The 72,089-nt window shown below is 46.0% G+C and overlaps 1 protein-coding gene across 1 annotated transcript; it reads right to left on the reverse strand.

The window, feature by feature from the left end:
- Positions 1 to 27,090: 27,090 nt before the first annotated feature.
- On the reverse strand, positions 27,091 to 57,891 carry LOC147108300 (perilipin-3-like). The gene is made up of 8 exons (XM_086006003.1): positions 57,861 to 57,891; positions 38,409 to 38,449; positions 37,076 to 37,271; positions 34,991 to 35,073; positions 31,983 to 32,220; positions 30,147 to 30,331; positions 29,559 to 29,699; positions 27,091 to 28,412 (listed from the first exon to the last, which is right to left on the reverse strand). Exons 1-8 carry the CDS (start codon positions 57,889 to 57,891, stop codon positions 28,041 to 28,043), a joined length of 1,287 nt encoding a protein of 428 aa, XP_085862129.1. The 3' UTR covers positions 27,091 to 28,040.
- Between the last annotated feature and the right edge of the window lie 14,198 nt (positions 57,892 to 72,089).

A 72,089-nucleotide genomic window follows, 5' to 3' on the forward strand; every position in this document is an offset into this window, starting at 1 on the left:
TCGGAGAGAATCTGCCAGTCCTGCCCCGAATTGGCAGTGCTTTGACAGCTTTCATAATTCGGTGAGGTAATCAGCGTTACTTTCATTCTTGTGCTGATTCCTCCTGAAGAATTTGAATCATTCCGCTATCAGCAGCGGTGTGGGGTTTAAGTGCTCCTGTAAGGTATCAACAATCTCCTTAAAATTCTTGTCCATCGGTTTGGCTGGAGTGATCAAGTTTCATAACAGCCCGTATGTCCTTGCGCCCATCAGATTTAGAAGTACCGATGCCTTTTTATCATCCACTACTTCATTCGCCTTGCAATATACCTCCACTCTTTCCACATATGTGGTCCAATCTTCTATATCACTATCGAAAGCAGTAATATTGCCAATCTTCGGCATCTTGAAAATCTAAAATGGCGCTTCCCGCACTTTTCTTTCTTCCCCGCTGAGTTAAGATGGTGCCTCCCGCGCTTTCCTGCCGCTGCCGCTGCTGCCAACGTTGTTGCTGGCGATTAATTTTTTTTTTTTATAAAGATCGCTTTGATAGTTTCTCCGTTACTTGGAGAACCGTTCCCGTCGTGGAGCGGACCCTCTGGGACTTTCCCCTCCCTCTGCTCGGTCCGAACGCCGACCTGCTTTGCAGCACCGGCCGCGCCCTGAGTGCTCCACCCTCTCTCTCTCTTTGCTTCTGCTTCCCAACTCGCTGCCCGGCCCCGTTACAGAGCCACCCGATCGAGCTCTAGCCCGCCGCAGCCCAGGAAGGATCAGTGCACTACCTGCCACCAGCCCGTTTAGCTGGGGAAACCACAGACTGGAGACCAAGCCTGGCCCTCGTTTTCGAGTTTCTTCGAGTTATTTATTTTTTTTCCTTGCTTCTGGCTTCGACCTTCGTCTGAGGAATCGATCCCCTTGAGGTGCTGCCGAATTGCAGGTAAGTTCGTTTCTAACTCGTCGCCACTGTTAGATCCGTGTGTTAATGGAGACACGGAATGCAGGAGTTGATTTAACAAGTGTTTACTGAACAAAGTCTGGAGGTGAACTAACAACACAAGCTACATGTGGCTTATATACCCGAGTGGTCACTACTGGTACTACAGTATACAGGGGCTTCAAAAACATAGTTCCTCTTAAAGGTACATACACTACATATTACAGACACTTTATTTCATTTTAGTTAGTTCTTTTTACTTAGCTGTATTCTTGCTTTTGTTACAGTACTGCCGCATGGTGCGGAGTGATACAAGATGACCGACGCTGCACTGTGCATTGCCCGTGCACAGTGTGCCACATAGCAATATAACTACACCATACCAAAGTAGTTCCATACCAAAGTAGTTCCATTTAACGATGTGATACTATAACAATGTAACACCCATTAATAAAGGAATCATGAATTAACTCCTCCTGGTACTGCTCAGCTGTTACAGCTTTAAGATTACAATCCTTGCTGAGCCTGCGAAGTTTCTGAAGGAATTCGTCAAGTGATTCCCCGGGTTATTGTCGAGATGTGGCCAGTAGATGCTGAGCAAAAATTTCATTTGGAGATTGACATATAGCTGCTGTAGTATTTGGATAGCGGCATCATAGTCTACACAGTCTTCGATATAATCAAACACATGAGGGGATACATAATTAGCAAGCATTCGTAACTTGTTAGGAACATTCTCACCACACACCTCAAGGAAGGTGCTAAAGGTACGATATCAGTGTTTCCATACCTTAGCAGCTGTAAGTGAATTCGGGTCCAGGTCGAGACGGGCGGGTCTGAGTAGTTTCTCCATGATGGATCGATTACTTGTCTGAGTTCCCTTCTACGGTTCGAGTCATAGCTGGCTGTTCCCAAATCACCCAAAGCGTGGAGTCGATATCAAGTTGATTAAATTGACGTAATAAAACTCACTACACACTTGGTTTGAGCATAAAGCAAGGCTTTAATCAACTTGCTTCAGAACATGGAGGTCTAGTTGCACTTCACTAGTTCCTTGTCTTACAAAATGTCCCTGGCAAGCTGGGGCTGACGCCCGAGTATTTAGACTCCTTGGCCGGCGCCACCAGCTGGCCGTCCAACATTATTTCACAAGTAGTTTCTTGATGAATGATGAGATTTATAACAATGTATTTGGTAGAATACAGTACTTAGTAGAATACAAGACCTGTACATACCCGTAAAGGCCAAGAGCTCTACGTGTGTAATTAAATAAACTTGGTCAACAAGGGAAGTGAGAGAGAGTATAAAACTAAAAGAAAGGGCTTCGAAGGCAAAGAACAACAGAGATCACCCAGACTGAGAGATATAAAAAAAAGCAGCACAGGGATACAAAGAAAGTGGTAAGAGCTGCAAAAAGGGAATACAATAAAAACCTTGCGAGTGATGGAGAGACTAATGAGATTAATAACTGACAAATCTCCAGGACCTCATGGTTTCCATCCCAGTGCAATAAAAGGTGAGGAAATTGTTGATGCGTTAGTCATGATCATCCAAAACACTCTCGTTCAGGAATTGTCCCCTTGGATTGGAAAATTGCCAATGACACTCCATTACTTAAGAAGGGTAGGAGAGATAAACTAAGAAATTATAGGCATATTAGTCTAACATTAGTTGTGGGGAAATTACTAGAATCTGTTATTGGGGTAGAGTGACTGAGCATTTGGACAAATATGAGCTGATCAGAGAGAGCCAGCATGGATGTCGAATGAAACTTGTTGAATTTTTTGAGTAAGTAACTAATGTGATAGATAAGGAAGTGTCTTTGATTGTTATTTATATGGACTTCCAGAAGGAATTCGACAAGGTTCCACATAAGAGAATGGTAACAAAAATGAGAGCACATGGAATTGAAGGCAACCTATTGACTTGGATACGGAATTGGTTAGGAGGTAGGAGACAGAGTAGGGATAATGGGAGTGCACTCCAATTGGCAGGATGTGACTTGTAGTGTACCCCGGGGATCTGTACTGGGGCCTCAGCATTTTACTATATTTATAAATGACTTAGATGAAGGAACAGAGAGCCATATATCCAAGTTTGCTGATGACACCAAGTTAGATGGCGCAGTAAATAGTGTACAATAGAAAAATACTGCGGATGCTGAAATCTGAAATAACAACAGAAAATGCAGGAAACACTCAGCAGGCCAGGCAGCATCCGTGGAGAGAACACACCTTCCAGGTGAAACAGCGATTTACTTGTACTTCTTGCAATTTAGTACACTGTATTCGCTGCTCACGATGCGGTCTCCTCTACATTGTGGAGACCAAACACAGATTGGGCAACCTCTTTGCGGAACACCTCCGTTCAGTCCGTAAGGGTGACCCTGAGCTTCTGGTCGCCTGGTACTTTAATTCTCCGCTTCACTCCCACTCTGATCTCTCTGTCCTCGGCCTCTTACATTGTTCCAATGAAGCTCAACGTAAGCTCGAGGAACAGAACCTCATCTTTCGATTAGGCACTTTACAGCCTTCTGAACTCAACATAGCGTTCAACAATTTCAGACAATAACCCCTGCTCCCATTTTTCATGCTATATGATTTTGCCATCCACATTTGCAACATTTTATATTTCCCGCCTCTTACCTTAGCACAGAATATTCCTTCAATGTCTTCCTCCCCTCCCACCCTCCCCCCTCTCCCTGTCTCTGCACCTGCTTAAAATCTGTTACATCTCCAGCTTTTTCCAGTTCTGATGACGGGTCCCAGACCTGAAACGTTAACTCTGTTTCTCTCTCCACGGATACTGCCTGGCCTGCTGAGTGTTTCCAGCATTTTCTGTTGTTATTTCAGTAAATAGTGTAGATGGGAGCAGAAAGTTGCAAAGGTGCACCGATAGATTAAGTGAATGGGCACATGGAGTTCAATGTAGGAAATTGTGAGGTCATCCACGTTGGACCCAAGAAAGATAGATCAGAGTATTTTCTAAATGGTGAGAAGCGAGGAGCTGTGGCGGAGCCGAGAGATTTAGGGGTCCAAGTACTGAATCACTAAAAGCCAGTGGACAGATTCAAAAAATAATTTAAACGCTAATGGAATGTTGGCCTTTATCTCGAGAGGGCTGGAATACAAAGCCGTGGAAGTTATGTTACAGCAGTACAGAGCTCTGGTTAGATTCCATCTGGTCCATCAAGCCTCGCCCTGGCATTTCATCTTGCCGTCCGGCAAAGGTGGGGGTCCCCAGTGCGGAGTCTTCTCCTGTTCCATTGGGGACCTGCCGTGGAGAGTGTTGCATGGAGCAATCCCGTCATTTGGTTTTTAAACAGGTTCAGGGACTGCCAGGCAGCCTGGAATTTTCGCGACACAGATGAGTCCGTGTTTCACATACACACGAAGTGTAAGTGGTTGCAGCCCCTCTTCCACTATTTGAAGGGGCTGCTCCTCAATTTCTGGCTGCATTTCAGTCCCATGCTCCTGCTCTTTGGTCACATGGTGCGGAGGGGAGCGGGCAGATCGGAGGACCTCCCTGTGGGAGTGCTCCTGGGCCTGGCCAAGGTGGCCACCCACTGGTCCAGGCGGCGGGCGGTCGTTTGGCCCAACTGCCTGCCTCTCTTCCGTGGCTCTGTCCCCGCCCGGGTATCCCTGGAGAGGGAGCATGCGGTGTCCACTGGTAAGCTTGAGGCCTTCCGCGACCGGTGGGCATTGGAGGGCCTGGAGTGCATAGTCTTTCAAATTTCAATTATGTCAGCTACCAAGATTATGACTGATCCTCCATGAATGGCAGCATCTTATTTTCTAAGCACAACAAAACGATACCTGTTGAGGCTTCTAGTTTGGAAAATGGCATCCTGCTTAAGTTGCTGGTCACTGTTCCTTTTGGAGCAGCAATATGGAGTGGTGGTGTTTGAATTTACTTCATTACTTGAAGGAAACTGGTCAATTTCCTCCATGGGATACAAATCCAAACAGTATCCATTTTCACAAGTGGGAAGTATTATAAGCAGGAAAGGAATTTCTTTTGAAGCCTTGTTCAGGAAATGTTATACAACCATAATCTACAGCTGGGATGTGTAAACTGCGGCACTTTAGCCACAAGCATCCTGAAACACTGGCAATCTGCCCCTTGAAGCCTAGGTAACCTAATCTCCTTTGTGCTTCTATTTCTTGCTCACTGGTTTGCCTCATTGGCATTTTTGGACCTGGAGGTATGGAACGGGCCATTCTTACTATTGTTGCTTTGTTGGTGGATAAATTCTAAATCAGAACTCCAAAGTCTGTCACGAACCTGATTAAGCAAGTTAATGGAATATGCAAGTTAATAGTTTTATAGCATTTACATTTTGTAGCCTTGAGGCACCATGGTGCCTAACCATGCAGCCGACAAAGACAAAGACGGCAAACCCTGTACTACAAGATTCTCAGGATAGAAATAGAATTGTGACACATTAGCCTAAACATTCTTGGATGTCTCACATACTTGTATCTGTAAGGTATGTGTAAGATCACTTGCCAATTCTCTAGTAAGTTTAGTAAACTTCCCTAGTGAGTGCAGCCAGTTTTACATGGCAAGAAAAGTAGAAGTTAAAAAGAGTCCTACTAGGCTGTCTGTATTTTTGCTTTCTCTTTGTAGAATTCCTACTATCTGGACTACAAAGGTGGAGGAAGCCCTCAAAAGTTAATTACTTGGAAGATTTATTGCATTTGACACAAGTTAATAGGGAAAGTTGGCCAGCAAAAAACCTCCAACTGGGTTAGAGCAAAAACTAGCACAACTTTTGATTAGATACTGAACTTACTGTATATCCTGACACTAGAGAAACAAATATATTGGAAAGGAAGTGTGAAAAGTGAAGCATTCTGTCTATGATGAGTCATTGTATTAATATCTCGATGTCACTGCATATTGGGTTAAAAGCCAAGCTCACACAAAGTGGCCGAGCTTGCTTTGATATAGTAGACCCAGAATGTGGTGTATGAGAGATGGAGCAACCAGTCACTTCAAATTGAAGGATAGGATAAAAATAGATAAACAGGAGGTACTTAAAAGGTTGGCAGTCTTCATTGTAGAAATGCCAGTCGGACCAGATGGGATGCATCCTAGGTTACTGAGGAAGTAAGAATTGAAATTACGGAGGCTCTGTCCACAACCTTCCAATCCTCCTTGGATAGGGGGGTGGTTCCAGAGGACTGGAAGGTTGCAAATATTACATCCCTGTTTAAAAATGGAAAGAGGGATAAACCCGGCAACTACAGGCCAGTCAGGCTAACATCGGTGGTGGTGAGATAACAACCCAGGACAAAGTTTATTGGCATTTGGAAAAGTATGAGCTAATAAATGAAAGTCAGCATGGATTTGTTAAAGGCAAATCATGTTTGACTAACTTGATCAAGTTCTTTGATGAAATAACAGAAAGGTTTGATGAGGTGAAGGGCTAATTACAAGTCCTAGCCCTTTTCGGGCTACCCCAGATCAGGCGTATTCCCCAGGCATTCACCTTCAACTTAAGTTAGAGATAGCCGAATTGTATAAGATGTTTAAATGTGTCTAAAGGTTCAGGCTCTCTCTCCCTAAAGGAAAGGAATGACTGAATATGTTACCGTCCTCCGGATAGCACTTTTAATAAGTTTAACTAGACTGTAACCTTCTGGATATTATGAGTGTCCGGAATACCCCCCAGAATTCTGCAACTCCTTACAAAAGAGTGTACAGAAATTGGGTTCACGAGATTGATACAGAAATACTCTGAGACAATTCAAAAATATATAGATTTATTTAAGAGCCGACATTCAGTTAACAGCTGTTGATTCAATCACAACTTTTACAGTTCAAAATACAATTAGCTTGCACAATCTTATTCTCAGAGATCCTTATTCTCAAATCTTAACTACATTTCCACACTTCTACTTATTCTTAATCCAGCATATTCACCACAATCAATACCTTGATTACCCGAGACTCAGCGTTGTAGGCTTACAGAGTGATTCTGAAGCCGAGAATTGCTTGCCCGTTTCCAGCGACTTCTGTTTTCCCATTTGAAAATGCTATCTTTTATACTCTTTTTTAGTGGTTTGTTCTTTGAAGTTTTCTGCTGATGCAAGCTAATTATCTTATTCATTCTCTCTGTTGAATTCTTTCTATTCTTACTGTCAATTTAGCTGCTGCATGCATAATTATGTCTCTACCTTTAGGTGTTCCAAAAACTTATCATAAAACACTATGGCAGTAGTCTTTATTTGATGCCATTATTATTGAAGGTCTTTCATTCAATTCTTAATATTAGCTTAACTGTCTATAACCACAGACGTTGTGACTCCGTGGTATTCCAAGTTCAATACAAAAATGATGTGATTGCTTGGTGTCATCTATTGAAGTCATATCTTCAAAGTGTTCTGCAGGTATCATATTTACTACATGTAAATTAAAGACACATCAACTAGGGTGTTTGCTTGTTTTCTAGCTATCTCAATTGGTTGCATATTTAATCATGTTTCCTGTCTTATTTGATGTTACTTTTACAAAGACACATGGTTTTTCAATATTCTGTGTTTCTGTTTCACGTGTTAGTTCTTAACACTTTACTTGGGTCATTCCATTGTGTTTCTCCCAAACTCCAGACCTCCTCGAAGCACCAAACTGCTATTTTAATAGGGCCATTGTTTTAGCATATTTAACTAATTCCCATTTCAAAAGCTTGTGGTGTTTACAACTTTGTTAACAACTGATCTTTATCTCAGAAGCCTGTTTTGACACAGCTTGTGTCGCCGAGGTTCAGATTTTTAAACCCAGTATATCAAGTATTAATAATGTCAGAGACCTGTTCATATTATGGTGTATCTCTTGAAACATGGCTTATTCCGTCAGAGAGTGTGGTACGGTTCATGTCGTGTATATGGACTTCCAAAAGGTGTTTGACAAAGTACCACATAATAGACTTGTTAGCAAAATTAAAGCCCATAGTTTATAGACAGTGACAGCATGGATACATAATTGGCTAAGGAACAGAAAGCAAACCGTAGCGATGAACTACTGTTTTTCAGACTGGAGGGAGGTATACAGTGGTGTTGCTCAGGCTATTAGGACCACTGCTCGTTGATATATATTAATGAGCTGGACTTGCTTATACAGGGCGTAATTTCAAAGTTTGCAGATGACACAAAACTCGGAAATGTAGTAAACAATGAGGAGGATAACAACAGCCTTCAGGGAGGATATAGACAGACTGGTGAAATGGGTAGACACATGGCAAGTGAAATTTAACGCAGAGAAGTGCGAAGTGATACATTTTGGTAGGAAGAATGATGAAAGACAATATGAACTAAATGGTACAATTTAAAAAGGGGTGCAGGAATAGAGAAACCTAGGGGTGCATGTACACAAATCTTTGAAGGTGGCACGACAAGTTGAGAAGGCTGTTAAGTATTTGGGATCCTTGGCTTTTATAAAAGAGAGGAATAGAGTGCAAAAGCAAGGAAGTTTTTAAAATTTGTTTATGGGATGTGGGCATCGCTGGCAAGACCAGCATTTATTGCCCATCCATACTTGCCCTGGAGAAGGTGGTGGCGAGGCGCCTTCTTGAACTGTTGCAGTCCATGTGGTGAAGGTACTCCCACAGTGCTGTTAGGGAGGGAGTTCCAGGATTTTGACCCAGTGACGATGAAGGATCAGCGATATACTTCTAATTCAGGGTGGTGTGTTACTTGGAGAGGAACTTGGAGGTGGTGGTGTTCCCATGCGCCTGCTGCCCTTGTCCTTCTAGGTGGAAGAGGTCGTGGGTTTGGGAGGTGCTGCCGAAGAAGCCTTGGTGAATTGCTGTAGTGCATCTTGTAGATGGTACACACTGCAGCCACGGTATGCCGGTGGCGGAGGGAGTGAATGTTTAAGGTGGTGGATGGGGTGCCAATCAAGCAGGCTGCTTTGTCTTGGATGGTGTCGAGCTTCTTGAGTGTTGTTGGAGCTGCACTCATCCAGGCAAGTGGAGAGTATTCCATCACACTCCTTACTTGTGCCTTGTAGATGGTGGAAAGATTTTGGGGAGTCAAGAGATGAGACACTCACCGCAGAATACGTAGCCTCTGACCTGCTCTTCTTGCTACAGTATTTATGTGGCTGGTCCAGTTAAGCTTCTATCAAGGGTGACCCCCAGGATGTTGATGGTGGGGGATGCGGTGATGTTAATGCTGTTGAATGTCATGAGGAGGTGGTTAGACTCTCGCTTTTTGGAGATAGTCATTGCCTGGCACTTCTATGGCGCGAATGTTACCTGCCACTTATCAGCCCAAGCCTGAACGTCGGCCACGTCTTGTTGCTTGCGGGCATGACTGCTTCATTATCTGAGGAGTTGTGAATGGAGCTGAACACTGCACTCATCAGCAAACATCTCCATTTCTGACCTTATGTTGGAGGGAAGGTCAATTGATGAAGCTGCTGAAGATGGTTGGGCCTAGGATACTGCCCTGAGGAACTCCTGCAGCGATGGCCTGGGACTGTTATGATAGACCTTCAACCACCACAACCATCTTCCTTTGTGCTAGGTATGACTCTAGCCAGTGGAACGTTTTCCCCCCCGATTCCTATTGACTTCAGTTTTACTAGGGCTCCTTGATGCCACACTCGTTCAAATGCTGCCTGGACTTCAAGGGCAGTCACTCTCACCTCTGGAATTCAGCTCCTTTCTCCATGTTTGGACCAAGGCTGCAATGAGGTCAGGAGCCGAGTGGTCTTGGAGGAACCCAAACTGGGTATGAGGGAGCAGGTTATTGGTAAATAAGTGCTGCTTGATAGCACTCTCAATGACACCTTCCATCACTTTGCTGATGATTGAAAGTAGACTGATGGGGTGCTAAACCATCATTAAATACAGCCCAAGTTCTTTAGGAAGGATGTCAAGGCCTTGGAGAGGGTGCAGAAGAGATTTAAGAGAATGGTACCAGGGATGAGAGACTTCAGGTATATGAAGACACTGGAGAAGTAAGGGTTGTTCTCCTTAGAGCAGAGATGGTTAAGAGGAGATTTAGTAGAGGTGTTCAAAATGAGAAATTGTTTCCAGTGACTGTAATGTCAGTAATCAGAGGACACAGATTTAAGGTGATTGGCAAAAGGACTAGAGGCAACAGGAGAAATTATTTTAAAATATATTAACGATACGATCTGGAATGTATTGCCTGAAAGGGTGGTGGAAGTACATTCAACAGATAATTAGCTAAGTGCTTGAAGGGAATAACATTACACGGGAATACCAAAAACAGCAGAGGAATGAAAAAATTTGATAACTCTCCCTAAGAGCCAGCAGAGGTCTGATGAGCTGAATGGCCTCCTTCAGTGTTGTATCCTTAGAATTCTATGAAGCATCTGGTGGGTTTTATTTGTATGTTTAATTGACAACTGAGCTGAAGAGACACGTTTAAATTTAGTTTGTCGTTGTTCCTATGATTAATTGGTCTGAAGCCAGAGATAGGCCAGATGCAACAAATTCCAGCATCTGTTGCCAATACAGTAGCAGCTGTTCAATACACCTGAGTAAACAGGGCCTACGTTCCCTGAAACTTTCAATGTGCCGATCACTTACCAAAGGGACTAAGAACTGGCACCACGCTCCTAGGTATTCACCCAAAGATGCATCAGAGTGGTGCTCTACACCGTAGGCACTGAAGGGATTGTCAAATTGAGGCACTGTTACCCTTTACACTGGTGTTCTCTAGCCTCGTCCTCCAGCCAGAAACATGCCCAATGCACCCAGCAGCCCTTTAATGCCTGCTGGTGTTGAATACTGCAGCTCTGGTGTCACAAGGTATACCTGAAGCACTTGGTAAGTTGTCCAACACAAAATCTGCTCACATCTAGTCAATACTCATTAATAAAACTCTCAACAGCACTGACCGTGGCCTGTGTCCAGTCTCCTGTGCAGTTTAAAAGTAGTCAAAATGATTAATTTTTGAACCTTGAGGAATAGAAAAAATTTGGCTGCTGTTATTCTACAGAGTCATTGCTTCTGATCACCGTTTTCACTAGCCGTTTGGCCCAACCAAGAATTTTTTTTTACTCTACTGTCTCTCAAATAAGATCGTAAGGCTTGTGAAGAAACAGCAACCCAAAAATTACTTTATTTTTGAATCCCTAGGCTTACTACAAAGAATACAGGTGTAAGCACATATTGGGTCATAGAAGTCACGGCTCATTTACAGGTCCTAGACAGAAGTTGATCTTTTGAAAATGTTTTTTATTCAAGATTAAGACTGGACTTGATCACCAAGCTTTGGCTGCAGCACATTCTCAACACCAGAGAGAGAGAGAGAGAAATCCTAAATTTAGGGATTGGGAGAATACATTAGGCTCCAATATACAGCACTGCAGGTGAGACAGATAAATAAGTAACTCTAATAAGATTGCGCATAAAATTCCATTAACACGAATTAAAATGGTCAAATAACCCAGGCAGAATTAGTGGACATTTGATTCATACCAAATTAGCCATCATTTGGCCAGTTCTAGCCCTGAACCTTTCAAAGCCTTTTACACTTCCACTATTGCCATATGCCTCCTGGCATTTTAAATGTCATCACTGCCTTTGTCAACCTATAGGATGAAGCACAGCGCTCAATGTTCTCCTTTACAACTGAACAAGTTGACAATAGTTGAAGCAGACTGTGTCAAGGTTTAGTTGCACATATGTACAGCTCAAATTTGGGTTTAAACTTCACTCGAGCTTCCCAAGCGCGTGCTACATGGTCAGAAGTGTTAGCGTTCAGCTGTATTATTCCCAAGACTGCCTGCTTGTCACAACTATGATAGATCACTATTTCTTGGGGGAACAGAGATGGTCAGTGGTGTTAAGTCTGTGTGTTATAATGAGAATTACTACACAGACCACAAGAGTAACTTTGAACAGGTCTTTACTAGTCAAAGGTCAGGGCGGAACTGCCCAATAAATCCTTACACAGCACTTGTATACTGTAATACTGGTGGTGACCACACCGGTATACATCAGCCAAGATAAAGTAGTGCAACTCTAAATAGTTCTCTTAAAGGTGGAATGGTTACACACACACACACCACAATCCTCCCTTTTTAGCTTAACAGTATATATTCCCCATTAACATAACATATATACACACAACTTAATGTAAAAACAGTTCACAGATTCAGTCTCTGCGGAGGTGCCTCCTGACTCGGTCCGGATAACGCCTCGGTGGTGTAGTAGGTTCTCGTTGCTGGGGTGACTCATCTAATAGTCCTTCACTGGCCTTAACAGCTTGAACTTTCGTAACTTCAGAACCAGCATTGCTGACTTCTAAAGGCTCGAGTACCTTGGGAAGTTTTTCTACTTCCAGACTGATTTGGCTCAGTTCAGAGGGACCACCTGCGTGACCTGGTAGGGGTGATAATAGTTCAGATGAGTCATCATCTTCTGCTTCCTCTCTATTGTCTATTTCTTCCATCACTTCAGCTTTTGCCTCTGCCACAAATTCCCCGAGTGGCTTATTACTGCTGACACTGCTCACAAAAGGGTGCTCTTTCTTCTTAGCTTTCAACTGATCAAGAAAGGGAATGTGTCAAATTCATCGCTCAGCTTTGATTCGTTTGGCCTCATCGCGCAGACGGTTTGTGTGTTCCTGTTCCATTTTCTCAATCAGCTGCTTCTGCTGTCTTTCCAGATTCTCCCACTCTGTCAAAGAACTTTTTCTTTGCATTCATCTCTTGCTCAAAAACGGCAAATCATTTGTTCTAATTGCTGTTGTAGTTTGAGATTGAATAGAGTTCGAGCCCGGTGTTCCTCAGAAATGTGCATGTCTGTAGACTGGACAGACTCAGAATTCTCTGTCAAACTATGTTGTTGTTGAGTGGAATTCTGTTCTGATACTTTGTTCTCCTGAAGCATTTATGCACTCCTTCGTTTTTCCGTCATTAGTCTGCAAGTCCATTTTAGACTTGTCTTTTGCACATGGGCTGATCTTACCATCATCAGTTCCAGAGTCTGAGCTGATCCTGGGTAGGCGGCAATCTTCCTCGCCATCAAAGAAACTGCACGGCTCGAGTCTTCCCTCGCGATCGGACGTGATGACAGTTCTGGTGAACTTGTAGTAGTATTCCATATCCTCGTCAGAAGACGTGCTTGGATCATCGGCTCCGTCTACCTGCCGTCGAGTTGACTGCTCTCCTCTTTTCCCCCGAAGGACCTCGGTAGAATGGGAAATCCTTTTCACCATATGACTTGCCACCATAAAAGGGAGTCAACCCGAAAAATGTAGTTGAGCGGGCCCGGGCACTGCGTCGGGGGTACCTCGTTTGAATCATTATCCTGGGCTTTGTACCAGTCACCATCCTCTGGTGAAGTCTGGTTTCCGCACTGCAGCACATGCTTCTGAAACAGGTTTTTCACCCTTTGTTTGTAGACTTTGTTGCACGTTGGACACCTTAGGACTCCCCGCTCATTTTCTGGACTTTCCGTCATTGCTTTTAGGGGGTGCCAGTCCATATTTATTTTCCTGATCCACTCCCGTCCCAGAAGTGGTGGACCTCCCTCCAGGTAATACATATAAGTCCATTCCTTGGTGCTCTTTGCCCTTGTGTCTCACCTTGACTTTTATCTTTCCGATGGGGTATACTCTTTGCCCAGTGTATGTCTGCAATACTATCTCCGTATCCCGTAGGGGAATATGTGTGAATAACTTCTTGTAATCTTGCTTATTCATGACCGTCAACGCCGATCCGGTGTCCAAATCCATCTTCACGTGGACTCCTGCTATCTGCAGTGACCCAGATAGTTTGTCGGTCAGCTTCCTTACTCACATTGAGAATTCTCAGACTACCCAGTTCCTGGCTGTTGGAGTCGGAATCCAAATTCTGTTCATCAGAGCTCTTCTCAGCCACCTTATGTACCTTTCTGTACTTTTCCTGCGGTGACTTTGTTGCTGGTCTTCTTTCCTGACCGGCATACCTTAGCTATGTGACCAAGCTTGCCACATTTTCTACATTCCTTGTTTTTAAACCAGCATTGGTTCTGATCGTGTGTTGTCTGTCCACAACGATAACATTTCGTTGTACCCAAAGCCATTTGATCTACGCTGAGTACCGCTGCATTTCTGCAGTGCCTCTCGCTGCGGCTTCGTGTGATGCTGCAATAGTGACAGCCTTATCAAGTGTAAGATCATTCTCTTCAAGTAACTGCTTTTGGGTTCCTTCTTTCGACAATCCACACACGAATTTGTCAGTGCCTCTGTCAGTCTTTCCCCAAACTGACAGTATTTCGCTAACTTACGCAGTTCAATTAAATGCTCCGCGTTGCTTTCCTCTGTTGCGTTCTAGCATAAAATTTAAATCGTTCCGCTAATATCAGCGATGTGGGGTTCAAATGATTCAGGACAGCAACAATTTTAGCGAAAGTCTGATCCGCTGGTTTAGCTGGTGATAGAAGATGCTTCAATAGCCCGTATGTCTTCGCACCCATTGAGTTTAGTAAGGTTAGTGCTTTATCTTCATCTGATATTTTATTTGCCTTACAATATATCTGCGTTCTACATATGTGGCCCAATCTTCAACATCGGGATCGAAATCGTTGATGTTACCACGCTTAGGCATCTTCGCAAGACAAAGAAATGTTTTTCTCAAAATGGCGGTTTCCCGTGCTCGTCTTCTTCCCCCGCCTACGAAAATGGCGGCTTCCCGCGTTTGCCTTTCTCCCCCGCTGGCTGTAATGGAGATTGCTGTATTGCTGCGTTCGCCCTCCCCAGCGGTTTTCAAATCGTGCCTCCCAGCCCCTCTTGCAGTCCGGTCCTTCCCCCCCCCGGCTGCGGCTGAGTTCTCCGCGGTTATTCTTTTATTTCCTCCCGCGCTTATGCTGTCCCGGTCGCTGCGCCTCGGTAGCTGCCCGGCCTTTTTCCACCGGTCGCGGTCGAGCTCTCTCTCGACGCTGTTGCGTCTTCCAGCCCGGTCTCACACCGGCTGCCTTTGCAATCACCGCGGCTTCCGTGCCTTACGCTGCCCCAGTCTCAGTGCCTCTGGCCCCGACTTCTGTCTGGCTCTTTTCCCCGGCCGTGGTCGAGTTCTCCGCCCTTATATCCTCTTTATTTTCTCCCCTACAGAACGTGGCAGACTTGCTGCTCGTCGCTGATCGGCTTACCCATCACCGGTGATAGAAGGGATGATCACTGCCTGTTGCTGATGGAAGGCTTCATGTCAGAATTCTTCCTTTGCTCTGCAGACACGAGTCTTTTCGCAGCAGAATGATGAGGGCGGATGCCTCTTCTCGACGCCCGTTAAACTGCCTTGGATGTATCTCTGCCGCAGGGTAAGATCGTACTCGTCGCCACTGTTAAGTCTGTGTTATAATGAGAATTACTACACAGACCACAAGAGTAACTTTTAACGGGTCTTTACTAGTCGAAGGTCAGGGCGGAACTGCCCAATAAATCCTTACACAGCACTTATATACTGGTGTGGTCACCACCGGTATTACAGTATACATCAGCCAAGATAAAGTAGTGCAACTCTTAAAATAGTTCTCTTAAAGGTGGAACGGTTACATACACCACAAGTGGTAATATGATAAACATCAACGAGGCAATTGATGCAACTGCTGTGAGTTCTGGGCTTTGAACAAAAGACATTTGCATGCAGTACACAGAACAGATACCAATAATCCCAAATATGTCAGCTCTGATGAAGAAAGGAGGCTTCTGATGGTTTGGAAGCAGCCAGCTGCCACTAGGGATTTGTTCAGCACAAGGATCTCTATCCTATAGAGAACTCCAGGCTTTCCAACATTCAATTCAACAGACTATAGGACATTGTGTCTCAAGAATCCCCTTGCATAGATTAGACTGGTTTTGCCCCTTCAGCCACCAGGAATGTTGGCATGTCAAGTGCATAGATAGAATAGGTATTGATACCTTTCAAGATGGAGGATCATTTCCATTTGTTAAAGAACACAGCCAAATAGACATGTAAGTGAGCACCTACAATGGTAGAAGGATAGATCCCACTGAGAACTAGTGTGCATAGTGAGGGCCAGCACTTCGTGAGGAGAAAGTTAATACCTTCCCAGGCAGCCCCAATAGGGTTCAGACTAGCATTGGGAAAAGGTTAAGTGCCTTGACATTAGTAGGGATTTTTGCTTTAAGCCAACCTGGGAAACAGTGGCCCAGAATTTGCAGTCAGTGGCAAAGCAAAAGGAGTTTGCTGCTGGCCCCGCAGTAAGCATTGCATGAGGATCTCTATCCTGTAGAGAACTTCGGGTTTTCCAACATTCAATTCAACAGACTGGGAATCCCCTTGTGGGAACTGCTATAACATCAACCAGCTGTCTAAGCAGCCAATCCAAAAGCAGAATTCAGGTATATATATTTAATCTTACTTGTTCGGGCCGTTGCCCCTTTAAGAACGCGTACTAACGTCACGTGACTCACCTAGATGCGAGCCGGCCCAGCTTGTCCTTCCATTCCCGCGATGGCCGCCAGCACAGCTTGGCCTCCTGCTCCCACGATGGCAGCCGGCCCAGTTCGGCCTCCCGCGACTTCGGCCAGCTACAGTGCCAGGTAGACGTGCTGACGTCATGACGCGGGTCACGTGATCGCCCAAGCGCGATGACATCACGCAATCCACAGGACTGTGGACTCGGTCCTCATGGTGTGTCCCTGCTGGGTTAAGATGTACCTACTGGCTCTCCTGCATCCATCTATATTGGCACTGTATTTCATCTGTTTCCTGTATTAAAGAACTTCTAGATTGTTCTCCTGAAGTTGAACTCGATTATTTAGTAGGCATTCATCCAATACCTACTTAATTGAACCCGAATACCTACACTAAGTTGTCAAAAATATTGGAGCAAAACAAAGAATGGTGTTCTCACATGGGGAAAAACCCTAAAATAAAAACAGAAACTTAGTTTGAAAATTCTTGAATTTAAAATGGACAAATTTCACTAAAATTGAAATGAGTTTTCCAGGCCCATTTGTTCAGCAGCCAATTCATTGTTAAAACCCCAGTTACATCTAATCCTTTTAGGTTTAACTTTGTGGGGAATTTGTGTACTTTCTGCAGCAGAGCCAAAGTTTGTCGGTTTCCTGGATTTGGGTGATTAGATTGTCCACACACAGGGCAGGATTTGGTGCATGAGGAAATCCTGAAGTTGGTCAGTTTCAAAGGCAGAATTATGGCAAACACTGCCAATTCAGTCATCCTGACCACAAATTCCAGGCTAATGTATTCTTTCCACTCAGCTAGGTTGGTCAACTTATGCTGGGCACCTCAGTATTGCAAATTAGTTTATACTAGCAAGTGTCCTAATGACTTTACATGACAAGTTGACATTCCTCAAATCCCATTCTGGGATGGCCGACAGTTCAGTGGCATTTATAAGTGCCGTCTCTATAGCAGAGACGGTGGCATAGTGGTTAGCACTGTTGCCTCACAGCCGGCCTTGGGTGACTGTGCAAACTCCACACAGACATTCTCTCCGTGGGTTTCCTCCGGGTGCTCTGGTTTCCTCCCACAGTCTGAAGATGTGCGGGTTAGGTTGATTGGCTATGATAAATTGACCCTTAGTGTTAGGGGGATTAAATACGTGGGGTTACGGGGATCGGGTGGGATATGTGCCGGTGCAGGCTCGATGGGCCGAAATGGCCTCTATCTGCACTGTGGGGTTTCTGTGATTTCAAACAATTTGTACAACTCTGGTTGAATTTCCAACCCATCAATTGTCATGTCAGATACAAGTCAAAGATTTTTGCCAATGACACCACAGTGGGTGTATAACCATCAGGAATGTCATTGATGATCAGTAACCATCCTGACTATAGTTATAAGCTCTGAAGTAGCAGCCTCAATCTCCCATTAGATTTGAAATTGGTCAGGTCCCAGTTGGTGAAAGACATTCAACATGGAGTAAGGCTTTCCATAGAGAATGGTAAGAATCTTGCAACTATGCACAAGCTAAATCATTATAAATCAGGAGAGGTTAGCTGAAGAGCTGAAACTAGAGGACTGTGGTCAGTGACTACTGTAACATCCAAAGCAAATGCTATTGCACAAGTGTTTAATCATCTGCAAAACTGTCAGCAGCCTTAGAGTCAGAGTTTTACAGCACAGAAAGAGGCCCTTCGGCCCATCGTGTCCGCGCCACCCATCCACCCCGGTCCTGTCTAATCCCATTTTCCAGCATTTGGTCCATAGCCTTGTATGCAATGGCATTTCAAGTGCTCATCCAAATGCTTCTTGAATGTTGTGAGGGTTCCTGCCTCTACCACCCTTTCAGGCAGTGAGTTCCAGATTCCAACCACCCTCTGGGTGAAAAAGTTCCTCCTCAAATCCCCTCTAAATCTCCTGCCCCTTACCCTGAATCTATGCCCCCTTGTTATTGACCCCCCTACTAAGGGGAAAAGTTCCTCTTTGTCTACCCTATCTATGCCCCTCATCATTTTGTACACCTCAATCAGGTCCCCCCTCAGCCTTCTTTGCTCCAAGGAAAACAACCCCAGCCTGTCCAGCCTGTCTTCATAGCTGAGGCGCTCCATCCCAGGTAACATCCTGGTGAATCTTCTCTGCACCCTCTCCAAAGCAATCACATCCTTCCTATAGTGAGGCGACCAGAACTGCACATAGTACTCCAGCTGTGGCCTCACCAGCGTTTTGTACAGCTCCATCATAACCTCCCTGCTCTTATATTCTATGCCTCGGCTAATGAAGGCAAGTATCCCATATGCCTTTTTAACCACCTTATCTACCTGTTCCGCTGCCTTCAGGGATCTATGTACATGTACACCAAGGTCCCTCTGACCCTCTGTACTTCCTAGGGTCCTACCACTCATTGTGTATTCCCTTGCCTTATTTGTCCGTCCAAAATGCATCACCTCGCACTTTTCAGGGTTAAATTCCATTTGCCACTTTTCCGCCCATCTGACCAACCCGTTTATATCGTCCTGTAGCCTGAGGCTTTCCTCCTCGCAATTTACCACCCCACCAATTTTCGTGTCATCTGCGAACTTACTGATCATACCTTTTACATTCTCATCCAAATCATTTATGTAGATCACAAACAACAAGGGACCCAGCACCGATCCCTGAGGTACCCCACTGGGCACAGGCTTCCAGTCACAAAAGCATCCTTCGACCATCACCCTCTGCCTCCTGCCACTAAGCCAGTTTAGGATCCAACGCGCCAAGGCACCCTGGATCCCATGGGCTCTTACCTTCTTGACCAGTCTCCTATGCGGGACTTTGTCAAAAGCTTTACTGAAGTCCATGTAAACCACATCCACAGCATTTCCCTCATCCACCCCCCTAGTCACCCCCTCGAAAAATTCAATCAGATTTGTCAGACATGATTTACCCTTGACAAAGCTATGCTGACTATCCCCGATTAATCCTTGCCTCTCCAAGTGGAGATTAATTTTGTCCCTCAGAATTTTTTCCAATAATTTCCCTACCACAGATGTTAGGCTCACTGGCCTGTAATTCCCTGGTTTATCCCCGCTACCCTTCTTGTATAGTGGTACTACATTAGCTGTTCTCCAGTCCTCTGGTACATCCCCTGTGGCCAGAGAGGTTCTGATCACCAACCACAATAGGCAATTGCTTGGATTGGAGGGGGGACATCAGTCTGCATTTCTCCAGCCTAAAGCAAATAGAAAATTACCTTTACACAACTCCTATTAACACAACCCTTTATTTAAAAACCAGAATAAACCTGCCCAGGACAAGAACTGACAAGTGAAATAGTAACTTAAATTGCATTATACAGCACCAAGGATAAAATGTACATGCCACAAGTTAAAAGAAAAGCTCAATTAACATTGTGCTAAAGATATTGGGGGAAAATGCGGTTGGTTAGTGCTGGGTGGGGGGGGGGGGGGGGGCGGCATTTGAAGCTAAAAACTTAGTGCCCCCGAACATGGCAATTTTAGCACCGCCCACAAAATTGAGCAGTCATTTTGCAGCAGCACTGAACTACCGCCACAAACTCCTACACCTGCAGATCAAGATGTCAGTCAACCGTGCAACACCCCGGACCAGATATTGGGTCACGCCCCCTGCCTTAGCGCCTGCCACTAGGAACAGGTAGAGGGGAACTTTAGGTCAGGAAGGGGCTGGGGAGCGCTATTTAAAGGTGGGTGCTTCCTGCCTTTTTTTGTTGGCAAAATTTTTTGTACACGCAGGTTGAGGGAGACATTTAACACTGTCCCAAGGAGTTTGGGCTTCAGCACCAGTTGATGTTCCCAAGCAACAAGCTCTTTCCCTGGGCCTATTCATTAGTGCTTCCAACACAATTGCTTTAAGAGGTCTCTGCAGGCAGAGATTAAAGGCTGCACTGCGTGGGGTGGGGCTGGCCAGCAAGATGGCCCCTCCCCTTTAAGAACTGGATGGTGCCAGTCTGTCAGGTTTCTATAGTAACCAACATCCTGAATTTTGGTAGTGCCTCACTCCCTGATGTTAGTGCCTTGAGGCGTGTAGTTGTTGATTAGCGCTCAGATCAACTCCAGGGGTGATAAACGAATTTTGCAGTTGGAGGCAATTAGTGCCGGGCACTAAACTTTTGCGCTGGCCAATGAGGACCCAAAATGGGAGATACACCAACCCCCCCAATCCCATGAGGTTATGCACCGAATTTATGTTTGACTGCTTTGGGGTGGGGCAGAGCAGAACATTGCATGAATTGGTCAACCACAGGTGACACATGCTACCTATCAGAAAGTTCAAAAGGAAGCTCCCATTTCAGTGAATTCCAACCCCTGGGCTCAGGAGTCAGTCTGTCTCTAGGTGCATTATAGTCCACCACAAGGCCAATCAAATATGAGACATGCCTTATAGGGTTAACAGCTGGACTATACAAATATGTACACTGCCCAGCAAAAAAAAAGTGTTTTCTGGATTTTTGTCCATTTAGTTTGGATAGCCTTCTTGTGTCTGGAAAGAAGGGGTCAAACATCAATAGGCAGGGAAAGACCAGCTTGTCAATTTAGCCTGTTCCATACACAGGCAGTGCAATGGAACAGTGATTCGACAGCAGCCATACAATCTCCTGCAAGAGGGCAAAAATAAGGGTTAAAACCTTAGTCGTAATTCAAGGGAGAAAACATCCAAAATCCAATTCGGACTCCCCAAAGCAAATCAAAGAGCTCAGTGACCTAGAGGCACATCATCCAATACCATCTATCTTTTCTACACAGCCACCACCAGAAACACATCCAGCTCCCTTTAAACCAAGCCTGCTCTCACCACAAGTCAGAATAATTGAAATGGCTGCAAAACCACATGTCAAAATGAAGTTTAATGCCACCAGCAAGGTAGCCATCAAAATATAAACAGTCCTACATTAAGAGCACACGCAAAAGAGAAAAAGAGAGCAAAAGAGAACTACTTTATTCTTTGCATGTTGAGGTGACTCAGTCACAAGTCTGTAGATTCAAGTCTACTACAGACTCAAGCATAATGTAAGCAGACATTTCAGCAGTGCCAAACAAGCTATATTTAGTCTAAACCTACTAATATTTTTCCAATTGCACATGGTCACATCATTCAGATCTCTGCTGGTGATTCTAGTTCAAATTCAACTTGGTCTTTGTGCCTTTAGGACAGTGCTTTGTAATGTATGTACCTTTGAGAGGGGAACTCTTTTACAGCCCCTGTATACTGCAGTACCAGTAGTGACCACACCTGTATGTAACACCGTGTAGTAATTTGTACAGTTAGTTCCAGCATACCCTCTTCAGTAAACACCTGTTATTACCGTTCTCCTGCAGTCCGTGTGTTATTGATATGTGGACACTACAGTGGCGACGAGCACGTTCAAACTCACCTGCAGTACTGCATCACCTCACGGGGATCCATCCCTGAAAAGAAGCTTCTTGGAGGTCGAATCCAGAGCAACAGGCGTCGACCGTGGGCAACCACCCAGTGATCCATCGGAGTTCAGAGAATCGCAGGGGAAGCTGGGCTTGATTCTCCAGCCAAGGTGTTCCAGCAAATCGGGCTGGTAGCAGGTAGTGCGCTGACCCTTCCCGGACTGTGGCAGGCTAGAGCTCGATCGAGCGGCTCTGCAAGGGGGCAGAGCAGCGTCGTCGGGAAGAAAAGAGAGGGTAGAGCGCACAGGACGCGGCCGGTGCTCAAGAGCTGCGCAGCGTTAAAGAAAATAAAAAAAGGGGGAAGGAAAAGAGACGCGCAGTGGACAGCGTTGAAGAAGAATAAAACGAAGAAAATTAATTAAAAGAGACGCGCAGAAAGCCGCGGGGCGCCGCCATTACTATTTAGAATGCTAGGAGCAGCATTGTGTGGGGTTTGGGGTGGGGGGGGGGGGGGAGCGAGAAGAAGGAAAAGCACGGGAGGCGCCATTTTAATCCATTGGGGAAGAAGGAAAAGCGCGGGAGGCAACATTTTAAACCACCCAAGATGCCGAAGAGTGGCAGCATCACTGCTTTCGACAACGAAATAGAAGACTGGACCACGTCTGTGGAAAGAATTGAAGTGTACGGCAAGGCAAATGAGGTGACCAATGAAAAGAAGGCATCGGTATTATTGAATTTGATGGGCGCGAGAACGTACGGCTTATTGCGGAATTTAATTACCCCAGCTAAACCAATGGAGAAAAGCTTTGAAGAGATTGTCAATATCTTACAGGAACATCTAAACCCTACACCGCTGCCGATAGCAAAAACATTAAAGTTCCATAAAAGAAACCAGCACAAAGACGAGAGTAATGCTGACTATCTTACGGAACTACGCAAGTTATCGAAACACTGCCAGTTCGGAGCAGGACTAGCAGATACCTTACGGGATAAGTTTGTCTGCGGGCTCCAGTGAAGGAACCCAGAAACGACTTTTGGAAAAGGACCTTACGCTAGAAAAGGCTTTCAGCGTTGCAGTATCCTATGAAGCAGCAGCATGGGGAGCTGCGGAAATACAATAGAAATCGCAAGAATATAGCGCCAATTAAATGGTATATGGAGCAGAAAAGTGCTATCGCTGCGGCAGAACAACCCATGACCAGAAGGATTGCTGGTTTAAGGACAAAGTATGCAGGCAATGTGGAAAAGTGGGACACATAGCAAGAGTCTGCAGGTCGGGAAAGAAAACCAACACTAAAAGAACAGTACAAGAAAGTACAAAAGATGACGGACAGTAGTTCAGAAGATCAGAAGTGTGATAATGACTCCGGGAGCAGGAGACTAAGTTGTCTAAAGTTACACAACGTGATCGCAAAGGAGGATCACTGAACCATTTGGGTCACCCTCATGATAGCAGGGTCCCCAGTAAAGATGGAATTGGACACAGGATCAGCCCTAACGGTCATGAATCGACGAGACTACGAGCGGCTATTCTCATACCCTTGAAGGACACGTCCATTGTCTTGAAGACATATGGGGCAAAAAAAGTCTACCCCAGAGGAGAAATAAGGGTGCCCGTTAAATACAACGGCAAGGAAACACAGAAACTGTATCTATATATACACACACTACAAGATGGAGGACCACCACCATTATTGGGACGTGAATAGATCCGAAAAATACAATTGGATTGGCATTCCATTCAGGCGCTGTGGCTGACAAAAGGGATGACGACGTCACACCTGGACGACTGTCAAAAATTCTAACTGACGCGAAAGAGGTGTTCCAGCAAGGACTTGGGACACTAAAAGGCGTAACAGCAACACTAAAAATTGAAGATAACGCAAACCCAAAATTTAAGGCCAGACCGGTACCGTAGGCGATCCGCCCAGCCGTCGAAGCAGAGCTGGAGAGAGTCTGGAGCATTCAGGTGTGCTGTCGAAGGTGGACTGGAGCAAGTGGGCCACACCCATCGTTCCTGTAATGAAGAAATCATTGAGCAGCACGCCTGGGGAGCCGAAGAAGGTTCGCATCTGTGGAGACTTCAAGGTAACTATGAACCCAGTCCTTCACGCAGTACAATATCCACTACTGTGGATAGAAGATATTTTTGCCTCACTATCTGGAGGGAAACGCTTTACGAAGATTGATCTTGCCCATGGAGGTAGAAGAAGCATCTAGAAAATACCTCACGATAAACACAAAGGTCTTTACCAGTACAACCAACTGGTATTTGGGGTAGCATCAGCTCCGGCTATTTGGCAGAGGGTGATGGAACAAGTCCTGCAAGGGATCCCAGTGTTATTTGAACGACATCCTGGTTATGGGCGAAAATGACAGTGAACACCTTGCCAACCTGGAGCAGGTGCTCACTAGATTACAAGAATATGGGCTACGAGCCAACCGCCCCAAAATGCAAGTTTTTCAGGAAACAAATCTCGTATTGTGGCCACGTGATTGATGACGAGGGATTACATAAGTCCCCAGACAAGATTGAGGCAGTAGCCAAGGCTCCAGCACTGGAAAATGTGTCGCAACTGAGGTCGTTCCTCGGGTTGGTGAACTACCATAAGTTCTTGCCAAATTTGTCTACAATTCTGCACCCACTGAACGCCCTGCTGCAAACTGGAGTAGCATGGAAATGGAGTGATGAGTGTAAGCATGCCTTTCAGAAATGTAAATGCCTAATCACTTCAAAAGAAGTATTGGCCCACTACAATCCAACACTACCGATTTGGTTGGCATGTGATGCATCTCCCACGGCATTGGAGCAGTGCTGTCGCACAAATTCCTTGACGGTTCAGAGAGGCCAATAGCCTTTGCGTCACGCTCGTTAACCTCAGCCGAGCGTAACTACACCCAGATTGACAGGGAGGCCCTCAGCCTGGTGTGGGGGTGTGAGAAGAAGTTCAATCATTATCTGCATGGGCAGAAATTCACCTTACTGACTGATCACTAGCCTCGTCTCCATTTTTAACCCAAAGGGCATTCCGGTGAAGACGGTGCAACAGCTGCAAAGATGGTCCCTTTTTCTAGGGGCACATCAATACAAAATAGAGTACAAGGGCACAAAACAGCATGGAAACGCTGATGGGCTGTCGTGCCTGCCGCTGCCTATGGTGGAGGAAGCACCTGCAGTGGACCCTGTTGAGATATTCCATTTGACCATAGTCAAATGTCTACCTGTTACAAACGCAAGTATAGAGAAAGAAACCTGAAATGACCCAACACGCTCTCGGGTCTATGATTTGACGGTGAAGGGATGCCCAGCACATGGCGACTCACTGTTGCCAGCATTCTCGCCAAGGAGAGAACAGCTGTCTGTGCCGGGGGACCTTGATGTGTGGATCCGGAGTGGTAATTCCGCCCAAGTTGAGAGAGATTGAGTGCTCAATGAGCTTCACGAGGGTCATCTGGGAGGCGTGAAAAAAAGAGCCTAGCCAGGGCGTTTGTGGGGTGGCTGGGAATCGATAACGAAATCGAGGATATGACCAAGAGATGCACAGGATGCCAGAAAGTCCAAAACGCTCCACCACAGGCCCCGCTACACCCATGGGAGTGGCCCTCATCTCCATGGCAACGGGTACACATTGTCGCCGTGGATGCATATTCGAAATGGCCAGAGGTCATCAAAATGTCCTCCACCACCACCACGGAGAAAACTATTGCAGTCCTACAGACCATCTGTGCCAGGAATGGCTTACCAGAACAGATTTGCTCTGGCAATGGACCACAGTTTGTGTCCGAGGATTTCCAGAGGTTTTTGAGGAATAATGGGGTAAAGCATTACACATCCGCCCCATATCACCCAGCCACAAATGGATTGGCTGAGAGGTTTGTTCAAACCTTTAAAAAAAAGCAATAAAGGCGATGTATAATGACAACATACCACTGCAACACAAGGTGGATAATTTCTTGTTTGCTTACTGGAATGCGACACATGCAGTCACCAACCAAGCTCCAGCCATGATATTCTTTAACCAAAGGTTAAGATGTTGCCTAGGTTTGCTCAAACCAAACATAAGACGAGATGTTGAGAATAAGCAATTCCAGCACAATGAGAAGCCAACCAGGAGCTTCAAGATAGGGCAACCAGTCTTGGCCCGCGACTACCGAACAGAAAAATGGCAGCCAGGAACAATATGCACACGGCAGGGACCACTAATGTACACAGTGGACGTTGGAGAGAGAGCATTGAGCAACGCTATGCTGACCAGATTCTAGAGTCACAGGAACAAGTCAAACCCATGCCATGATCATACGCACCTGGTGATGAACCCGAAGTACAGATTGCATCTACTTCAGAATCAGTGGTATTGGAAGCTGATGAACCAACCAATGACCGAGCCAGAATCGACTGCGCCGCAAGAACAGGATACTCGAGAAAGGCGCTATCCTGACAGGATCAGGAAGCCTCCTCAAAGACTGAATTTATAAATGATTACTTGCAGCTGATGGATATAGTACAAAGAAAATTTTAATTGTAATTAATTATTTAATTGTTAAATGAATGTTATGTACTGTTTATCTAAAAAGGGGAGGAATTGTAATGTATGTACCTTTGAGGGGAACTCTTACAGCCCCTGTATACTGCAGTACCAGTAGTGACCACACCAGTATGTAACACCATGTAGTAATTTGTACAGTTAGTTCCAGCATACCCTCTGTTCAGTAAACACCTGTTATTACCGTTCTCCTGCAGTCTGTGTTATTGATACGCGGACATGACATGCTCTAGGCTCACTTCATTTCATTTACTCCAGCTCTTGTGGAACCCATTGAATAATCCTATGACACTGAAGTATGTGGAGCAGGTGTTCAAGCATTGTCCAAGGGCCACTTGGAAACCTGGAAGCCAGGGGGTGGGGCACACAACACTGTTCATTTGCTTAGATCTTAGGGGTTAGGATTTAGAATTCATCCACTGCCGAGGTAGTGCCAAGAACAGCACCTATTCATAAATTCAAACATAACAAGCTAACAGATATTAAAGACCAAATCACCTGGGCTTCAAAGACCAGAATCCTAGTGGTCAGGGCCTCAATTTTGAACAGCTGCTTCAGAATAAGGAGTACAGGATGCAAATTAAATATTCAGTCTCATTGCTACTAGTCAACAATTTGCAAGGATAATCCTTAAATATTTGGGAAACATTGAAGTAAAGGGAATCAGTTAAACATTTTCTTCATCCCTGAAATGTCCTTCATAAGCCCAGTGGCACTGCACCAATAGGAACATTTTCCCATTGGTTTGGACTGACTTAACCAAGGTCCTAGAGCTGAAGCATGTTGATCAGACATACTACTCACTCCATGTAAAATGTGGATGTTAATTGAAAAGCATCTTCAGTCAAGACACAGCAAGTAAAGGTGCAGCCATTTACTTGACCCCAAAAAACCCTTACCTAGGCAAGAGAGTGTTACATTTGCAGAATGAATTGGATAGATTCTGAATTCAATCACACTCCGCAAGATTACAATCTAGTCAGTCATTCTGGTCAGTTCCCCAAATAGCAATGTATTGAGAGTTACCAAAGAGCCTGAAATGCAAAGGCTACCCAAGGCCTGCACGATGCAGCAAAAAAAAGTTTGGCAATGCAAAACCTAAAGCTTTACTCCATAATCTACAAACCATGGTTAGTGAGAAAACCAGTACTAACAAGGAAACTGAAGACAATTAAAGTTATTGCACCAATTAGAAAACAATCAGCAGCTGAACTTTTTGGAATGCCACTGCAAGTAGGTGGTTAGTAATTTTTACTGAATGCAGTCACTTCAGTAATGAGAACAGATGTGATGGTCTGTGATGAAACAGTCACTAGAGGAATGGAGGTCTGGGGTTTACTTACAGCAGACTGCAAGTAGGCATAAGCTAATCCAATATCCTATAGCTGCTTTATAGGGTTTCTGTACTGGAGTCAGATGGGCAGAATTAGATTTGCACTACACTGGTTCATTTTACATGCAATTGTTTATTACAATAATGACAAAATTGCATATAGAGCCATTAGTCAGAATCTTCATTAAGGCAGACCAGTTGCAATTGCAAGGCACTTGTTCACTGCATTTAGTGTAAACTAGTCACATGTTTGAAAACTACCAAACTGCAAAAAACCATTAGATACAAATGAAGTTGCCTCAAAACCCTAAACAGTTAGCCCACTAAATAAAGCCAGCCAAGATTAAGGCAACATTGACTGCAAATACATTCAGTATAATGTACTCTACAGTTTGGAATAAAGTGCTAGAGATAAACAACTATGCCAGCGAGGCTTTCAATTCAAGCATCCAGCCTAGCAAGGAAAAGACCACAATCTATTGAGACTTGTCAATTCCGGTGGGTTTCATTTCTACTGGCTCCTGGCCTTCTGTCAGCTGTGGGATAAAGGGTCCCACCAGCCAGCTAAGGGGAGTGTTGTGAAGCACATAATCCATCACCCCATCCATTGCCTCATGGATCTTCAGCAGTTGCTCTTTACTCTGTGCTAGGAATGGTGTAGACAGATCCTGGAAGGAGTTGGCTGATGAAAGAGAGCGGTTGATCTCTTCTGCTAGTTTACAGATATGCTGCACTTGATCTTCAATATTCTGAGGCAGACCATGAACATTCGAAGCCAGGGTCCGGCAGATGGTTTGTAGCCGATCAGAGAAATCCTGAATCATGGCCAGTGTTTCAGATTCAATTTGCTAGAATTAAACAAAAAAAAATAGTTTGTTCAATCTGTACCCAATGTTACTCCAGAAAGTTTTATATTTATCCTGGTATTACTTGCCTATTGGAAGGGAAGCAGAGAGGCAATGAAAACAGTCAAATTGCTTGCAAACCTCATGGAATTTCCCAAGGGGGGTGGAAGAGGGGGCAGAGTGCCTGGCCATTGACAAGTTAGTGAATATCAAGAAGAATGGATCCAAGAACATTGAAGTGTGCTGTAATGATATCAGCAAATAGTGATGATATTTGCTGGTTTGATTATTTATGCCTTACCAGCATATTTGCCTGATTGCTGGTCAGGCATAAATAATCAGAGGGCATGAGAGAGACAAGCAGTTTAGTTTTAGATGGATCTCTAAGATGGTGTCTCCTGTAATGCTGTTAAGATAGTTGAACAAACTTTAGATTAAAATAGAATCTCTTTCATCAATGTGTCATCATTGAACCCACAAAGAAATCAATACATGTGCCAACCAAATAGTTTCTCACTAATCCAAACTGGTGCAAGTTTAAACAGATATCTGCTTGCGGAAATCCTGAAGTGTAGTTAGTTTTAGACAAATGCTGTCAAGGAGGCAGCACAAATGAAGTTGTTGGGTAGGTGAGAAACTTCTCGGAGCAAGGCCATTGCATGTTTTATGTTCATCTTTAACTAGTGCAGACAATATTGGTTTAATGCCTCTTCAGGATTGCAACACTGATCAACATAATTTGGTGTAGTAAGTCTCACGAGTGGGGCAACTAACAGCTAAGCTGACACTTATGCTTTTAAAGTGGTACCATATGTTGTATTTGAACTGAACTAGGTGGACAAGGTACATGCACATGGGTAATGTAATATACTAAAATGCAGACAGTTGGAGCTATTGAACACAAGATACCATGTGTTGGTGCAGGGCAAGTCACCTGCTGAAATAGCAGTGCTGGTCCAGTTACTGCAGGTAGAAATGGCCTAGGTGGCATTTATCAAAAATCCTTCACAAGGAGGGTGAAGAGACAGTGGTTGCCTCATTTAGCATCTCAAATTGCTAGACATCATGAACTTCCAGGGAAGAAGAGGATGGGAAAAGACAAGTTACATATCAGACTGCCTCTACATCAGCAATTGCTCAAGTTCTTACTTCAGGTTTCTCAGACAGCTCTTCTTTTGCTTGGCCATCTGGCTGCTGCTTTCTCCAGTCAAGCAGAATCAGATTCAAAGTTGCTCGAACATCCTGTAGCTTGAAATGTGCTGATTCTGCTCCTTTCTTGGCCATTTCAATCTAAAAGTACGAGTCACATTTAGTCAGGATAGTCATGCATTCTAGCAATCAAGGTTAAAGGGTGAATTAGTATATTCAGAGGAAAAGCCAACCAGGATGGGGTGAAGAGTGAACTTAGCTACTATGCAAAAGGAGCAGACACTTTTTTTTGGGTGGGGGGGGGGGGGGGGGGGGGGGGGGGAGAAAGGGGGTTGTAAAGAGGAATAAATTCAACTTGAACAAGATCTCCAGTAGGACAATCTTTCAGGCATGTTGAAGCTACAGTGTACAAGTCAGACTTATCTAGGGCATAATGTTAGATTGTAGTCTCCAATCTTTATCCTTGAAGGTGAAATGAAACAGGAATCAGTTGATTAGTGATGTTGAACTTTATGCAAAATTGGCAGTGCAAGAGCACAGCTAATATGGCATCCACATACAGACTGCACAAGACAGTTTTTTCCTTACCAGATCTACAAGGTTGTGGAGATGAGAGAGGGTCTCCTGACCATTCTGCTTGGCTTGCTGTATCTTGGCTATGGAACACTGGTATGCACGATTACGAACCTTTGAGGACAAAGAGCCCAAGCGTACATAATAACTCTGCTCTTGTACTGTCGCAGTGTCAGAACCTTCAGAAGTAGCCACTTTTGCTGAAAGAAAATCAGAATCTTTAGGCTAGATATCATGAGGCAGCACTTTGTTACTGCAAAGTATGAACCATGTACAATCAAGACAATAATGGACTCTATCCACCCATTTCATCTCTGGGAAAGATCTGTATAAAATACTGCCTAATCTCCCAAGTCAATCAAGCAACAACTAACAATATGAAGCCACTTCTACATTTCCAATATTCAGCCTTGGCCAGCCATCCTCCACAGATATCAAGACCATCCATGCTCAAAGCACCCTCTGCCACCACAATCCTAGCAGCACAGGACTTCCTCAGTTGCCTTGGAATATTTGGTCATCGCCATCTATATTTATCCCTATAACACCCAGTTCACTTTCCAACCATATATGTATACAACTCATTTTCTGTTCGTGTCAGATTTCCAACATCCACAGCATTTTGATTATATCTACATCGACTGTCTTTCAGCATTCGAAAGACTTATATTGTGCCTCCTCAGTGTTTTGTTCCTCAGTGAATGAAACTTGCATGAATCTGCTCATAACAGAGGCCCAAATATGGGAATCAGCCTCATCACATCATGGTGTGAGATAGAAGGTAATCATGTGAGGACTTGCTGAGAATGGTTGTATGACACTCTTGACTGCTGAGCTACCCCAGACTAGACTGAGCATTGTATATAGTTAGCAGATTGGAAGGATCCTGCCCTGGGAGTGTATGCTAGGCTGAAGTAGCAGAACCTGGTCTCCAATCTTGTATCCCCTTGCCATTGGACCAAGACCTTGCTCTGTCAAGCCCATGTGGTAGCTGGTGTGCAATGGCCACCCCACATTAAGAACTCCCACAGGCATCATCACGCTTGAAAATGAAGTTCAGGACCTGGAACATCAGGGCCCTCATGGACAACTCCAACAGCAACAGACCGGAATGCCATACTGCTATAGAGACTAGGTCCCGCATTGGACTCAAGTCACCAGAGAACTTGGTGTGGAAGCAAGTCAGCCTCAGTTCAGAGGGGCTGCCTAAGAGGAGAAGACACCTGCAAGAATATTCCTTCCTCCCCAGGAGATACAGTTGCAAGTTCATGGTCTTCTTCGGCAGTCCCTCAGAACCAAGGATGACTTGCTTCCAATTTAAAAATGAGTTTGCAGGTGACTGAGGAGTCGAATGTGGGACCTACAGTCTGTCACAGGTGGGGCAGACGGTGGTTGAAGGGGCGGGATGCTTGGGTTGACGTGCGTTCCTTGCACTTGCTCCCGGCGATGAGACTTGAGGTGTTCGGCGCCTTCCCGGATGCTTCTCCACTTTGTGCGGTCTTGGGCCAGGGATGCCCAGGTGTCGGTGGGGATGTTCCACTTTTTCCAAGGAGGCTTTGAGGGTGTCCTTGAAGCATTTCCTCTGCCCACCTGGGGCTCTCGCTGTGCCAATAGAAGGGGCAACAGGAGAACTCAAGCTGGGTTGGTCAAGGATTAGCTATGCTCGAAGCAAGATTTGATTTTTGGAAAAACCTCAAGCAGCATTTATTACTTAATAGCAGAAGATAGACACTACCCAACCTGGCGTATTCAATATGGGCTCATTGAAGCAGATTGAAATGCAACACAGTCAAGGGCAGTCATTATAACTAGCAGAGTGACAAGTAGTAAAGGTTTCAGGTTTGTAGTTACCTAGCTCTTCCTTGGTCATGGGAAGATAGTGATCAACCAGCTCCTCAGATTTGGAGAGAGAAATATCCAGACCAGTAGCCACCAGCTGACCCACAGCACTGGCACCTTCAACCACAACTGCTTTAGTTCTTTCCAGGTTGCCTTGTACTGCAGTTGTCGTCATGTCTACAACCCCCATCATTGATTCTTTTACATCAGTCACGGTTGATGTCACTAGTGCCTTTGTTTCAGCAAGGACCTGTAATATCATGGAATAGCAGGTCAAAAGTTACAGGCTAGCAGGTATGAAGTTATTCCATTGTAAATAGAAGTTTAATTCTAACTGATCAAGTGAGCATTTGAATAGAGGCTTCAGCTATGAGTGACTTAATCATGGAGACAATTTTCACCCAACATCTACTAAAAATGGTCACAGGATCAAAGTCCAGGGCTTAAATAATCGAGATTAATTGTTTAGAGGGGGGTGTCCTCTGGTTGAAGTGTTAATCAGAGGCCATTTGCCTGTTCAAGTGCACAATTCACAGGTACTATAGAACCAGGAGAGCTCAACTGGACTCCCTCAATTAACAAACATTAGTTATTTTTAAAAAAAAGGGATAGGACCAAACAGATAGCTGACAAGTCAGCACAGAAGATTATCAATTAAAGATACTAAAAAGTAGTGTTTTTTCTTTTATTTGTTTTTATGGGATCAGGGTGTTGCTGGCCATGCCAGCATTTATTGCCTACTCCTAGTGGCCCTTGAGAAGGTGGCAGTGAGCCGCCTTCTTGAACCGCTGCAGTCCGTGTGGTGAAGGTACTCCCAGTGCTGTTAGGTAGGGAGTTCCAGGATTTTGACCCAGCAATGAAGGATTGGAGATATACTTCCAAGTCAGGATGGTGTGTGGCTTGGAGTTGGTAGTGTTCCCATGCACCTGCTGCCCTTGTCCTTCTAGGTGGAAGAGGTAGTGGGGTTGGAGTTGCTGCCGTGCATCTTGTAGATGGTACATACTACAGCCATGGTGCGCCAGTGGTGGAGGGAGTGAATGTTTAAGGTGGTGGATCGGGTGCCAATGAAGCAGGCTGCTGTGTCTTGGATGGTGTGAAGCTTAAGAGTGTTGTGGCAGATGCACTCATCCAGGCAAGTAAGGAGTATTCCATCACACTCCTTACTTGTACATGGTGGAAAGGTTTTGGGGAGTCAGGAGGAGAGACACTCACTACAAAATACCTAGCCTCTAACCTGCTCTCATTGCCACAGTGTGTGGCAGGTCCAGTTAAGCTTCTGGTTAATGGTGACAGCCACAATGTTGATAGTGGGGGATTTGACATTCAATGGCATTACCATCGCCAAGGGGAGGTGGTTAGACTTGTGTGTTAGAGGGTCATTGCCTGGCACTTGTGGCATGAATGTTATCTGCCACTAATCAGCCCAAGCCTGAATGTCATCCAGGTCTTGTTGCATGCACTGCTTCATTATCAGAGTTGTGAATGGTGCTGAACATTGTGCAGTCGGCATCAGCAAACGTTCCCATTTCTGACTTTATGTTGGAGGGAAGATTAATTGATGAAGCTGCTGAAGATGGTTGGGCATAGGACACTGCCCTGAGGAACTCTGCAGTGATGTCCTGGGGCTGTGATGATTGACCTTCAACCACCACAACCAGCTTCCTTTGTGCTAGGCATGACTCCAGACAGTGGAGTGTTTCTCCCCTCCCCCAATCCCATTGACTTCAGTTTTACTAGGGCTCCTTGATGCCAGACTGTCAAATGCTGCCTTGATGTCAAGGGCAGTCACTCATCTCAGCTCTGGAATTCAGCTCCTTTGTCAATGTTTGGACCAAGGCTGCAATGAGGTCGGGTGCAGAGTGGTCTTGGCAGATCCCAAACTGGGCATCAGTGAGCAGGTTATTGGTAAGTGCTGCTTGATAGTACTGTCGATGACACCTTCCATCACTTGGCTGATGATTGAGAGTAGACTGATGGGGCGGTATTTGGCCGGGTTGGATTTGTCCTGCTTTTTGTGGACAGGACATATCTGGGCAGTTTTCCACATTGTCAGACAGATGCCAGTGTTGTAGTTGTACTGGAACTGCTTGGCCAGAGGCACAGCTAGTTCTGGAGCACAGTCTTCAGCAGGATAGCTGGGATATTGTTGGGCCTATAGCCTTTGCTGTATCCAGTGCGCTCAGCCATTTCTTGATATCACATGGAGTGAATTGAATTGGCTGAAGACTGGCTTTGTGATGGTGGGGACCTCAGGAGTAGGCCAATATGGATCATCCACTCAGCACTTCTGGCTGAAGTTAGTTGCAAATGCTTCAGCCTTGTCCTTTGCACACATGTGCTGGGCTCCACCATCATTGAGGATGGGGATATTCTTGGAGCCTCCTCCTCCCCCTCCCCTGTAAGTTGTTTAATGGTCCACCACCATACATGACTGGATGTGGCAGGACTGCAGTGCTTTGATCTGATCTGTCGATTGTGGGAATTGCTTAGCCCCCATCTATAGCATGCTGCTTTTTAAGCATACATGTAGTCCTGTGTTGCAGCTTTCCAGGTTGGCACCTCACTTTTGTACACTTGGTGCTGTTCCTGGCATGCTCTTCTACACTCGTTGAACTAGGGTTGGTCCCCTGGCTTGGTGGTAATGGTAGAGCGAGTTATATGCTGGGCCGTGTGGTTACAGATTGTGGTGGAATACAATGCTGCTGCCCCACAGATGCCTAGTTTTGAGCTGCTATATCTATCCCATTTAGCACAGTGACTGAACACCCACCATGTGGTGTGGCACTGTGTGAAGACGGGACTTCACTTGACCGCAGGCCCAGACTGGCAGTTATGTCCTTTAGGACTCAGCCAGCTCTGGTGCTACTGAGCCACTTTTGGTGATGGACATTGAAGTCCCCCACCCAGAGTACATTCTGTGCCCTTGCTACTCTGGATTAGGACCTATTTAGCTACAAGTTTCCAGAAGAGCAAATAGCATTTTCTCCTTTGATGTTATAAACCAACTATACAACACTAACCTGGTCTGTAGGCTGATGCAGGATAGGAAGCTTCTCCTCCAGCTTGTCCAAGCCTTTGCAGGCATACTCATTGGCTGCTGCAACTGAACATAGAACATGGTCAAAACAAATCCAGCACCGAGTGGCTGCAGTTCTGTCATTTTCCTGTAAAGAGAATTGCCATATACTGGCAGCAGAAGTAATGTCATGGCACTGCTCCAGAAAAAGGACAATGCAAATGTATTCATGATGCCAGTTAGCATGAATTCAAAACATAAAATGCTCTCAATTTCATATTAGGATGAAAGTTTGACTACAGCGGTCTCAATGCATGTGTGGTTAGCCACCTTTCACATCTATAGCCAAGCCTTGCATGTTACTAGACAACAGAAAATGCTGGAAAAACTCTGCAGGCTAGGCAACATCCATGGAGAGAAATTAGAGTTGACATTTCAGGTCAAAACCCTTTATCAGGGCTAAAGAGGCACAGGGAATGAAATAGATTAAGAGGCCAGGCTGGGAGAGAAAAAAAGAGACGAGACATTAAGAGGTATTCAAAATGAGACTGCGATAGGACTAGTGGAGACAAAAGACAGCTCTAGATTTGGTATGAAATGCACTGGCAGAATGGGAGACAGCTGCCATGTGGGAGAGAAAAAGGGGGGGGGAAAACCAAAACAAAGGTGTGGATAAAAAAGTAAAAAAATGTAATACGGGCAGAGGTTATGATCTGAAATTGTTGAACTCGATATGGAGTCCGGAAGGCTGTGAAGTGCCTAATCAGAACATGAGGTGCTGTTCCGAGAGTTTACGGTCACCCAATCTGCATTTGGTCTCCCCAATTAGAGGAGACCGCATCGTGAGCAGCGAATACAGTATATTAAATTGCAAGTAGTACAAGTAAATGGCTGCTTCACCTGGAAGGGGTGTTTGGGGCCCTGGACAGTGGTGGGGGTTGGTAGCTGCCAGGCAAAGGGGTAGGGGTGATAGAGGAGTGGAGTGTCTGAGGGAGCGGTCCCTACGGAATGCTGAAAGGGGAGGGGAAGATGCATTTGGTGGTGGGATCACTTGAGGTGCTGGAAAATGATCTGTTGAATATGGAGGCTGGTGGGGTGAAAGGTGAGGACAAGGGGAACCCTATCGTTGTTCCGGGAGGGAGGGGCAGGGGTGAGGGCAGAAGTGCGGGAGATAGAACGGACACGGTTGAGGGCTGTGTCAACCACGGTAGAGGGGAATCCTTGGTTGAGGGAAGAGGAAGACATGTCAGAAACACTGGTGTGGAAGGTGGCATCGTCAGAGCAGATGCGGCAGAGACAGAGGCAATGGAATAGAGTCCTTACAGGAGGAAGTGTAGTCCAGGTAGCTGTGGGAGTCAGTGGGCTTGTACTGAATATTGGTCAAGAACCTATCCCCGGAGATGGAGAAGTCAAGGAAGGGAAGTCGAGGAAGGTCAGAGATGGACCATGTGAAGGTGAGGGAAGGGTGGAAATTGGAGGCAGTGAAAGAAATTGTCTAGTTCAGGGCAAGAGCAGGAAACGGCACTGATAGTCATCAATGTATCAGGAAAAGGTGAGGGAGGGGACCCGCTATCGTACTTACACATTACTAGCTACTTCAATGTCACTAAAGTAATACAGCCAGTTTAGTTGGTTAAACACCAAGGAAGTCAGCTCTTCTACTTAAGCAAGCTGCTGTAAGCAGTGAAGTGTACCAAGTGTATAAATCCTTCCTAATAAAAAATATTTAATATAAAAAATTGACAAGCATGAAAAGACCAGCACCCACACATGGCTAGAGCATCATGAGTAGACAGATCTGGATTTAGCACAAGTAATTAAAGCTGTCCAGGAGCTTATAGTTGGGTACATCTCATCCAATAGCCTGGGAGAAGCAGCAACAACTGCATTTATTTGAACAGGACCTCATCTACAAAGAGCCAAAATTATGCATAGTTGTGACTGTTCAGATTAAAGTGAAGTGTACATTTACATCATTTCAATTTACTCCCAGCCAAGGAGCACTGTATACCACATTGTTTCTGTATTGTCTAGTATGGTTATTGATGGCATGCCTAGTGTTTATAAAAACCCTCATGACTCATCTTACTTTGAGGCTCCAGCTTGTCCATAATTGGTTTGGCACCACTGGCAGCTACAGCTGAAATAGTTTTCACTCCCTGCTCTGCCAGATCACAGACAGTCTTCACAGCAGGGTAGCTCTCCTTGGTGCTAGTGTATGCAGCAGATACCTGGTCACAGGCAGAGCTCACAAGCGGCAGGCTCGTCACCCTATCAACCACATTCTGAAACAGAAGTCAAATCATTGCCCAGGCATTGGTATATTGAGAGAATAGCATCTGCTTACATTAAGTACCTATTCTACAATTATTCCATGGTCCAACTTATGAACATTAATTTTCACTATCTACATATAGTTAGTATCAAAGTATATCCTCAAAACTAGTAACTATGGGCAGGTCATGAAATCAAGATGCTTTCAGGAAACTAAAAAACAGCTTGCCACTCACAAACCAAGGAACAGCACCATTTTCAGTTCAGGGTGCAGGACAGTCAAGATATGTAGGCCTCTGCTTCAACTAGTTTAAACTAATTGGCCCTGAGCCCAGCCCACTATACAAGTGATAACAATGAAAGTGTTAACTAGCTAGCTACAAAACTGTAATTAGTTATTTTTAGAAGAGAGTCCCAGAAGTGCAGGTAATCATTTAGGTGCAATCAGGAGATTTGTAGAGCTAGAGCATTCTGGTCTTGAGCTGCTCTCATGGAGCCAAGCCATCATACCCAACCAGGATTCAAGGTTGTAGTTAGTAGCAGTCTTGCCACAGCTAGCAGAGGAGACAGCCAGTCATCTCAGAACTTGGGGAAAGGCAAGGCCAACAGTCACTGGATTAAAATTGGGCATTAATTATTGGAACAGCATATTATAGCAAATTTACTCATATGCTTATACCTAGCAGAGAACAGGCAATTACTTTAAAAAAGGCAAACCCTAACTCGGTAACCCCTTATTTTTCTATAGTGCGTCCATAGCTTTACAAGTTGGCAGATTAAGTGAAAATTACACCCAAAAGTGTTCAGACAGACAGACAGACAGACAGACAGGAAGGAAGGAGACACAGACAGAGATGAAAACATTTCTTCAAGTTTTCTAGGACACCAATCCCCTAAAATACTACAGAAACTTCAACAGTATAGAACAGGAAAGGTCCTCAAAAGGAGCCAAGAATACTGCATATACAAACTGCCTGTACACAGACTTGAAAAGTTAAGCTAACACAACAGATCTACCATTTACTTAGCTTCTGTACAGACCTAGGACCAAAACATATCCTAAAAAGTAATTTGCAAGCATTATTCTAGCAGAAGTTTAACAAGATTAAATTTCTTTCACAATTTCCAAATGAAACAAAACTATTTACAGCCCACCAATTCCTTACTTCTGCAAACTTGGCCTGCTTGCCTGTTAGGTGTCATGTGCAATGCATTTATACACCTGACGTCATCAGCTGAGGGGCCACTTGTTGTTAAACTAACCAATAGCAATTCACAAAATGAAACAACCTGACATCATACACTAATTGTACCCTTGTTCTATTGGGGACTTGGCCTGGAGGGTGTTGCACGGAGCTGTTCCGGGCAATAACATTTTAAACAGGTTCACGGACTCCCAGGCCGCCTGCCTTTTCTGCAGCCTGGAGGAGTCCGTGTTCCACGTATATACGGAATGTGAGAGGTTGCAGCCCCTGTTCCATTTTTTGAAGGGGCTGCTCCTCGATTTTTGGCTGCACTTCAGCCCCACGCTCCTGATCTACGGCCACCCGGTGCGGAGAGGAGAGGGCGGGTCGGAAGACCTCCTCGTGGGTCTGCTCCTGGGTCTGGCCAAAGTGGCCATTAATAGGTCCAGGCAGCGGGCGGTCGATGGAGTCATTCAGCCCGATTGCCTGCCTCTCTTCCGCGGCTATGTTCGCGCCCGGGTGGCCCTGGAGATACATTTTCACACAACCTAAATAAAAAACATCACATGTTTAAAATTAATTAAAATACAATTTAATTAAACATTTAAAACAAAAATTAAATTTTTTGAATAATAAATGTAAAAAATGTTAAACGGGCCAAAAATAAATGATTTTATTTTAATATTTATTGAATCCCTTATGCTGGTAAAAAGAATGCCCTACGCGTAAGAATTTCGTGGGCAGTAGTTGGGCAAATAGCCCCACTCTCTGCCAGTGAATGCCCATTTCCTGCACATGCGGATGATCTGTTAAGCTGAAACTTGACAGATCGCAAGTGCCGTGTTTTTGCGCAGCGCATGCAGAAACCCGGAACTTGCGGGGCATTTACGACAGCGTACGCAGTCATAGGCCCTGTAAAATCCGGGCCAATATGTTTTGGTGGGTAACAGGTTTGCTTGTGGCAGTGTCGTGATGCTCCCCTGCCTTGTAAACAGTTGGGATTTTTGGAAGTGTTTGCAAGTCATTTTTACTTCAGGAAGATGTTAAGATTTAATTCAAACTGGAAGTACATATAAAATCAAAAGGCTTTATCTCCCTTTCCCCTCCCCAGACTGCACTCCACTTCAGCCTGGCCCATCTGTAACCTCCACATCTTCGCACCCCTGTACCCTAAAAGGTTTTATCTCCCAAAGATATTTGTGATCTAGCTCAAGCTCCAATCTTGGCTCGTACTTCTATCTCAAATATAGCGAGGGGACAAGTGGTTACACAATGTCTCATTAACCTTTTGTACCCTATCATGTATGTAATTTAAGTTGATCTAATTATTTCAACCCAACAGAAAAACCCCTCCAACTGCCTGAGTTGAGCTTACTGATGAGCAGAGATGAATAAATATTAATTGAACTAGGTCACAAATGGCACTGGAAGATGAAATATATCCGGAGATTTGTTACTGCAATACCAACATGATATCACTAGGTCACTGAGAGATAGCATAGCACCACGAGCCTGCACAATATCTTCCTGAAGGGATAATTACTAGTCCTAGCCCTTTTCGGTCTACCCCGGATCAGGTGTATTCCCCAGATATTCACCTTCAACTAAAGTTACAGATAGCTGAATCCTATAAGACTCTTAATTGGGTCTAAAGGTCCAGACTATCTCTCCCTGAAGGAAAGGAATGACTTGAAGGTTTTACCATCCTCCAGTTAGCACTTTGAATAAGTTTAACTAGACTGTAACCTTCCGGATATTATGAGGGTCCGGAATACTCCCCCAGAATTCTGCAACTCCTCACCATAGAGTGTACAGAGATTGAGTTTGTGAGTTTGATACAGAAATACTCTGTGAGACAGTTCTAAAAATATATAGATTTTATTAAAGAGCCAACATATAGTTAACAGCTGCTGATTCAGTCACGTCATTAACAGTTCAAAATACAAATAGCTTACAATTCTTATTCTCAGAGATCCTTATTCTCAAATCTTAACTTCGTTACATTTTTACATTTCTACTTCTTATTCTTAATCTAGGATATCCACCAAAATCAAAATACCTTGATTACCCGAGACTCAGAGAGTTAAACACTTACAGACATTGCCTCTGAAGCTGAGAATCACTTGCCCCTTCCAGTGACTTCTGTCTTCCTATTTGAAAGTTCTATATTTTATACCCTTTTTTCAGTGGTATATTCTTTGAAGTTTTCTGCTGATGTAAGCTAATTATCTCTAGTCATTTTTCTGTTGACTTCTTTCTATTCTTACTGTGAATTTAGCTGTTAGCTTGCAGAATTCTGTCTGCTGTGTAGGTGTTCAAAACTTATCATAAAAATGGTTATAACAGATGTATCTATTTGATGCCATTTTTATGAAGGACTTCTATTCAATTCTTAAATCACCTTAGCTGGTTGTAAGCAGACTTCGAGTCTCCTATGTGTTCCAAATTTAATACAAAAGCCATGTGATTTCTTGATACATCTATTGATGTCATATCTACAAAGTCTTCTGTTTGTATCTTTTTACAACATGTAAATTAAAAACACTTCAACCGAGTACATGATTGTTTTCCTATTTACTTCAATTGGTTGTATTACAGACTTATGTCTCCTGTCTTTCAATTGATGTCATATTTATGAAGGCATATGATGGTTCTTTAATGTTCTGTGTTTCTGCTTCCCGGTGTGTTGGTTTATGACACCTTAACATTATACCATTGTGCTCTTTCATGTGCCTGTTTACAAAGTGTTTGTTTAAAACAATTTAACTGGGTAAATCTTATTGTGTTCTTTCCAAAGCTCAGACTTTCTGGAAGCACCACCCCTTATTCAATAGGGCCATTGTTTCAGTGTCAACAACCGATTTTATCTCAAAAGCTTGTATGGTGTTTACAGCTTTGTGTTAACAACTCATCTTATCTCAAAAGCCTGTATTCTGTTTACAGCCTTTGTCGTTGAGGCTTTTAGATTTTTAAAGCCAATTTGTCATGTTTTAATAAAGTCAGAATTCTGTTCATAGGATGGTGTATTTTTCTGAATAGGTATGACTCCTTCCTTTACACCTCCCTCTTCACCAAAAAATGAGCTCAAAACATCAGGGCAGAGTTTGGTCAATGTTCCTAATAAGGTTGCAATAGCATATTAATATCACGAGATTCACAATCATGTGCTACATGAAAATTCCTTTTGAGTCATCCTAGGACAATGTTTTGCCTTATTTTAAATTGAACACAATTTAAACGGATGATAAGTACATAGTCATACAATTAGCGAAACAACATGTACTTAGAATGCCCAATCGGCAGATGTACGTTCCGTAGAGGTGAGTTATTCATACGAGTCAAGGAGACGTCATTTGAAACTAGTTGAAGCTTGACATGCTGTTCCTTCGATTCGGCATGTGTACTGATTCTTGTTTTCGTAAAGGCCTTTCCAGGCACGCAATTGATTCCTTCTTTATCCGCTGTGTCTTCCTCCTTCGCTGAAGTAACTCGTTGATCTTTCCTAGTTTCCGTTGTTGCTTTTCGCGAATCCAATTCCTGATGCATTGCCAAGCAACATGTGGAGGAGCCGGCGACACCTTCTGACTGACTGTCGTCAGTAATTCGATCGCATCCATTTCCTGTGTCGTGCTCCAAGCTGGGTCTTGAAAGACAGTGTACGACTGCACCTTGTATTGTTCCTTCATTTCGGTATCCCACAGGACATCTTTTGAGATTATCTATTGAGACAGTTTTACGAATATGCTTGCCATTCGGCTGGTTAATATGTATTCGAACTGTTCTTTCGTTAATAACAGAATGTATTGGAACAGGTTTTTTCCACTTCGGTCTTAAACCAGGTTTTTGCTCGAACTTCTTTTCCTGTACCCATTCTCCTACTATGGGCTGCCATGCTTTATTTGTCAATTTTTTCTGCCTATTTGCTTCCCTTATCCTCTGATCAATTCGATGAATCGCCTCTGTTATTTCCTTTTTTTGAATCTAACTGTCACTGTCGGGTCAAGGACTCAGAGTGTGTAGAGGCAATAAAAGAACTATGGGTAAGCGGTGTATGCATCTCAACCCCATACATCAGATAATATGGAATTTTAGGGGACACTGTCCCTGATGCAGAAGCAGGCACATTATTGAGTGATAGCTGCACCTCCGGAATGATGGTGGTCCACTTATTCCCCCTGATTCTCCACAGTTTGACCAATAGCTTTTTTACTTCCTGGTTTTTATGTTCCACCAGCCCCGCTGATTGCGGATGATGTGGCGTGCTGTGCTCTAACCCAATCCCCCTTTGTTCGCAGAAGTCTCTGAAGACCTTAGATACAAAGGCTCCGCCTTGATCGGAGTGTAAGATTTTGGGTGCACCGGCTACAGTAATTATATCAGAAATAGCCCTGGCAAGTGAGTTTTCCGAAACAGTTTTTGTGGGGACCAGCCAGTAGAAGGAAGTGCATCCATCTACACAAATGAGAACATGTCTGTATCCCAAAGGCGGGGGAAGTGGTCCAATAAAGTCTATAAAGAATTTTCCCATTGGCTCATCAGCTTTCACAGGAGCCAATGGTGGTGGCTTAATTAGCGATGACTTATTGGTTAAATTGCATGGCTCACAATTTGCCCCGTATATCTTACAGGCCTTAAGCATGCCTGCCCACCAATATAAGGGCGTCAATTTGCAGAATGTTGTTCTGGCACCACAATGTGCTTGACCTATGCCCTCGTCAGCTTCTTTTACATGCTGTTCTCATTTGTGTCTTGGGGGTACTTCTCGGTTTCCCTTGGGCAACTTAACTAGCACGATACCCATAGGGGTTTCTGAGTAAAAGTGCTTTGGTGGATATCCTGGTGGATTCTCTTTTGTTGGGTCTAATAGCTGAATAAGTTCCTCATTCTGATTAGCTGCCCATTCTGCCCTAGTGATTACACTAACGTTGGCAGACCCCTCTCAAGGGGGTGTCATGCAGACCGAACGTTTCACTTGTTTGTCTGCAAGGCTGTTTCCTTTTGAGTGTACTGTCCCAATGGTATGCCCGTTTACATGAATTATCTGCCAATTCTGTTTCTCCCTTCTCAAACGGAGAATATCTTCCCACAATGACTTATGTTTTATGGGTTTACCCTTATGATTGGTAAAATATGTTTGTTCCCAGAAAACTAGATCTTGGTTATATCCTCTTTTACAGTAGTCACTATCTGTGCAGATTAGTGTGGGTTTAATAAGATCTGCCTTTTCTAAAGCATACTGTAATGCTGCGGCTTCAGCATATTGCGCTATCTTATGGCCAAGGGGTATAGACAGTAATTCTTCTGGATACAATGAATAGGAATCTCGAAAAGTCCCTACTACTATCCCCATCCCAGCTGAGGATTGTTGGGATGTCCCTTTTTTAATCGTCATTGATGATCCATCACAGCCAATAACTTGATGGTATTCTGTAAGCGGTCTCATAGGTATTTGTCTGATTCCCTCCTCCGTATCATCATCCTCCATGATGGGGAGATGCTCTAAGTCCATTTCCGGGGAGAGGAATTTAAAAATGAGTGTAGGATCATTCAAGAATGATGCCCATTTATCATATCGGGTCTGGGTGGCTCTTTATTCATCAGAAGCCCTCCTCAATACTGATCTTAAATCAGGAATCTCAGTAAATGGGGTATTTCCCTTGAAGGGTTCGTGCCTTGATGAGGCATTGGATTACCATAGTCATGACCCTTTCTTTTTTAATGTACCTCCTTTCGACATTGGAAAAGTTATAAGAATGGAACTGAATGGGCACTATGCTCTTTTTATTATAGAAAACTGCAACTGCCACTTTAGGTGATGACCTGAGATGAATATTGAGGGAAATTATAGGTCCCTCTGTTCCAGGTCAATGGCTTTTTGTACTTCTCGGCATAATTGTTGCAATTTTGAGTAATTGTCTGGTGAAAATATGAATGGTCCTTTTTCTGCCTTGCCCACTCTAGCATACAGGGGTGCTGAGAGCTCGGCAAAGGTTGGCGGAAAGGATCCAGCAAAATTCAGGAGTCCTAAACTGGCTTGCAAATATTTCAGAGTTTTAGAATATTGAATGGTGGCTAATTTTTCTTTATAGGATTGAGTTAATCCTCTACCATTTCCAGTTATTCGCAGGCCCAGAAAATCTACCTCTTCCCTAACTAGTTGACTCTTTTTTATGTTGATTAAGTACCCAGCAGTTGTAAGTCTGGATAAAACACTATCAATGGCTTTAACGTGCTCTTGGAGATTGTCATGTGACAGATATATATCGTCCACATAAGAATTGACGTTAAGTAGGTCTTTTAAAAGGTCAATGATGTGGGTTGAAAAAAGAATGGGGCTGTTTTGAAATCCCTGGGGCAATCTGGTCCAGCAATACTGATGACCATTGGGTCCAGTCATTGCAGTTTTTGGCCAATCAGCTTTTTCGATTGGATGTGACCAGAAGCCGTTTGCTAGATCAATACAAGATTTATATTTTTCCCCTCGTGATTCCAGAGAGAAGGGCTGTGGAATTTTGCTGTTGTGAACTATGTGGGGCCGTTACCTTATTTAAGGCTGTATATTCGACCACTAATCTCTACCTCCCATCTGGATTAGCAACACCAAACAATGGTGAATTAGTTCCAGATGCCATTTTGATTAAGACACCTTGGCCTAGAAATTCAGTATAGCCACTTTTGGGGCGGTAAAGTCGGGCGCACGCTAAAGTTTGCGCCCGGCGCAAAGTCGATGGCACTTCGCCAATATTCAGTAGCTTCGCCCTAAGAGGTTGCTTGAGCGCTAAAACTGGCATTGCACGCCTATCTTTAGGCGCTAAGCCGGCGGTGCAGAGGGATAGCGCCGAGGCCGGGCGCAGCGCAGGTGCGGTCATTTCTTGATTGACAGCAGACACCGTGGCGCCGGCCAGCTCTTAAAGGGGGAAGGGTCGACTTGCTCTGCTGTAACGGCCTGCACACTGCAGCCTTCCAGCTAGGCCTGAACACTGCTGGTGATCAGAAGGAGCCATGGCAACGGTACAGAAGGCCCGTGAGCGTGCCCTGCGCTTCTCAGCCCATGACTTGAAGGTGATGGTGAGGGCCTTGGAGAAGAGACAGCACATCTTGTTCCCGGACACTGGCAGGAAGCCTCCCACCAGCGTCTATAGGAAAGCCTGGAGGGAGGTCGCCCGCTGGGTGTCGGCCATCGGCGATGCCCCCAGGGACAATGTCCAATGCCGGAAGAAGTTTAATGACCTGACCAGGATTGTCAGGGTGAGTACCCTTTACAGTCTCCTCCTCATCCTTGCATGTACACCTGACATGATGGGCAAAGGGACCTGAAAGCCCTAATGGCCAGCCCTCAGCCAGCAGCTATGGGACAGTCATGAACATCAATTGCACATTCTGCACTTTACACCATGGGAAGCAGTGCACACCACATCAGGGCTACACACTGGCCAAGCTATTCCATCATGGGAGGCAGCGCACACCACATCAGGGCTACACACTGGCCAAGCTATTCCCCCATGGGAGGCAGCGCACACCACATCAGGGCTACACACTGGCCAAGCTATTCCACCATGGGAGGCAGCGCACACCACATCAGGGCTACACACCGTACTTACAGGCCGTCCTTTCTCTTGCAGGCAAAACTTGCCAACAACCGAAGGCACCAGGAGCAGACCGGGGGAGGCCGCCCCCAGATCCAGGAGCTCACTCCCCTGGAGGAGCGCGTGAGTCGCCTCATGGGACCCCGGGTGATTGGGCCCGTCGCCTGTGGAGATGCCGACCCTCTTCTGGGCCACAATGGTATGGACATCACCTTTTGGACCTCTCTCGTCGCACTTGCGCATCCGATCTACCTCCTTTGCCATTGTCCGACCAATGCGCTGAATGCCACCAGTCATGCCTCCCTCGCTGACGCCCTCTCCTCACTCTAAAGCTACTCTTGTGCCTTCCTGCTTTCAGCTGGTGACGAGAAGCTCCCTGAAGCTGCCAGTGACAGCCCCTCCGAGGAGGAGGAGGAGGAGGAGGAACAGGAAGGCGGACCATCAGGGCAGCAGTCAGGTGCGGCTGCAGATGCCGAAGTAGTGGACACGTCTTCCCTGGAGGAGAGCCTGGAGGAAGTGTCGGAGGGGAGTGGAGCTGCTGGGACCAGTGGCGTCCAGCAACCCAGGAGGGCAGCGGTTGGTCCGCGGCCTTCCCCCCAGAGGGGGGAAGGATCGGAGGGGAGTGCAGTTGCTGGGCCCAGTCGCCGCCGGCAACGTGGCAAGGGTCGGCCAGCTCTGCCCCCTGCTCTCCAGCGGGAGAGTCCGGACTCCAGTCCGGCCACCTTCAACTCAGAGGAGGTGCGCCACCTCGATCAAATGGCCCAGGATTCGGATCGCCGGCACACCGAGCTGATGGGGGTAGTGGCACGGATGCCTGAGGCCATCGAGTCCCTGGCTAGTAGTGTGCGCGAGTTCGGGGCCTCACATGCCGCGAGTGGCCGGCTGATCAGTGATGCCGTCCAGACAGTGGCTACTCTGTTGCGGTCGCAGACCAGGGCAACAGGGGCACTGACTGCTGCCACACGCGCTGCGTCAGCCAGGCATCGCCTGGACACCCACCGCGCTGCAGCAGCACAGCGGGCTGCCCTTCGGCAGATTGGTGCGCATGCTGCAGTGCGGGCCCGTGCGAGTGCCAGAGTGGCACATCACCAGCCAGGGCCGACCATCCGCCAGATTGCACACATTCCTCCAGCCGTCACCGCCACTCCCCCAGTGGCGCCTCAACGGCAAGCGGCTGCGAATGATGTTGGCCAGGCACAGCTGCGCCAATCACCAGCCGGCCCCTCGAGGGGCAAACCCCGTCTAGGCCGCCCCCCAAGGGCATCTGCCAGAAGGACATCTAACCCTCAGGAGCCTTTCCCCAGCCTCGCAGCAGCCACTGGGCAGAGCTTGCGGAGGAGCAGCAGGCCGGGCAGGGGCCCCAAAAGGCTCAACAAGGTCTCGCCCTCGCGGCCCAAGAAGTAGACGGTGTGGCCAAGTGTTATTTTATATGGCGATGCCTATGTTTCTTTTGGGGATGGTTGTTTTGTTTCTGGGGATGTTTTTTGGGTTAAGGCCGAGGATGAAGGCCATTTTTGAACAAATGTTCAGTTATTCCTCCCCAGGTTGTGGGAGTGAGCCATTTGATGTACTGTTTTTTGGGGCCGTTTAATTTTTCTGGGTTTCATGTGTGAAGGGGTTTCATTGGTCTAAAATAAAGATTTCTCTTTATTCAGACAGTGTCCATGTTTGTTGCTGTAAGTGTTTGTTGCCTTCGCCGGCTGAGGGCTTGCGGAGCGGCTGCGTTCATGTTCCTTCATGGCCACAAGGCATTCCCTGACAGGGGGCTTAGAAGTGACGTTCAATAAGCCGCCGACGGACGGCCCTTGGACCTTCTCGCTCCCTCCTGGGATGGTACTCCTCCTCCTCCTGCTCCTCCTCCTCATGCTCCTCCTGCTCCTCCTCCTGAGGTGGTGGTCCAACGTGAGGTGGCAGTGCCTGAGTCCTGCGGAGAGCCAGGTTGTGCAGCATGCAGCAAACAACGACGAATTGGGACACTCGGTCCAGGGAATACTGCAGAGATCCGCCGGAACGATCCAGGCAGCGGAACCGCTGCTTGAGGATGCCAATTGTTTGCTCGATTATGTTCCTGCTCGCTTGATGACTCTCGTTGTGTGCCTCTTCAGCAGGGGTCCTGGGCGCGCGGAGCGGGGTCATGAGCCAGGTACACAAAGGATAGCCTTTGTCCCCGAGAAGCCATCCTCTTGGGGGAGGCTGTGCCTCGAACATGTCACGCACAGTTGTCTGCCGCAGGATAAAGGCATCGTGGCTGCTGCCTGGAAAGCGGGCATTGACAGCTAGGATGCGCTGCTTGTGGTCACACACCAGCTGCACATTGAGGGAATGGTAGCCCTTCCGGTTGCGATAATCCTCGGCATGCTCCACAGGTGCCCGCAAAGCCACATGCGTACAGTCAATGGCGCCCTGCACCAAGGGGAAGGCCGCGAATCTTGCAAATCCCAGTGCACGCTGATGCTGCCTCTCCAGGGCCATGGGGAAGGAGATGAATTGGCGTCTCCTTCTGAAAAGGGCATCGGTCACCTGGCGGATGCAGCAATGCACGGCGAACTGGGATATGTTAGCTATGTCCCCAGCAGCGGATTGGAAGGAGCCGGTGGCATAGAAGTTCAGGGCCACCGTCACCTTCGCCTCCACCGACAGAGACGTCCTGCTCCTGAGCTTTGGACGCAGATCTCTGCGAAGCAGATGGCAGATCTCTGCAACCACCTCCTTTCGGAATCTCAGCCTTTTTACACATCTCGCGCCACTCATGTTGAGGTAGGTGCGCTGCTGGCGGTATGCCCTGACTGGGTAAGGCCTATGTTGCCGACGCCTGTTGCCCCCTCTGCGTCTAGCCAGGGCTGCCCCTCTCACACTGCGTCTGCGAGCCCTACGGACATGACGCTGAAACTCAGCGTTGGCACCCCATGCAGCCCCCATAATATGCTGCCAAACAGTCAAATATACAAGAGGCCACTTGCAACGCTCTGGCCTGAAGCCAAAAATACCTGAGCTAGTGTTGGCCCAAACCAGAAAGCTGTCTTCCTTGGTCTCTCTCCAGAAATCCGTTGCACAAGAGTGTTTGCTGCAAAATGCCTGCCCTTTATAGTGCAGGGTAAGTGCCCTTTAATTTACGCTCCCCGGGTCCCGCGTTGGCTCTGTTGCGTTCCACTAAACAAGCGTGCGGGCCGCCGGCCGCACAATGGGGCGGTCCCACTGAAGTTCTGGATTGGGGTGCGCAAAGGGCGTTGCACGAGGATATGACGTCATTTTCTGCGCGCGCAGGTGAGCGCGCGCTAAACTTTGCTCCGGCGCTAAATGTCTACTTAATTTGGGGCGAGGCTCAGATCGTGCTGTGCCCGGACGCTACACGCATAGCGCCCGAAATTCACTTCTCTTAAGGCGCTAACGGCTGGCGCAAGCAACTGAATTTCTAGGCCCTTGTTCTGTTAGTTCTTTGAGCGTTGTTAGGAGATCTATTTTTCCTTTGTGGTCTTGAATGGGCCACTGTTTTTTAGGTTTGTGCCAGCCAGCATCAAGTGGGTGGGGTTTGCTGTCTATCTTTCCACATTGATTTGGATGGCGTTGTAGATAAGGGTTGTATCTATTAATGAGTTGCTCGAGGAGGTCTTTGCCGCCCCCCTCTAGGCAAGTTCGAACATGTTTTTCCCTGTCATCCTGGTCTGTGGATGCTTCTACAGGTCTGGTTGAAATTTTAAGGTTATGTTTCATGTCTGGTTGTCTTATAATGAGGGAACAGGCCAATTGTGGTACCAGTCCTACATCTAAGGTCATCGTGATTCCATATATAGTAATAGGTATTTTGTAAAATTAATTATTTTGGTTTTGTCTTGTGAATCCCCCGAATGATTTTTTACAAACTGGGCTCCCCAATTCTGCCCACTTAGTTTTTATAATTGCAGGATCTATTACAGTGTAATCAGCTCCTGTATCAAACAGGGCCTTCACTTGTATGTTTATGGGCAAGGTTGCCAAGGCATAGGGGAATTCAAGAGGCCCTGACTGGGTGCCAGGCCTTCAATCCTGGGATTGTTGATCCTCAGGATGCTGAGTTTCATTTGCTGCTTTGTCTTTAATTATTGTAACTGATTTTTGTTCCTCCCTCTTGGGGGTATCATGTTTTCCAGATCCCTGATGGGGTTTGTTGGACCGTTTATTATCTTGACGATCCTCCTGTTGGGGTGGACGTTGGTTCTGCCGGGAATCTTTTTGATCCCAATTTTGGTTTTCTCAGTTACCCTCCCATGGCTCTCTGATAGTTTTGGCCAGTGTAAAACCTGTCCCCATAGGGAGTCCACTGTACTTTGCTTTCCTTTGGAGGTCTAGCCCCTTGTCTATCCCATCTTTCTGGGGAGAAATCTTTCTCATATTGTGGGCGAGTTTGGGGGTGTAAACCTTCTGGAATATGCGCTTGGGGGTCCCGAGCCACGAGTTTCTGTCTGGGCGGGGTGGACTTGAGACTTGGGTCTATTCAGTCCTTCTTTCTGAGTACCAAAGGTACCTTCTCCGGTTTCTTTATCCCTAGTTTCTCATCTCATTATAGCTTTAGCTAGGGGTAGACCTAAGAGGTCATGATTTAATTGGATAATGTGATTGACATTATCTCATCTTTGTTGGTTATCTCGATAATCATTTAGAGCACCCTCACAGGCAAGTTGGAGGGCTGCATTTTGGGGTGGAGGGTGGGTAATGGGGGAGTAGGGGATGTAGAAAGCTTGGGGAGTGGTTAATGGGTGAGTAGGGGATGTAGCAAGCTGGGGGAGTGGGTAATGGGGGAGTAGGGGATGCAGCAAGTTGGGGGAGTGGGTAATGGGGGAGTAGGGGATGCAGCAAGCTGGGGGAGTGGGTAATGGGGGAGTAGGGGATGCAGAAATCTGGGGGAGTAGGTAATGGGGGAGTAGGGGATGCAGCAAGTTGGGGCAGTGGGTAATGGGGGAGTAGGGGTTGCAGCAAGCTGGGGGAGTGGGTAATGGGGGAGTAGGGGTTGCAGCAAGCTGGGGGAGTGGGTAATGGGAGAGTAGGGGATGCAGCTGTAGTGTATGTACCCGTCTACCTTTAAGGGAACTATTGAATGTAACCGTTCACCTTTAAGAGAACTACTTTAGGTGTGGCACTATTTGTTTGGCTTCTGTATACTGTAATACCGACAGTGACCACACCAGTATATAAGTGTTGTGGCAGGATAACTGGGGCAGATTCGCCCTGACCTCTGAATAGTAAAGACCTGTTTGTTTGTTACTCCTGAAGTCTGTGTCATTATTAACTGTACAACCCACAGACTTTACAGTGGCGACGAGTCCGATCGTACCCTGCGGCAAGACTACCAAAGCAAGAAGAGCGTCGAAGAGAGGCAACCGCCCTCGTCGTTCTGCTGGGAGAAAACATGAGGCTGCAGCAGGAGAAAAGTGGAAGACTTAGCAACAAAAGCTTCCGTCTGCAACAGGCACTGACTACCCTTCTACCACGGTACGGAGTGAGCCGATCAGCAGGGAACAAGGCGGCCGAAGAGACTGTGAGTAGGGGAAGGTGTAGAAGGATAAGGGCAGAGCACTCGACCTCGGTCGAGGGGGAGCTGAGCCGGTCAGAAGTCGGGTCCAACGGCGTCGGGTGACAGCCGGACCGCGATCGGCGGGAAAGATCCGGGCGGCGACGAAGCCGCGGAGCGCTGAAACCGAGCGTGTGGGAGAGGCAGAGCCGAGCAAAGGAGGCTGTGCGAGAGCCAGCCCAGCGGCTGAACTGTTCTCCGCCAACGGGATACCCAGAGCCGGTAGAACCGAACGTGCGGGGGAGAGAGCGACAGAGCCGGGTACGGAGAGAGAGACTGCGCGAGAGCCAGTCCAGCGGCTGAACTGTCCTCCGTTAACGGGGTGTACCCAGCGCCGGTAGAGCCGTGCGGGCGGGAGAGAGAGACAGAGCCGAGTAAGGGGAGCTGTGCGAGAGCCAGCCCAGCAGCTGAACCTGTCCGCTGTGGGGAAAGCGTACCCCTTCCACCAGGAAGAAACGCGGAAAGCCGCCATTAGGCGGCGAAGACGACAGAGGCGGGAAACCGCCATTGAAGTGGGCGGGGAGAGAAAGGAAGAGCGGGAAACCGCCATTTTCGCGGGAAAAAAAAAAAAAACGCCATCTTAACTGCCATTGAAGTGGGCAGAGAGAGAGAGAGAGAGAGAAGGGAAGAGCGGGAAACCGCCATTTTCGCGGGAAAACCGCCATTTTAGAAATAAACAGATAATAAATAATACTTAAAGAAATACTGTGCTGCTCCAAGGAAAGGAAGATGCCTAAGCGAGGGAATATTAACGATTTTAATTCTGAGATAGAAGACTGGGCCACGTACGTGGAACGCATCGAGATCTATTGTGAAGCCAACAAAATAGAGGAAGACGACAAGGCGATAACATTGTTAAACTCGATGGGCGCAAAGACATACGGGCTCTTGAAGGATTTACTAGCACCAGCTAAACCGGCGGATCAGTCTTTCAAAGAGATTGTGGCTGTTCTGAAGGACCACTTGAACCCCATACCGTTGATGTTGGCTGAACGATTCAAATTCTATGCAAGAACGCAACGGAAAGACGAAAGCAACGCAGAATACTTGGTCGAACTGCGTAGGCTAGCGAAATACTGCCAGTTCGGAGGGAATCTGACAGAGGCATTGCGAGACAAGTTCGTAGGCGGATTGTCCAAGGAAGGGACGCAAAAGCGCCTACTCGAAGAGAACGACCTTACACTTGACAGGGCTGTCCTTATAGCCGCATCACACGAAGCCGCAGCGAAAGGAACGGCGGAAATGCAACTAAAGGCGGCGGCACTCGGGGTGGACCAAATTACCTCGAGTACAACAAAATGCTATCGTTGTGGGAAGACAACACACGACCAGAATCAATGCTGGTTTAAGAACCAAGAATGTAGGAAATGTGGCAAACTGGGTCACATCGCTAAGGTATGCCGGTCAGGGAAGAAGACCAACAACCAAAGGAAGCCATCACAAGTAAAGTACAACAAGGTATACAAGGGGGCTGAGAAGAGTTCAGACGAACAGAATCCAGACTCAGATCCAAACGGCCAGGAGCTGGGTAGTCTGAGTATCCACCATGTGAGTAAGGAAGCTGACCTACAAACTATCTGGGTCATGCTAAAAATAGCTGGAGTCCAAGTGAAAATGGAGTTGGACACTGGATCAGCTGTATCAGTCATAAATCGAAGGGATTACCACCGGCTATTCCCACACATACCCTTAAGAGATACCAAGTTCGTATTGCAGACATACACGGGGCATAAAGTATACCCCATGGGAAAAATAAGAGTCAAGGTGAGAGATAGGGGTAAAGTACACCCAAGAATGAACTTGTACGTACTACCTGAGGGAGGACCACCACTTCTAGGACGCGAGTGGATCAAGAAAATAGACATGGAATGGCACTACCTACAAGCAATGATGAGTGAGGACTCGGTGCAGACAAGCAGCTCAGACTCTGAGCCGGAAGACGATAAGTCCAGCCCACGTATGAAAAACAAGGTTAACATGAACTCACTGACTAAGGTTGGAAAAACGATGGCGTGCATAAAGACAGAGAATTCTGAGTCTGTTCAAGTTACAGACATATGCATTACGGAGGAACACCGGGCTCGAACTCAACGTTATTTCAAAGTACGACAACAATTAGAACAATTAAGTTACCGTCTCGTACAAGAGATGAAAACAATGAAAAAGTTCTATGACACCGAATGGGAGAGTCTGGAAAGACAACAGAACCTGCTGGCTCAAGCAGAGAGCGACCATAGAGCCATCGTGACCAATTACCGATCACATCGCCCTTATGATGTTCAGGAGTTAGAATATTTGCATGATCTAGAGATACAGCATAAAGGCAAACCACGCTACACTGAGGATTTTGTTCTGCAATTGGAGATGGAGCTAGTGCAGGCAAGGTTAAGAGAAGCTGAATCGCAGTGTGCACTTAAAGAGATGCAGAAAAAAATCTTGGACATGGAAAAGAGAAACGCTTCTTTACCTGATGTGAATAATGTGGCCGTGTTGCAAGAGGAGCTTATAGGGGCGAAACTGGAAGAAGCTAAGCAAAGGATGTTGGAACTTGAAACACAGAACCAAATCAGCAGTAACCAGCTATGTCGAGCAGAGAAGGAGTGCTATGGTCTACATGAGAAGGTGCAATATCTCTCAGCCCAGAATAAGGGTCTACTCACTCAGTTAAATGAAAGTAAACGGAAAATGGCTGAGATAGACTGCAAGAATAAAGAAGATTTGATGGCAGTGAGACTTCAAGAGGCAGATAGCATAGCAGCCTTGGCTGAACTCCAACAGGAAATTGCGAAAGAAGCAAATGAAGAGGAATCTTCAGGAAGCCAGGATTTTATTCCAGTTCTTCTCTACGACTCCTTACAAGCAGAGTGTGAGAAGTTGAAAGAACAGTATGAACAGGCCCAGGCTACAATTCTGGAGGGGATTAACTCGGCAACCTCCGAAAAGCTAGTTTCAGTAGAAGCATATGAACAACTAAAGGTTGAACATGAGCAAGAAGTCCAAAGGCTGCAGGAAATTCTTGATGAGCTCAAGGCCAAGACAGACTCATCGGTAGAAGTTCCATCCATAGATGAGAATTTAGAGGTGAAAGACATGGCAGAACATGAAAGACAAGATGTCCAAGAACTCATAAAAATATTGAAGGAAACCCAAGTCAAATATGAGGCGGCAATGACCGAGGTTCAACGACTTGAAGAACAAATTCAACTGGGAATCCTTTCAGTGGAAGGAAAGGAAACTGTAAGAAACACAGAAACTGTAAGAATGGGCCCTGAACATGAGCTAGGGAGCATCAAGGCGCAACTTCTTCGAGCGCTTGAAACCAAAGTACAAGAGGAAAGGAAGGTGAAAGCATTGGAGGGAAAGGTGGATGAAATGGAGAAGACTCTAATCCACAGAGTCCCCGTGGAAGAGTTAACGGTCAGCCAACTCCTTCACATGCTGAGAGACAAGACTCCACAATGGGAACACGAGCTTCAATCTTCAAAGGGAAGGAATTCGGAGCTCCCAAAAGTTACGGAAATAACTGAGGTGGCAACACAGATTTTGTATTACAGTTTACTCTATGAAGAGTTCGTTGAATCACGTCAATGTGAACAGAAGAATGTTGAAACAGCTGCTTCAGTAGAAGGATTAAATAGCCTGATAACGCAATCCCCGATGGAAGGGAAGGTATTGAACTCACAAATGAGGTCAGTAGTGAAGGAATGGCAGACAACCCAGGAAGAGCAGGATGAATATGAATGTTTGAAGAAGTCTTTTCAAGAAAGATGGTTAGGGAAGGAACCACCGTCGGCTAACGTCCAGATGGATAAGAAGGAAGTAGAAGGGCCTCTCACTGGCCTAACTCAGGACGACCCCGAATATTACCATGACCTGTTGAGTGACACTGAATATTACGAGGATCTGGTCTGCTCAGTTTGTGATGAAAACTCCCAAAGTGCTGAAATCCGGATGAAGCACGTAAGGTCTAAGGAACATAGAGAGTTGGTGGCGCTACAGCTGGCAGCCGAGAAAGGAGCTCCGAGAGTTTCAAAAAGGCAGAAAAGAAAAAGAAGAAGCAGAAGATAATAACCGTCTAAAATATTATCACTTCTACCATCTCAGGCGGGACACTACGAAAGGAGCTAAATTAGTTGAAAAACCGGAAATTATCAAGACAGCCAGTTGGTTGTAAAAGTCCGCACTGCTGGTTCAACAGGACGAAAGTTCAAGCTGTTACGTCAAGAAAAAGGCTATGGAGGAGTCACGCTAGCCATGTGAACCGGCTACACCAAAGAGATGCTGTTCAGAACGAGTCAAGATCAGAGACTGAATCTATGAACTGTTCCCACCGAGATTATATCTGTAAATTGTTTTATATGAAGTTGAAGATATGTATGTTTAACGGGGATTCTGTAAGTAATAAGCTAAAAAGGGAGGATTGTAGTGTATGTACCCGTCTACCTTTAAGGGAACTATTGAATGTAACCGTTCACCTTTAAGAGAACTACTTTAGGTGTGGCACTATTTGTTTGGCTTCTGTATACTGTAATACCGACAGTGACCACACCAGTATATAAGTGTTGTGGCAGGATAACTGGGGCAGATTCGCCCTGACCTCTGAATAGTAAAGACCTGTTTGTTTGTTACTCCTGAAGTCTGTGGCGTTATTAACTGTACAACCCACAGACTTTACAGCAGCAAGCTGAGGGAGTGGGTAATGGGTGAGTAGGTGATGCAGAAAGCTGGGGGAATGGGTAATGGGGGATTAGGGGATGCAGCAAGCTGGGGGAGTGGGTAATGGGGGAGTAGGGGATGCAGAAAGCTGGGGGAGTGGGTAATGGGGGAGTAGGGGATGCAGCAAGCTGGGGGAGTGGGTAATGGGGGAGTAGGGGTTGCAGCAAGCTTGGGGAGTGGGTAATGGGGGAGTAGGGGATGCAGAAAGCTGGGGGAGTGGGTAATGGGGGAGTAGGGGATGCAGCAAGCTGGGGGAGTGGGTAATGGGGGCGTAGGAGTTGCAGCAAGCTGGGGGAGTGGGTAATGGGGGAGTACGGGATGCAGAAAGCTTGGGGAGTGGGTAAAAGGGGAGTAGGGGATGCAGCAAGATTGTGGAGTGGGTAATGGGTGAGTCGGGGTTGCAGCACTTTTCCTGCTGGAAGAGACATCCAAACTTACTTTAAAATTCAGCTTATGCAGGGTGTGTTTTATGGATGGTAAGTACTTTCAGGAAGGGCTCGAGACTATTTGGTAGTTTTGGCAATTCATTTTCTCTAACAATTAGAGCTGGTATAACAGAATCCAAGGCTTTGAGTAATCTCAAGTGGGAGATGCTTACTCTGCAACTGTTAAATACCTAACCTAGGAGTGCTCACTGATACTGGATATTTGAAATGGGAAGTTAATACTCCCATTTTGTTTCTAATTAAGTGAAGTGAATAGAGTGAAGTTACTGGGTTATACTAGATAATGACCACAAATCCTTCATTGTGCATTGTACAATAGTGCTGCTGGATCAATTCTTTTAGGATTAAGAAAACCCTTTGAACAGGGAGTTAGATCCTGTCAAGGAAACAGCCCATTGTAGGAATAGGCGTATTCCTAACCAAATCACTGAGGTCGACTCAGGAGAAACAATGCAACAGGTCTTTAATGAAGGATTTGACGAAGTACAGCAAACAACAATGATCGATGCAGGAGAGCCGTGGAACAGGTCTTACCCGAACGGGGACGCCACGAGGACTGACTCAGCAGTCCCGTGGATTGCGACATGATGTCATCACGTTTTCCCGCGCTTGGGGTGGTCACGTGATGTGCGACATGACGTCATCGCGTTTGCCCGCGCTTGGGGCGATCACGTGATGTGCTCCATGACGTCATCGCGTTTGCCCGTGATTAGGGCGGTCACGTGCTGTGCGACGTGATGTCATTGCGTTAGGTCGCGTTCTTAAAGGGGCAACGCCCCGTACACGTTCTTAAAGGGGCAACGCCCTGTACATGCAAACTCTATACAAACATAGTTAAAGGGAATTATGTACAATAAGTAAGAGACACTCGGTGGTACCGCTACACCATCATTAATTCATCAGCAGGCCAAGTAGAAGAGGAAGATATACAAATATAAAGCTGTGCTTGCACGTGTAATGCATTAGAATTAGGTAAGTTAGGAATAAAATCAGGAAGTGTTTTTTCACACAAAGCAGAGCAGAAAGCTGGAACTCCCTCCCCCAAGTGGCTGTGGATGGTGAATCTATTAAAATACAAGAGAGGCTTAAGAAATAATATTGAACCCGACTCCAGTGCACCTACCTGCCATAACAACAATGAGTTTCACGAGCATTTCTAGTGCTCCCTCCATCAGAGGGAGATGCTTGTGTCTTTCACTACAAGTTTCATTGCTGGTATTATGGGCTTAGTCCTTTTAGCAGAGTTGCACGGAGATACATAATTCATACAAAAACAAGTTAGATTTTTTGTTCAACATTGACACAAATGCCTTTACCATAGACACCTTTAGTGTGAATTGCTTATTGCCGCTTCACTAGTTGGCACTGATAAGCGGTAGAGGCTTTGCATTCCATTCCTGACGATCAGACTGATGTCTTTTTCCAATTTGTGTTGTAGAGTCCAAGATGCAGGATGGTAGCACTGAGGAAAGAGGGTACTTTCCATTTGAGACACCCAGTGTCACACCAAGATTAGTTATAGGATGCAATCGACATTAAGCTTAGCCCCTTCCACACTGCTCTTAGCACCAACTAATTGGGAGTTACCTGCTCAGATTCTCCCGTGACAAAAAGAAAAAACTTCAGATTAGAAATCCGAATAGAATTATTTAGATTTATTGCCACAACCAGGGTCTATTTTAAAAAAAAGTCCAATATCATTCCCTATAGGTCAGGGTTAGTGTCAAAACTCTGATTGGCTAACTCAAGCCAGGCCCAAAAGGTGGGGACCTGGGAGATGCAGAAGGGTTGGGGCTAATTGTGTAAGTTCATGCTCCCCCCACCCACCCCCTTTTAAAGCTTCAGCGAGGAGAAAGCAGGTTGTCCACTTTCAGCAGCACAAAGGAGGTTCTGCACTTGGGTTTTAGCTTCAATTCAACTTCAACCACCAACAGAAGACAAGGCTCAGATTGTAAATTTACAGTTTGGGGAAATAACTGCTGATCTGCAACTTTGTTTGCTCCTCAAATTCCCACTTCAGGTTTGAGGTACTTCAGTCCAGCATCTTGGCTGCTTCTTTACGGTGGAGCTTCTCCTGAACACTCCAATTTGATTGGCTGAAACTCTTCCTTTCTTTTCCAATTCAATCTGTTAGTATAGCGTACACATCCAAATTGGATAGTCAAAGGTTAGCATACAACTACAAAATTCCAACAATCAGAAGCCTTTGTCTTTTTTAATGAGGAGTTCAGTTTTTAATTATCGCAGAAGTCCAATGGTGGCACCTGCTTATTTTGAGACAAAGTCACTTAATCCTTTCCTGTACAATTATCTCTTAAAAAGGGTAAAGATAGGCTAAGTGTGGTGCACCATGAATAATTGTTCAGGACATCTTAGGGCCTTGCAAACATCATTTTAACAGGTTGTTGACTTTGTGATCTTATATCAGATATGCTAACAATATTCTCCTTTTAGATGCAGATTCACATCGGGAGGTGATCAAGTAGGACATAATATGCAATAACCAAAAAATCACTGTTTACGTGCTAAAGTTGTGACTCTTCTGGGCTAGTTTGGAGTTGCAATCAATTTAGATGCAGCATTCTCTAAATCAGCCTGATCTCATTTGCTATTTTACTGTATGGATAATTATGAAACTAGAAGCCAGTTTAGATATAGTAAGTTCCTCAAATCCAATAACAGTGGGCTATGTATGACGTAATAAAACTCACTACGCACTTGGTTTGAGCATAAAGCAAGGCTTTAATCAACTTGTTTCAGAACATGGAGGTCTAGTTGTACTTCACTAGTTCCTTGTCTTACAAAATGTCCTTGGCAAGCTCGGCCCACGCCCGAGTATTTATACTCCTTGGACGGTGCCACCAGCTGGCCGTCCAATGTTATTTCACAAGTAGTTTCTTGATGAATGATGAGATTTATAACATTCTTCCTGCCTAAAAGATTTGGAAGACCGACGACTTCCTCTTAACGGATCAGGCGGATCACGAATAGCCGCAGTCTTTTAGATTTTTGTTTATGGGTGGAAGGCACGTTTCCCCGGACCGTGTCTTGGTCCCTGGGCCGCTTGATCCGTACCGGTGGATCAACAGGGCCAGTGTTGCTCTGATCGACCCGAGGGAAGCTGGGGAGATCGTGACTCCAGGTGTGGTCCCCACAGGTGCAGAACTGGCTTCATCCCGTTGGATAGCCGGGGATTGACCGGTGTCCTGGCCTCGGGTGGCCATCCCACAGGGAGCGCTCGGCTCCCCGAGTGGATCCGGTGGGGCAGCTGGCAGATCTCTCGATGGCCCAGGTAGGGCGTCATCTTCGGGGGAGCGCAGTGTGTCGGCATCATCCCCGTGGGTCCCTCTATTGGTTGGGTCCGTGGAAACGGCCGGACAGGGAGCTAGGTCCCGGAGCGAAACGGTGGTCTCCCAGCCATCAGGGTACTGCACGTGCACATACTTGGGGTTGACATCCGTGAGTTCTACCTCTTCGATGAGAGGATCGGTTTTAGATGATCGGACGAATCTTCGGAGCAGCACGGGGCCGGGAGCTGCCAACCATGATGGTAGAGACGTCCCATGGGTGGAGCGACGCTGGAAGCTGAAGAATCGCTCGTGAGGTGTGACATTGGTAGATGTAGAAAGGAGAGACCTGATGGAATGCAACACGTCAGGGAGCATAGTTTCCCACTGCTGGTCTGGTAGGTTGCGTGACCTCAGCGCACGACAAACAGCGGTCCAACAGATAGCGTTGTATCTCTCAACCTGTCCGTTACCGATGGGATGGACAGGGGAAAGCAAAGGGAAAGCGTGAATATTCATCCACCATAGTCCGTAAGTAGGTGTTTCGCATTGCGGAAGGCAATGGCCCTTTAATGTCAATGCTGAGTCGCTGCATAGGCTGCATAGCATGTATGAATGAGCCATCCGATGGATGGAAGAATTGCGGTTTTAATTCCGCACAAATTCTACAGGAGGAGCACATTCTTTTCACATCTTCCGTAGAAAATGGGAGCTTTTTAGATTGCACAAAGTGCAACATATGGGTAACGCCAGGATGGCATAAGTCAGTATGAAGATCCGCCAGATTAGAAATTGACATAGAAGAGCAGAATGCCCGCGTGAGGGTATCCGGGGCCACATTCTCTTTGCCGGGTCGATAATGTATGGTGTATCCAAAGGCGGCCAATTCCATCCACCAGAGTTGTATTTTGTTATTCTTGATCTTAGTGCGTTTCCGGTTATCCAGCATAAAGGCCACGGAGCACTGATCGTTTATAAGTATGATGAAATGGCGACGAGCGAGAAAATGACTCCATTTACGTACCGTTTCGATGATGGCCGTAGACTCCTTCTCGACAGGAGGATAATGGAGCTCGCTACCCTGCAAAGTTCTGGACAGAAATGCAACGGGTCGACCACCTTGATTCAAGGTAGCAGAGATCGCCACATCCGATGCATCGCACTCGACCACGAAAGGAAGATTTTCATCAATGGAACGAAGCGTGGCTTTTTCCAGTTGTCGCTTGAGGAGGTTGAAAGCTGAAATAGCCGTTGCCTCCAATGGAAATGACTTTGCGTGAAGCAGGGGCTGGATCTTGTTGGAGAAGTGGGGTATCCATTTCGCATAATAGGCGAACATGCCGAGTGCCCGACGAAGAGAGCCGAGATTCGTAGGGGGAGGAACTCTTGATCCACTTTGATGACACCGTTACCCACCCAGTAGCCAAGGATGTTGACTGAAGATACTGATTTCACAGATTTGGATTCATTTAAGGCTAAGTTGCGATGATGGAGAATGTCAAAAAATTTCTGGAGGTTGGCATCATGCTCCTTTTTGGTCATGACCAGCAATGGTGATATTATCCAGATATGGAAAAGTGTCTGTCAAGTTCTCCTGTTTGACTAGGCTATCCATTGCCCATTGAAAGACGGCCACCCCATTGGTGACCCCAAATGGAAGGCAACAAAACTGGTAAAGCCGACCATTGGCCTCAAAGGCCGTATACTTTTTGTCAGAGTCCTTTAACGGTACTTGATGATATGCGCTCTTTAAATCAAAAGTTGAAAATACCTTGTAGTTGGCAAGGTTATTGACCATGTCATCGATGCGTGGTAGTGGGTAGGCATCCAGGTCGGTATACTGGTTAATAGTTTGTGAGTAATCGATGCAAAGACGTTTCTTGTGTTGCTTCAGAGGATTTTTAACAATGACGACTTGAGCTCGCCAGGAAGATGAACATGGCTCAATGATACCGTCAGCTAGAAGGTGAGAGATTTCTGTCTCGATAAAGGATCGATCATCTTGGCTGAAACGTCGTGATTTAGTGACTATGGGCTTACATCGTGGGGAAAGATTGGCAAACAAGGAGGGCTCATCGAGCAAAGCTGGCGAAAGCGCACAAAACGGTACTTTGGAAATAGTAAGCTCCAGCTTTGACCCTCCAAACTCGAAAGTGAGTCTTTTGTGTTGTTTCTGGAAGTCCTGTCCCAGGAGCACATCACTGCATAGGTTCTTGAGCACCCCGAGTCGGGTGGAGCAATAAGTGTGGCCTTTGAGAATAAGGTCAACAAGGCAAAAGCCGGAAGAATTGGTGGTCATTGTTGTCAGGGCCATTGCAATTTCCCTGTCCAAGGGGTAAATACTGTAAGGAGTTTTGATCGCCGATGTCTCTCTCTCGCTCTAGAGGCCTCTCTCTCTTGCACAGTAATTTATCGAGTGGTTCGACCCACTCACCCCTTAGGTTCTATACATTGGACTTTAAGGCAGGAACTACAATGCAGAGAATACTCTATAGACCAAGTTTAATGAAACGAAATGAAATTTTATTGCATACAGGAAAAATTGAATGTAAGCCAATAAGGTACATGGGAGGGAAAAACAAATCATGATACAGTGCTAACCAATATATATATAGGCATATTATACTTTACAATGGTCACCATGAATTGGGGAAACACACGGAACACCGAGGGACAACAACTCATTGTTAACTATCCCCTAAAATGCCCACCCCCTAAACCTAGCTAGATGAGATTATGAGGGGCCAGAAACATGCTCACCAATCCAGTTAGAAAGTATAGGGTTTTGAAAGTCTGCGTTTTGGTCCTCTCAGGCGTCCTGTCTCCACGAGGCCGTTGGGCTGTAGGAGCAGCGGGCTGCTCAAGCTGATGGCTTCTGCGTTTCAGCAAGACGCGCCGACCATCGTTTCGCCCACAGGCCCTTTTCTCGGTGCTTCTTCACACCACGATGGTGGTCACAGTCCCAATTTCTCTGTGCTCCTGCATTCAACGCTGGCTACCCGTTCTGTTGGGCGTTTCGTCTCTTCTTCTTCAACCGTTCTCCTCGTCTCGTCAATGGCCCGGGATCTCCCGATAACTACCCCGGGTCTCGTCTTCTTCTTCTGAACAGCCTGGACGGCTCGAATGTTCACGATCAAATAATCTTCGCTTTCTCGATCAACGACATCGACTGGTTCTCCAAAAGGCTCGAAAGGCTCATTGCTCTCCAACGGTTACCAAAAGGCTACCGATAGCTATCCCGGGTCCCCAATTATACTTCTCATTGAGGCCCTTATCTCCTGCCATATCAAGGTTAGTCTTTGTTTAACTTTTGGCGGGCTTGTAGCACAGTGGGGTAGGTTTTGTGTTTAAAGTACCTTTGGGATGGCCGGTAACTGCCATCTCTGGTCTGGAATGACCTTGTATTGTCTTTAATGGGTCTTGATGTTTCCCCTTTGAATATGAAGCTGTTTCCCTTTGTCTGGGTAAACACTTAGATGGCCTTTATCTACAGGCCGATCTGATTGGATCTGCATCCAATCCATATGTATGGGGTTCTGTCTGGTTTTGTTTTCTCCGAAACTGTGTTCCAGAACTTACTGTGGGCTGAATCCACAAAAGCTGCGTGTGGACTGCAGGAACCATTTTAAAATGTCCCAAAAAGCTGGTCACGGGGTCTGGTGGCCATTTTGTGTGCCCCTTTTTCAGGGCTTCTTTTAAAACAGTCTTTTAAAATTAAGGCCTTTTCTGCCAATAGACCCTTATTGGACAATGTTCAATTTTGCGAATTCTACAGTCCTCCCTGGTGATACTATAACTTGCTTGAAGTATCATAATTCTGGGTGAGCAAAATTTTCTGACTCTCCACAATCAAACCATCCCCTGTATTTACCTATCTATGACCCCACGACACATGCATTTCCCATTTCAGAGAACCCACAGTGTACTTTAAGCATCTACAGATGGCAACACATTGGAATTAAAATCTGACACACACATTTCCAGGCATGGAGGGGGGTCTAATACCCCTACATCATCTGGTTCATACATATTATCTTTTATTAATAACAACACACATAATAAACTTCAATAAAATAATAAAGAAAGAAAATACACACAAAATCACACATGAATACTATCAAAAATAGAGGAGGGAAGGAAACTCTAACTCTATACATAGCAGCAAAATTTAAACGGGTGTCTCCTCGTCTACCCGCACATAATGCTCCCTCCACTCTCCTCTGTTCTCATACCTCTGGAAACGTTTGTCCCTCTTACAATGTACAAAAAGTAAATAAATCACAATAAAAATCTGACATACTACGAGGATGTGGGAGGCTATCCTAATCCATGAAGGGACTTCTATATTAGTGAACAGGTCCCACCACTATGGGGTCACTATATTTAATATGTCTGCCCCTATTTCTAATGTCTTCTGCTCCAGCGTGTAAAAATATTTCTGTGAAACGGCAATGGCTTTTAGTATCTTGGTGAGGTGTTCAGGGAGAGGGGGAATGACGTAGCCAAAATGTGCAACGAACCGTTGCAGATCGGTGAAATTTTCTTTGACAGTGAGGTGAACAGTGGAAGGTTCAGGAATAGGGACAATTCGCTCTTGGGCCACTTGAACTTCTGCCTTGGGTTTGAAGCAGAAACTGCTGTCACTGACTGGACACCAACCGTGCTGTCCATGTTGGTAGTGGGGCGCTGCAGTGGTGACACAGTATGACCCACCTCCTATATATGCCACCTGCGGGGGCACATGGCTTTGTGCCATTGCCTCCATGGTGCAATTTATAGGCTTTGCGCCAGCAGTTCTGAACCGACACTGTGGTTTCGAATAGGCATTCAAGTGCTGGGGACACAGGATGATGTGTGCTCCCCGGCTCCGGCACCCCAAGAGGGCGGTACCCATCATTGCATGCTCCCATCGAATGACGTAAGGTGGGACCGCTGTGTAGCGAATGTGTGCACCCCTTGAATGACTCCAATGTTCTCCACCCTGTATACCGGGGCGGGTTTAGCTGTCTTTCCCATAACCGGCATTCTTACCACTATAACCATAATGGTGTGATTAGACTGCCCACAGTCCACTGAGACTGGGTAGGCCTCTGAAGCTAGTCTGAGCTGGCACGGACTTAATGCATTCTCAAAAGGGTGGAGGGCTGCGAGGTGCTTATTGCTGATCCAGGAGGGGACCAAACCTTGTTTTAAATCCTCCAGATTACTGCAGCCCTCGCCCAGTAACCACCCCCCGTACAGCACGCATGCCTCGTTCTGCGCAGCCTGATCTGACGCATTCCGATCCTCTCTGATGAGAGCATTTACCGTTTTAGCGTGTTTCTCCAGCTCAGCTATGATTTCTTTTAAGTGTAGTGTCATGGCCTGGTCCTCATGTAACTCAGAACCCACTACCTTATTCTCGTCCGTCAGTATCTTTCTTAACCGCGCTTTTAAACCATTGATCTGGGTCTGCAGCTCCACGTCATCCAGAGTGTTGATGACGGAAGTCCCTGTGTTAAAGGTGGTAAAAATGTCATTGACTGTACCCCTTCTTTGTCTCCCTACCCATTGCAAGACCTCATGTGGTGTGGTGTACAATCCGGCTCTTTCGACATCGGCAAAGTCGAACTTATAAAATTGTCTGAACATGTTCGTTAACAGGACCTGGTACAATTGCTCCGTTTCCTTGGGGCACCACTCTGGCAATCGCACCTCGGTGAGGTTTAAAATCACCGAGGCTACCGCGTAGTGCACCCCTTGGTACAGCACCTGACCTGTGGGTACCAATACCAGTCCGTTCCTGGGTCCCTTGGTAGTGGCGGGGCACCCTTCCTTGCAGGCTTTGGCTACCGGAATCATGGGCAGGGGCTTGCGGGGGCGGGTGATGATCTCAGTGGCATTCACTGGGATCTGAGAGTATGGGACTCCGCACGCCCGTGTGCTGACATCCCACCTCATCCCTTTCCCAGCATCCTGCCACTGTCTTTGGAAAAAGATGGAGACGCCTGTGGGGCAGACGCGTTCTGAGCCCCACATGCAGATGTAAATCCCCTCATCTGGTTCCCACCATTTGTCCCAACAGACACTCATTTCCCCATGAGTCCCCGTAATAGTCCGATGGGTATTGTTACCCAGTCGCTCCCACTTGACCGTGGAGTTTTTCATGGTGTTACTCAGCTTCCGAAGCCACCACCATCTGTCCAAAGGAACATGTCCGTTGCATACCAAGCAAATCTTCCTTCCGACAGTGATGCTGACTCTGGGCGTGATGATCCTCACCCTGGGACACATTAGAGAAGTCTCTCCGTATGCAAACCCAGACTGGCTGGAGTATTCCATAGAGTTCGACCCCAGCCATCTTGGACACCTCCCTTCGTGGAAGTAGGTGGCTGTTTCCTCAACGTCCCGTTCACCTGTCCCATCAGTCGCGATGGGGGCTGTGTCCCCGGAGCATCCATACACGATGGAGTCCTTGGTATAACCCCGATAGGCCAAGCTACACCCGATCACCGTGAGCACGATGAGAATTCTCTCCATGGTACCTTTGGTTCCTGCAACAGATTAAACGATACAGCCAGGCTCCCGAGAGATTCTGGCCTAGGTGAAGGCAGGATCGGGTCTTTCGACCTTGATCCAAAACAAACACACATGCTTGGCAGATTCCAAAACTATTTCTCATAACACCCATCACCTTAAAAATTTACACACCTTATAATTAACCAAACTTAAACTTAACTAAACTTATGTACAGCGCCGCCTGTCCCCGGGCGGCCTGCCTAATCCCTGTTCGGACTGCAGCTCACCGCTCCCTGTGGCGGGGCCGCACTGACCTGTAGCTTGAGTCCCCCGCAGCCTTTTGCTGCCAATTGGGGACTGCGCCTTTCTATTTCGTTTCGTTTTCTCCGAAACTGTGTTCCAGAACTTACTGTGGGCTGAATCCACAAAAGCTGTCTGTGGACTGCAGGAACCATTTCAAAATGTCCCAAAAGGCTGGTCACGGGGTCTGGCAGCCATTTTGTGTGCCCCTTTTTCTGGGCTTCTTTTAAAACAGTCTTTTAAAATTAAGGCCTTTTCTGCCAATAGACCCTTATAGGACAATGTTCAATTTTGCGAATTCTACAATACGCAGTTTTAACTTACTGACAGCCCGCTCACTAACGATGCTGTCAGAGCTGCATGAGTCGATTAGTGCACTCAAAATGTGTCCATTTACCAAAACCTTCGTGGCTGCATGGGACAGACTTTGGGGAAAAACAGCTATGATGGGAGGAGGGGCAGTTTTAACCTTGACAGCTGTAACCTTAGTAGTGGCTCTTGTGGGAGGAGCAGTTTTATAGATAGTAGCTGCAAAACTAACAGGAGCTCTTGACTGGTATACCTTAGAAAAGTGGCCTTTCTTACTAACAGCAGCTCTTGACTGGCATACCTTAGAAAAGTGACCTTTCTTGCTGCAATGATTGCAGGTTGCGTTACGAGCAGGACAACATTTCCTATAATGGAACGCACCTCCACAGAAGAAACGCTTCCTTCCAGATTGCCAAGATGCCGCTAGGGTGGGGTCGTCATCAGTGTAGGTTTCTAGGGTAGGGTTGTCATCAACCGGGTTGGAGTCGTCATCCGTGAGGGCTTCCGCCCGAGGCCTATCGAAAGAGTCACTAAAAGTGATAGCAGCAGCCCGTGCACGTGGTGAAAGATAGGTGTCTGCATTCCTCTTTGCTAAGTCCAGAGAACATGCCTGGTCATAGGCAGCCTGTAACTTGAGTGTTTTATTCTCCAACAGACGCTGACGTATGAAGGGAGATGCAATCCCATTAATAAAGGAATCACGAATTAACTCATCCTGGTACTGCTCAGCTGTTACAGCTTTAAGATTACAATCCTTGCTGAGCCTGCAAAGTTTCTGAAGGAATTCGTCAAGTGATTCCCCGGGTTGTTGTAGAGTTGTGGCCAGTAGATGCCGAGCAAAAATTTCATTTGGGGACTTGACATATAGCTGCTGTAGTATTTGGATAGCGGCGTCATAGTCTACACAGTCTTCGATATAATCAAACACATGAGGGGATACATAATTAACAAACATTCGTAACTTGTTAGGAACATTCTCTCTACACTCCTCAAGGAAGTTACTAAAGGTACGATACCAGTGTTTCCATACCTTAGCGGCTGTAAGTGAATTCGGGCCCAGGTGGAGACGGGCGGGTCTGAGTAGTTTCTCCATGATGGATCGATTACTTGTCTGAGTTCCCTTGTATGGTTCGAGTCGTAGCTGGCTGTTCCCGAATCACCCAAAGCGTGGAGTCGATATCAAGTTGATTAAATTGACGTAATAAAACCCACTACACACTTGGTTTGAGCATAAAGCAAGGCTTTAATCAACTTGTTTCAGAACACGGAGGTCTAGTTGAACTTCACTAGTTCCTTGTCTTACAAAATATCCCTGGCAAGCTGGGGCTGATGCCTGAGTATTTATACTCCTTGGCCGGCGCCACCAGCTGGCCGTCCAACATTATTTCACAAGTAGTTTCTTGATGAATGATGAGATTTATAACAATGTATTTGGTAGAATACAGTACTTAGTAGAATACAAGACCTGTACATACCCCTAAAGGCCAAGAGCTCTACGCGTGTAATTAAATAAACTTGGTCAACAAGGGAAGTGAGAGAGAGTATAAAACTAAAAGAAAGGACTTCGAAGGCAAAGAACAACAGAGATCACCCAGACTGAGAGATATAAAAAAAAGCAGCACAGGGATACAAAGAAAGTGGTAAGAGCTGCAAAAAGGGAATACAATAAAAACCTTGCGAGTGATATCAAGGACAACTTTTGAGGTTTCTACAAATATATTAAGAGAAAGAGGATGGCTAAGAGTAACGTGGGCCCTTTAATGACAGACGCAGGTGATACTGGAATTGGAAATGGCAAAGTTACGAAATAGCTCATTTGTATCGGTCTTCAGAGTAGAGGATGAGGATAAAGTAGCAGGGATACAGGGAAAACTAAAAATAAATCAAAGGGAGGAACTAACTTGATTCAAACTAGTAAAAAAAAATGATGGAGAGACTAATGAGATTAATAACTGACAAATCTCCAGGACCTCATTGTTTCCCTCCCAGTGCATTAAAAGGTGAGGAAATTGTTGATGCGTTAGTCATGATCATCCAAAACACTCTCGGTTCAGGAATTGTCCCCTTGGATTGGAAAATTGCCAATGACACTCCATTATTTAAGAAGGGTAGGAGAGATAAACTAAGAAATTATAGGCATATTAGTCTAACATTAGTTGTGGGGAAGTTACTAGAATCTGTTATTGGGGTAGAGTGACTGAGCATTTGGACAAATATGAGCTGATCAGAGAGAGCCAGCAAGGATTTGTAAAGGGTAAGTCGTGTCTAACGAAACTTGTTGAATTTTTTGAGTAAGTAACTAATGTGATAGATAAGGGAACGTCTTTGATTGTTATTTATATGGACTTCCAGAAGGAATTCGACAAGGTTCCACATAAGAGAATGGTAACAAAAATGAGAGCACATGGAATTGAAGGCAACCTATTGACTTGGATAGGGAATTGGTTAGGAGGTAGGATGCAGAGTAGGGATAATGGGAGTGTACTCCAATTGGCAGAATGTGACTTGTGGTGTACCCCGGGGATCTGTACTGGGGCCTCAGCATTTTACTATATTTATAAATGACTTAGATGAAGGAACAGAGAGCCATATATCCAAGTTTGCTGATGACACCAAGTTAGATGGCGCAGTAAATAGTGTACAATAGCAAAATACTGCGGATGCTGATATCTGAAATAACAACAGAAAATGCAGGAAACACTCAGCAGGCCAGGCAGCATCCGTGGAGAGAACACACCTTCCAGGTGAAACAGCGATTTACTTGTACTTCTTGCAATTCAGTACACTGTATTCGCTGCTCACGCTGCAGTCTCCTCTACATTGGGGAGACCAAACACAGATTGGGCAACCTCTTTGCAGAACACCTCCGTTCAGTCCGTAAGGGTGACCCCGAGCTTCCGGTCGCTGGTACTATAATTCTCCGCTTCACTCCCACTCTGATCTCTCTGTCCTCGGCCTCTTACATTGTTCCAATGAAGCTCAACGTAAGCTCGAGGAACAGAACCTCATCTTTCGATTAGGCACTTTACAGCCTTCTGAACTCAACATAGCGTTCAACAATTTCAGACAATAACCCCTGCTCCCATTTTTCATGCTATATGATTTTGCCATCCACATTTGCAACATTTTATCTTTCCTGCCTCTTACCTTAGCACAGAATATTCCTTCAATGTCTTCCTCCCCTCCCACCCTCCCCCCTCTCCCTGTCTCTGCAGCTGCTTAAAATCTGTTACATCTCCAGCTTTTTCCAGTTCTGATGACGGGTCCCAGACCTGAAACGTTAACTCTGTTTCTCTCTCCACGGATACTGCCTGGCCTGCTGAGTGTTTCCAGCATTTTCTGTTGTTATTTCAGTAAATAGTGTAGATGGGAGCAGAAAGTTGCAAAGGTACATCGATAGATTAAGTGAATGGGCACATGGAGTTCAATGTAGGATAGTGTGAGGTCATCCACTTTGGACCCAAGAAAGGTAGATCCGAGTATTTTCTAAATGGTGAGAAGCGAGGAGCTGTGGCGGAGCCGAGAGATTTAGGGTCCAAGTACTGAATCACTAAAAGCCAGTGCACAGATTCAAAAATTAATTTAAACGCTAATGAAATGCTGGCCTTTATCTTGAGAGGGCTGGAATACAAAGCCGTGGAAGTTATGTTACAGCAGCACAGAGCTCTGGTTAGATTCCATCTGGTCCATCAAGCCTCGCCCTGGCATTTCATCTTGCCGTCCGGCAAAGGTGGGGGTCCCCAGTGCGGGAGTCCTCTCCTGTTCCATTGGGGACCTGCCGTGGAGAGTGTTGCATGGAGCAATCCCGTCATTTGGTTTTTGAACAGGTTCAGGGACTGCCAGGCAGCCTGGAATTTTCGCGACACAGATGAGTCCGTGTTTCACATATACACGAAGTGTGAGAGGTTGCAGCCCCTCTTTCACTATTTGAAGGGGCTGCTCCTCAATTTCTGGCTGCATTTCAGTCCCATGCTCCTGCTCTTTGGTCACACGGTGCGGAGGGGAGCGGGCAAATCGGAGGACCTCCTTGTGGGAGTGCTCCTGGGCCTGGCCAAGGTGGCCACCCACTGGTCCAGGCAGCGGGCGGTCGTTTGGCCCAACTGCCTGCTTCTCTTCCATGGCTCTGTCCCCGCCCGGGTATCCCTGGAGAGGGAGCATGCGGTGTCCACTGGTAAGCTTGAGGCCTTCCGCGACCGGTGGGCATTGGAGGGCCTGGAGTGCATAGTGTTTCAAATTTCAATTATGTCAGCTACCAAGATTATGACTGCTCCCCCATGAATGGCAGCATCTTATTTTCTAAGCACAACAAAATGATACCTGTTGAGCCTTCTAGTTTGGAAAATGGCATCCTGCTTAAGTTGCTGGTCACTGTTCCTTTTGGAGCAGCAACATGGAGTGGTGGTGTTTGAATTTACTTCATCACTTGAAGGAAACTGGTCAATTTCCTCCATGGGATACAAATCCAAACAGTATCCATTTTCACAAGTGGGAAGTATTATAAGCAGGAAAGGAATTTCTTTTGAAGCCTTGTTCAGGAAATGTTATACTGTGGCGACACGCCACCACTGGACATAATCCGCTCACGGCGGCACAGACAGTCTAAGCAGAAGCCCCCAGCCGGGGGCCCTTTCCTCCAGCAACTTGTTTCCCGCAGGGACAGGCTGCCGGGAGCACTTCCTGTCTGGGAAGTATTTAAGTGGATGCGCGGGCTTTTCTAGTTCCTGTTTGTCATGTGGTTGGAATAAAGCAGTTGTGTTTTCAATAGCTCTGGTCTCGACTCCCACGTTTGCCGCGGTATCTCAACACTGGTGACCCCGACGCTCAGGACGAATCCTAAGCTAGCATGGCGGATACAAACGCAGTCACGGTTAAATTACCAGACTTTTGGGAGAACCTCGCCGAAGCCTGGTTCGTTCAAGCTGAGTCCAGATTCCGGCTGAAAGGCATTACAGTCGATG

The sequence above is a fragment of the Somniosus microcephalus genome, chromosome 13, assembly GCF_052327205.1.
Source record: "Somniosus microcephalus isolate GS21.2 chromosome 13, FLI_Smic_1.0, whole genome shotgun sequence".
Lineage (NCBI taxonomy): Eukaryota > Metazoa > Chordata > Chondrichthyes > Squaliformes > Somniosidae > Somniosus > Somniosus microcephalus.

Excerpts from the sequence above, each read along its gene's own strand:
- LOC147108300 (XM_086006003.1), bottom strand. The coding sequence starts at position 57,891 with ATGCTCGTGAAACTCATTGTTGTTATGGCAG. Across the intron at positions 38,450-57,860 it reads ACTCATTGTTGTTATGGCAG|GCAAGCAGGCCAAGTTTGCA; the intron begins GTAGGTGCACTG and ends GACACCTAACAG. Across the intron at positions 28,413-29,558 it reads AGCTGTCTGAGAAACCTGAA|CAAATTGAATCTGAAACACT; the intron begins GTAAGAACTTGA and ends GTTTAATTCTAG.